At 37.5% G+C, this 72,089-nt stretch overlaps 1 protein-coding gene across 2 annotated transcripts; it reads right to left on the reverse strand.

The window, feature by feature from the left end:
• Positions 1-27,064: 27,064 nt before the first annotated feature.
• LOC105051301 (uncharacterized) lies at positions 27,065-41,218 on the reverse strand. Of its 2 annotated transcripts, XR_833204.2 has the most exons (3): positions 40,973-41,218; positions 38,521-40,604; positions 27,065-27,727 (listed from the first exon to the last, which is right to left on the reverse strand). XR_833204.2 is itself a non-coding variant. In XM_010931657.2 (2 exons), exon 2 carries the CDS (start codon positions 40,547-40,549, stop codon positions 38,657-38,659), a length of 1,893 nt encoding a protein of 630 aa, XP_010929959.1. In that variant the 5' UTR covers positions 40,550-40,604; positions 40,973-41,218; the 3' UTR covers positions 38,287-38,656. The 2 variants fall into 2 exon arrangements, 1 of the variants encoding a protein (XP_010929959.1); XM_010931657.2 differs by lacking the exon at positions 27,065-27,727 and having other exon boundaries at positions 38,287-40,604.
• Between the last annotated feature and the right edge of the window lie 30,871 nt (positions 41,219-72,089).

Below are 72,089 nucleotides of genomic sequence, written 5' to 3' on the forward strand. Positions count from 1 at the left end.
TTATGCAGCTATGGCCACTACCCTGTCCCTTCAGTCATTATTAGATAATAACAAGCTCATGGGACCTAATTTCGATAGCTGGTATCGAAAATTAAAAATCGTCTTTGAGCATGAGCGGATCCTTTACATAGTAACGAATCCGGCACCTGAGGAGCCAGCCCCGAACATTAGAGGAATGGTCCGAGATACTTATCAGAAGTGGTTCAACGACCGCACCACCGTTCGATGCATTATGTGGCGGCAATGAATGATGAGTTCAGCTGCAGGTTCGAGAATGTCCAGCCACAGGAGATGCTTCAAATGTTGAACGACTCCTTTGGCACGCCTGATGACGTTGAAAGGCACAAAACTAGTTGTGCCATTTTCAATGCTCGGATGAGGGATGGAGCCTCAGTCACTGATCATATATTGTACATGATCGAAATGATTGAGCGCTTAAGTAAACTGGGCTTTTCCTTGCACGAGCAGCTCGATAAGGATGCGATCCTTAATTCATTGCCCAAGTCCTTCCTCCCCTTCCTTACTCATTTTCGGATGACAAAGCCTGCAGTGAACTACCATGGCTTGTTGGGGTTGCTGCAAAACTTTGAGAAGGATCACCAGCTCCATAAGGAGTCGGTAAATATTATGGGAGGATCTTCTTCTGGTCGTCGACCCTTTAAGAAAGGGAAGAAGAACAAGAAGAAGAAGAATAAGAAGGTACAACCGCATGCTGGGATGTCTGCACATGGTCAGACCAAAAAGTGCAAGCCCGATCAGAGCCAGGCGGAGTGCTTCTTTTGCAAGAAGCAGGGGCACTGAAAGAAGAATTGTCCTCTATACATTGCCTCATTGGACCCGAACAGGCCGAAGAAGAAGCAAGGTACTTATATGATAACACCTTGCAACTTTTTCATTTGTGATACTACTGCCTGGGTATTGGATACCGGAAGCCCTTATCATATTTGCAATTCGATGTAGGGTCTGCAGGTCAGTAGGAGATTTGATGAAGGTGAGTGGTTCCTGAACGTTGGAGATGGAAGCAAAGTTTCAATTCTAGCATTAGGAATCATGAACCTTGTAATCAATTCTCGAAATATAATTCTGAGTGAATGTCACTATTGTCCAAGCTTTTTATTAAATATTATTTCTGTAGGCCTTTTGTCCATGAATGGTTATCAATTTTTAATAAAAAAAATATTTACAATATCATTTTGAATGGTGTTACAATGTTTATTGGACAACTTTATAATGGAATTTACTTTCTATCACAACCTGTTAATATGGTTCAAACCTCCGGTAAACGTCCTAGAATAGATAATGTGTCAGAAGTCTACCTTTGGCACTGTAGGCTAGGTCATAACAATAAGAATAGATAAACAGGTTGGCTCAAGAAGGAATTCTTGAAGTAGGTGATTGTGAATCACTTCCAACCTGTGAGTCCTATCTTCTTGGTAAAATGACCAAATCACCTTTTACTGAAAAAGATGAGTAAGCCAGTGAACTCTTGGGTTTGGTACATTCTGATGTATGTGGACCCATGAGCTCAAGTGCAAGAGGTGGATATTTCTACTTCATAACCTTCACAGACGACCTATCGAGGTATGGGTATGTCTATTTAATGAAGCATAAATCGGAGTCGTTTGAAATGTTCAAACTATTCCGAAATGAGGTAGAAAAATAAACTGAAAAGTGTATTAAAACTCTTCGATCTGATCGAGGAGGTGAATACCTTTCCAATGATTTTCTGACATATCTTGGAGAGAATGGATTCTCTCTCAGTGGACTCTTCCTGGAACACCACAACATAATGGTGTATCTGAAAGGAGGAATCGGATCTTGTTGGACATGGTTCGATCCATGATGGAGTTTGCTGGTCTGTCGATCTTCCTCTGGGGATATGCGCTCGAATCGGCTTGTTACCTTCTAAATAGAGTTCCGAAAAAGTCTGTAACCAAAATGCCATATGAGATATGGATAGTATGTAAGCCAGTACTCTCGCACCTTAGGGTTTGGGGGTGTCCGGCTTATGTTAAATGTTTAATTACGGACAAGCTTAGACCTAGGTCCGACAAGTGTAATTTTATAGGGTACCCAAAAGAGACCAAAAGGTATTACTTCTACCTAGCTGATGAGCAAAAAAGTGTTTGTCAGCCTTAAGGCAATCTTTTTGAAAAAGAAGTTCCTTGGTGAAGGGACTGTTGCCTCTAAGGTCGAACTTGATGAAGTTCGGCAGGTGGAAAAACCGATACAAGTTGCTGAACCTGAACCAGATTTGATTAGATCAGATCCGGAGCCCATTGTTCAAGCACCCTTAAGGCGATCTGGTAGAGTACCACGTCAATCAGACAGATACTATGGTTTCTTGGTCCGGGATGATGAAACTTGATGAAAATGATGAGGATCCGATCACCTACATGGATGCAATGCAGAGATCTGACTCTGAGAAATGGCTAGAAGCCATGAAATCCGAAATGGAGTCCATGAAGGTCAACGATGTGTGGACATTGGTTGACCCATCCGAAGGAGTAAAACCCATAGGGTGTAAGTGGGTCTTCAAGAGGAAGAGAGGCGCAGACGGAAAGGTGAAAACCTATAAAGCCCGTCTGGTTGCCAAGGGATATCGTCAACGTTATGGTATAGACTATGACGAGATATTTTCTTCTGTGGCAATGCTCAAATTCATTCGGATTATGCTTGCGATAGCTGTCCATCTGGACTATAAAATCTGGCAAATGGATGTGAAGACAGCTTTCCTAAATGGAGAGCTGGATGAAGAGGTGTATATGATACAACCTGAAGGATTCACATCCACAGATGAGTCTAAGGTGTGCAGGCTACAGAGATCCATTTATGGACTTAAGCAGGCATCACGGAGTTGGAACATACATTTTGATAAGACGATCAAGACGTATGGCTTCATTAAGAACGGAGAAGAACCCTGCATTTATAAGTGGGCTAATGGTCCAGTAGTAGTATTTCTTGTATTGTATGTGGATGACATTCTCTTAATCGGGAATGATGTCCCTGCATTACAGGGAATAAAGATTTGGTTGTCGTCACAGTTCTCCATGAAGGATCTGGGAGAAGCTTCCTACATCCTAGGGATGAGGATCTATAGGGATAGATCTAAAAGATTGCTTGATTTATCTCAGTCCACGTACATTGATACTATGCTGAAGAGGTTTAGCATGGAGAATTTCAAGAAAGGCTATCTTTCGATAGGCCATGGAATTTCTCTCTCGAAGAGGGATTGTCCAACAACACCTCAAGAGAGAGAGCATATGGGTAGGATTTCATATGCTTCGGCAGTGGGATCTATCATGTACGCCATGACATGTACACGACCAGATGTGGCATACTCACTAGGGATAGTGAGTAGATACCAATCTGATCCTGAGAAGAATCACTGAAAGGTCGTTAAAATCATCCTGAAGTATTTAAAAAATACTAAGGACCAGTGGCTTGTTTATGGTGAATCGGACTTGAGACTTATAGGGTTTACAGACTCTAGTTTTCAGTCCGATCACGATGACAGCAAAATTATGTTGGGATTTATTTTTATCCTTAATAGTGGAACTATCTGCTGGAAAAGTTTCAAGCAGCACACAGTGGCTGATTCAGTTTGCGAGGGGAGTATGTCGCTGCATCAGATGCTGCCAAAGAAGCGGTGTGATGAGAAAATTCATCACCGAGCTCGGAGTAGGACCCTCCCTTGTTGGTCCAGTTCTGCTCTACTGTGACAGCTCTGAAGCCATTGCTCAGGCGAAGGAACCAAAGGCATACCAGCAGACGAAGCATATTCTGCGCCGCTACCATCTCATCCGAAAAATTATGGATCGAGGTGACATCGATCTTCAGAAGATCGACGGGAAGGAGAACCTGGCCGACCCATTCACTAAAGCCATTGCGGTGAAGGAGTTCGACAACTACAAGTCGAAGATGGGTATTAGATACGGCACCGATTGGCTTTAGGCCAAGTGGGAGATTGTTGGAAATAGTGTCCCAAAGCCAATCGTCAGCCTGTTGACGGTTGTGCTCAGATTGTTGGGAATAAAAATATCAAAATATTTTTTATTAATTCATAATTTATGTACAAATATAAAAATGAGCACAACCGTCAACAGGCTGACGATTGGCTTTGGGACACTATTCCCAACAATCTTCCACTTGGTCTAAAGCCAATCGGTGCAGTATCTAATACCCATCTTCGACTTCTAGTTGTCGAACTCCTTCACCGCAATGGCTTTAGTGAATGGGTCAGCCAGGTTCTTCTTTCCGTCGATCTTCTGAAGATTGATGTCACCTCAATCCATAATTTCTCGGATGAGATGGTAGCGGCGCAGAATATGCTTCGTCCGCTGGTGTGCCTTTGATTCCTTCGCCTGCGCAATGGCTCCAGAGCTGTCACAGTATAGCAGAACTGGACCAACAAGGGAGGGTGCTACTCTGAGCTCGGTGATGAATTTTTTCAGCCACACCGCTTTTTTGGCAGCATCTGATGCGGTGACATACTCCGCCTCGCAAACTGAATCAGCCACTGTATGCTGTTTGCAACTCTTCCAGCAGATAGCCCCACCATTAAGGGTAAAAATAAATCCCGACATACTTTTGCTGTCATCATGATCAGACTGGAAACTAGAGTCTATAAACCCTATAAGTCTCAAGTTTGATTCACCATAAACAAGCCACTGGTCCTTAGTATTTCTTAAATACTTCAGAATGGTTTTAACAACCTTCCAGTGATTCTCCCCTGAATCAGATTGGTATCTACTCACTACCCCTAGTGAGTATGCCACATCTGGTCGTGTACATGTCATGACGTACATGATATATCCCACTGCCGAAGCATATGGAATCCTACCCATACGCTCTCTCTCTTGAGGTATTGTCGGACAATCCCTCTTCGAGAGAGAAATTCCATAGCCTATCGAAAGATAGCCTTTCTTGAAATTCTCCATGCTGAACCTCTTCAGCATAGTATCAATGTACGTGGACTGAGATAAACCAAGCAACCTTTTAAATCTATCCCTATAGATCCTCATCCCTAGGATGTAGGAAGCTTCTCCCAGATCCTTCATGGAGAACTGTGACGACAGCCAAATCTTTATTCCCTGTAATGCAGGGACATCATTCTCGATTAAGAGAATATCATCCACATACAATATAAAAAATACTACTACTGGATTATTAGCCCACTTATAAATGCATGGCTTTTCTCCGTTCTTAACGAAGCCATACGTCTTGATCGTCCGGTCAAAACGTATGTTCCAACTCTGGGATGCCTGCTTAAGTCCATAAATAGACCTCTGTAGTTTGCACACCTTAGACTCATTAGTAGATGTGAATCCTTCAGGTTGTATCATATACACCTCTTCATCCAGCTCTCCGTTTAGGAAAGCTATCTTCACATCCATCTACCAGATTTCATAGTCCAGATGGCAGCTATCGCAAGCATAATCCGAATGGATTTGAGCATTGCCACAGGAGAAAATATCTCGTCATAGTCTATACCATAACGTTGACGATATCCTTTGGCAACCAGACGGGCTTTATAGGTTTCCACCTTTCCGTCTGTGCCTCTATTCCTCTTGAAGATCCACTTACACCCTATGGATTTTACTCCTTCAGGTGGGTCAACCAATGTCCACACATCGTTGACCTTCATGGACTCCATTTCGGATTTCATGGCTTCTAGCCATTTCTCAGAGTCGGATCTCTGCATTGCATCCATGTAGATGATCGGATCCTCATCGTTTTCATCAAGTTCGATAGGATCATCGTCCCGAAGCAAGAAACATAGTATCTATCCGGTTGACGTGGTACTCTACAGATCGCCTTAAGGGTGCTTGAACAATGAGCTCCGGATCTAATCTAATCAAATCCGATTCAGGTTCAGCAACTTATGTCGATTTTTTCACCCATCGAACTTCGTCAAGTTCGACCTTAGAGGCAACAGTCCCTTCACCAAAGAACTCCTTTTCCAAAAAGATTGCCTTAAGACTGACAAACACTTTTTGCTCATCAGCTAGCTAGAAGTAATACCCTTGGTCTCTTTTGGGTACCCTATAAAATTATACTTATCAGACCTAGGTCTAAGCTTGTCCGTAATTAAATGTTTAACATAAGCCGGACACCCCCAAACCCTAAGGTGGAGAGTACTGACTTACGTTTTATCCATATCTCATATGGCATTTTGGTTACAGACTTACTCGAAACTCTATTTCGAAGGTAACAAGCCGATTCGAGCGCATATCCCCAGAGGAAGATCGGCAGACCAGCAAACTCCATCATGGGTCGAACCATGTCCAACAAGATCCGATTCCTCCTTTCAGACACACCATTATGCTGTGGTGTTTCAGGAGGTGTCCACTGAGAGAGAATCCCATTCTCCACAAGATATGTCAGAAAATCATTGGAAAGGTATTCAACTCTTCGATCAGATCGAAGAGTTTTAATACACTTTTTAGTTTATTTTTCTACCTCATTTCGGAATAGTTTGAACATTTCAAACGACTCCGACTTATGCTTCATTAAATAGACATACCCATACCTCGATAGGTCGTCTGTGAAGGTTATGAAGTAGAAATATCCACCTCTTGCACTGGAGCTTATGGGTCCACATACATCAGAATGTACCAGAGCCAAGAGTTCACTGGCTCGATCACCTTTTTCAGTAAAATATGACTTGGTCATTTTACCAAGAAGACAGGACTCACAGGTTGGAAGTGATTCACAATCACCTACTTCAAGAATTTCTTCTTGAGCCAACCTGTTTATCCTGTTCTTATTGATATGACCTAGCCTACAGTGTCAAAGGTAGACTTCTGACACATTATCTATTCTAGGATGTTTACCAGAGGTTTGAACCACATTAACAGGTTGTGATATAAAGTAAATTCCATTATCAAGTTGTCCAACAAACATTGTAACACCATTCAAAATGATATTGCAAACGTTTCTTTTTATTAAAAATTGATAACCGTTCATGGCCAAAAGGCCTACAGAAATAATATTTAATAAAAAGCTTGGACAATAGTGACATTCACTCAGAATTATGTTTCAAGAATTGATTACAAGGTTCATGATTTCTAATGCTTAAACTGAAACTTTACTTCCATCTCCAACGTTCAGGAATCGCTCGCCTTCATCAAATCTCCTACTGACCTGCAGACCCTGCATCGAATTGCAAATATAAGGGCTTCCGGTATCCAATACCCAGGCAGTAGTATCACAAATAGAAAAGTTGCAAGGTGTTATCATATAAGTACCTTGCTTCTTCTTCGGCCTATTCGGGTCCAGGGAAGCAATGTATAGAGGACAGTTCCTCTTCCAGTGCCCCTTCTTCTTGCAAAAGAAGCACTCCGCCTGGCTCTGGTTGAGATTGCGCTTCTTGGTCTGACCCTGTGCAGACGTCCCAACATGCAGCTGCACCTTCTTATTCTTCTTCTTCTTGTTCTTCTTCTTCCCTTTCTTAAAGGGTCGACGACCAGAAGAAGACCCTCCTACAACATTCACCGACTCCTTATGGAGCTAGTGATCCTTCTAAAAGTTCTGCAGCAACCCCAACAAGCCGTGGTAGTTCACTGCAAGCTTTGTCATCCGAAAATGAGTAAGGAAGGGGAGGAAGGACTTGGGCAATGATTAAGGATCGCATCTTTACCGAGCTACTCGTGCAAAGAAAAGCCCAGTTTACTTAGGCACTCAATCATTTCGATCATGTACAGTACATGATCAGTGACTGAGGCTCCATCCCTCATCCGAGCATTGAATATGGCACAACTAGTTTTGTGCCTTTCAACATCGTCAGGCGTGCCAAAGGAGTCGTTCAATAATTGAAGCATCTCCTGGTGCTGGGCATTCTCGAACCTGCGGCTGAACTCATCATTCATTGCTGCCAGCATTATGCACCGAACGATGGTGCGGTCGTTGAGCCACTTCTGATAAGTGTCTCGGACCGTCCCTCTAACGTTCGGGGCTGGCTCCTCAGGTGTCAGATCCGTTACTACATAAAGGATCCGCTCATGCTCAAGGATGATTTTTAATTTTCAATACCAGCTATCAAAATTAGATCCCATGAGCTTGTCATTATCTAATAATGACCGGAGCGACAGGGTAGTGGCCATAGTTGCATAAAGAAAAATCAGACCTCTATTAGAACATAAATTATAAATACTAAAGACTTGGACTTTAGTCTAAAGTTTCTCCCAGTATTTTTATGAACTGAAAACCTCAACCTTCAATTCGAAGAATTACTTTAATTCCTTAGTGGGTACTAGAATCCACATAAACTATACACGAGCCCAACTTTGGTTGGTCAACCCATGTGCATCTATGGGTAGGTTCATAACCAGTTGTTTCTCTAAACAACTTCTAGTAATTGATTTTGCCCCAGAACCTAATCAGTAGGCTTTGGCCTCCACTGAAAAGATCTGGTTAGGTCCAACCATTAACATGATTTGATTTGGTGAATCAAATCAATAAATGATCAGGTCCGACTTTGGCCGGCCAACCTGACCACCATCAGAAAGACTCAAACCAAATTTCATATTATGAATGATAATTCCATTAGTCAATAAGCACCAGGCCTTTGGGCCTCCAATGATTATTAAACTAATGGACTCATTATCACTCACTTAATGGGAGGCTATGACTTAGTTATCAATATAACTTAATCATTTTTAGGGACCTAATAATTTTTTTGAGGATTTTATTAAAGAATAGATGAGAAGAAAATATTCAGCCAATTTCAATCCTCCCACTGACTTCACCAAGTCAGATTAAAAAAGATTTAATTAAAGCTGGCATTAGGAGCACCTAAATCAGTCAAACTGATTTACCTAATGACATGGGTGAGCCCTAATCACCAAGTGATCTAATCAAAATCTAATTCACCAGGTTGGCCAGGTAAGTGAGATCAGTGGTGGGGATAAGCCATTAACTCGTCAGAGATCGAATCACTGTGAGTAGCTTCCGCTTAAAAACCACTGGTCAAAATGCCAAACTTACCTTAGACACCAACCAGTTCATTAGTTTTAATTTGATCAACTTATTAAATAGGGTTCCACCGCGTAGCCATGAATTAAGTCCATCTTTGTCTAGTTAAAGACATGTACCCATTCAACTATAACTATTGGAGTTGAGTCTAGAGTATCCTTGACCTAATTTAATTCAACTTTTGATTAGATTTGATCAATTACTCTAATTTAGTCCATTTCTTTAAGCTAACCTCAGGTCTAACCCAATTATGGACCTAATCCATCTAACCCATTGACCCACAAGTTTATGCAATTGTCTTAGGTCTTAATTCACAATTCTAGACCTACTAGACTATTGGAGCACGATCCCGGCTCCTCCCACGGACCTTGGGTGCAGCGGAACCAGCAACGAACAGATCTGGAGACTTCTGGACTCGATCTAAGGTCCTTAACAAAATCAGTCTGGTTGCTGTCTTCTTCGTCAGCCTTTCGTTCCAGATGAAGAACGCCTCTGAAATCACCTCTAAAAAATCTAAGATCTGGTATCCAACCAGATCAGGCCTGGACCGAGGTCTTTCAATTCGTAGATCTTGAATTAGGACATTCTAGATAGGAAGAAGGTAGATGGAGACAAACCTTGCAGATCTGTCCTGCTGCAGCCTTTCTTGTAGATCTGTTGATGGAGATCTCACCCGCACCTCAAACGACCTCAGATCAACTCCAGATATGAGAAGAACTTGTACCAACCTCTTCGCAAGAGATTTCAAGTCTTGGACCTGATGTTTGGGTGGCTGCAAGAGAGGAGGGGAGCAATCTGGTTGGCGGCTGCAAGGGGGAAGGGGCTAGCGCCTCCTTGCTTTTCTTTTCTTTTATGGACCTGGCAGCAAGAAACCTTAGGGTTTCTTGCTCCTGAGGTGTGGAGAATGGCTGGAGAGAGAGGGAGAAGAGAGAGAGAGACTTGGGAGAAAAAGTTCTGTATTTCCTTGGCTTAATCAAACCTATACAAGTACATGTATATATAAACGCATGGTCAAGTGACCCAAACCCAAAACTCCCTTGACCAACTCTATGGGAGATTAGGTTAACCCAAGCCCATGTACACCCATGACTCAACCTAATCTCATCTATCCTGAGTCCAGACCTGGCCCATAAAGAGTTGGTCCCTTGAGGCCCACATAACCTAGACCTCAAGAACCCGAAAGGCCCACAGCCTTTCAACCTAGGGCCCAACTAGCCTTAGAGCCTCCATGAATCCCTCATGAATGATGGACCTTGGCCTTAGTCTTGGTCCCCTGGGCCTTGGGCACACCATCTGGATCATAACAATCTCTACCTTGATGTCCCAAGACCTCAACCAGCTCCACTCTGTCCATCAGCCGCATCAGCTCAACACATCTCTGAAATCTATCCCGTGAAAGTACCTTCATAAGTGTATCAGCTGGATTCTTCTTGGTGTGTACCTTTACCAGCTCCACCTTGCCATCCTCCATAAGCTCCCTGATCTGATGATATCGAATGTCGATGTGCTTTGTTCTTGCATGATAGACTGAGTTCTGTGCTAATAGAAGTACACTCTGGCTGTCGCAGTGCACTCTAATGGCCTCCTAAGTAAGACCCATCTCCGTCACCAAATCCTTCAGCCAAATTGCCTCCTTAACTGCTTCTGTCAGGCCGATGTACTCTGCCTCTGTAGTGGATAGGGCCATGATAGGCTGCAGACACGATCTCCAAGAAATAGGACCTCCATACAGGCTAAAGATGAAGCCTGTCGTAGACCTCCGGATATCCACATCTCCACCGAAGTCTGCATCTACATAACCGCCAATCAGCCCCTGAGCCTCTCTGGACATGTCAGAGTATCCCACTACACCTCCTCACTGTTCGTAGCAGATGCCAACTCCAACTGAACCCGTCAGGTATCTGAATATCCACTTCAGAGCTCTCCAGTGCTCCCTGCCAGGCTGCGCCATGAACCTGCTAACCTGACTCACTGCATGAGCAATGTCTGGCCTACAACAGACCATCGCATACATCAAGCTCCCAACTCCTGAAGCATAAGGGACCTTCTCCATCTCCTGAGCCTCCACCTCAGTCTGTGGAGCCATGGTCTTCGAGAGTCTGAAGTGACCGGCAAGTGGCAGCTCCGTCGGCTTTGCTCCCTTCATCCCGAACCTCTCTAAGACCTTCTGTATGTAGCCCCCCTGAGATAGATGCAGCACCCTCCAAGCTCGATCTCTGAAAATCTCCATGCCTAGGATCTTCCTTGCAGGGCCCAAATCCTTCATCTCAAACTCCCGAGATAAGGATGCCTTCAGATCCTGCACAACCATCCTACTCTTACATGCTATAAGCATGTCATCTACATACAAGAGTAGGAACACCCTAGAACCATCCTCAAGAGACTGAACATAAACATAGGGATCAAACTCACACCTGGAAAGTCCAATGCTGCGCACATAGAAGTTGAACCGCTTGTACCATTGCCTCGGCGACTGCTTCAGCCCGTACAGCGACTTCTGCAACAAACAAATCTTTCCCTCTGATCCTGGATCCCTGAAATCGGATGGCTGCTCCATGTAAATCCTCTCCTCCAAATGCCCATGGAGAACGCCGTCTTGACATCCATCTGCTCCAGCTCTAAATCCTGAGCTGCTACAATGCTCAGCAACACTCTGATGGAAGTATGTCTGACGATGGGAGAGAAGACCTCGCTGAAGTCAATGCCTTCCTTCTGGGAGTATCCCTTGGCCATTAACCTCACCTTGAATCTGATATCTCCCTGCTTTGAAGGTCCTTCCTTGCGACTGTAGACCCATTTGTAGCCAATGGGCCTCTTCCCCTGTGGCAACTGCACCAATCGCCATGTCTGATTCTGGTGGAGAGACTGCATCTCCTCGGACATCGCCTGGACCCACCGCTTTCTGTCCTGGCTCTCAATAGCCTCTTGATACGTATATGGGTCTCCATTCACTATCACCAGGGTATATGACAGCATCTCCTCAAAGCCATATCGGTTCGGTTGCCTGATGGTCCTCTTGGGCTTGTGTAAGGCAACAACGATATCAGTCTTCGGTCCAGCTCGCTCCTGCTGGACCTCTCTGCCTCGATCATCCGTCCGAGTTCTCTCCACCTGTGGAGACACCTTAGGTAGGTGCTCCACCTGAATGTCATGTCCTCCAGTAGTACCTGCAAGAGGTAAAATCAAAGAGGTTAGCTGTCCAGCAGCGTCCTGCTGGACCTCCTCCTGCTCCTGCTGCTCCTCCATGCCTGCTCGCCTCCGTAGGACTGACTCCTCGTCAAAAGTCACATCCCGACTAATGATGACCTTCTTTTCCAAGGGATCCCACAGCCTGTATCCCTTGACTCCTCGCGGATAGCCTAGAAACACCGCCTTGCGTGATCTAGCATCTAGCTTGCTCCACTCACCAGCTCCAATGTGCACATAGGCCGTGCACCCTAATATCCATAGATGGCCCAGCCCAACTGTCCTCCCAGACCACACCTCCTCTGGAAGTCTGCCATCCAACCTGGTGTGAGGTGACCGATTGACCAAGTAACCCGCTGCGTCTACTGTGTCAACCCAGAACTCCTTTGGAAGCCCTGCCTACAGCCTCATGCATCGTGCCTTTTCCAGAAGTGTTCTATTCATCTTCTCGGCCACCCTATTCTGCTGTGGAGTCCCCTTAACTGAGAAGTGTCTCCTGATTCCACACTTCTCACAGTAATCCTGGAACTCTCTGCTGGTGTACTCCCCACCATTGTCTGACCTCAGACACTTCACACTCCTCCCCTGCTCCTTCTCCACCTCAGCTCTCCAGACCTTGAACTTGGTGAAGACCTCTGACTTCTCTCTAATAAAGTAAATCCAGAGTTTTCTTGAGAAATCATCAATCAGGGTCATGAAGTATCTGGCCCCATTCCTAGCTAAAACTGGGGTTGATCCCCAACATCCGTGTGTACTAACTCCAGAGGGGCTGCACTGCGGGCTGTACTGATGTTGAACTGAACTCTCCTCTGCTTTCCCATCTGGCAAGGCTCACAGATCTCCCCTGTAGCACCATCCTCCAGATCAGAGATGAGTCCTCTCCTGCTCAACTCCTTCAGCCCCTTGTCACCCATGTGGCCTAGGCGGTAGTGCCACATCCTGTAAGCCCCCTGCTGGTCCTGTGCTGTAGCTGCTGCATCAGACTCTCCGGTCATCACAGATCCCTCCATGCGATAGAGGTTATTGTCCAACCTCCTGCCTCTCATCACTACCATAGCTCCATTAGAGATGTTCAGTACTCCGCTTCTAGTCCTACTGCTGAAGCTGTATCCACTGCGCTCCAAATAGCCAAGTGATACCAGATTCCTTTCCAGCTCCGGGATGTGCTTTACATTTATCAATATCCTCACAATCCCATCAAACATCCTCACCCTGACTATCCCTATCCCAGCCACCTTGTAAGGATGATTGTCGTCTAGAGTCACTGATCCCTCATCTGTCTTGGTGTATGTCGCAAACCAAGACCTGTGTGGTGTGTAGTGATGCGAGCACGTAGAGTCTAGTGTCCACTCCTCTGTGTGATGCCTGTGACCATCTGATACCACAAGTAGATCATCCTCCACCTGCTGCCCAGCAATTACACTCACTGATTCTGAGCTACTTCTTTCTCCCTTCTTGCTCTTCCATAGTGGACATTCTCGCTTGAAGTGCTCGAACTCGTTGCACTTGAAGCATTTCATCTCTTTCTTTCCCTTCCTGGACTTGGACCGCCCCCTGGACTTGCTTCTACCTCTGCCTCTACCTGTCCTCTCCCCTGCTGCCAAACCCTCCTGGGGAGCCCGATCTTTGGTCAACTTTTTTCTTTGCTCATTAGACCTCAACATCGAGACCATGCCCTCATATTCCAGAGTCTCCTTGTCGTAGAGCAGTGTAGTCATCAAAGAGTCATATGATCCTGGCAGCGAACACAAAAGCTACAGGGACTTGTCCTCCTCATCCAGCTTCACCCCGATATTCATCAACTCCGTGCACAACTGATCGAACCTCTGAATGTGGCCAATCACATCAGATCCCTCCTGCATCCGAAGACTGTACAACCTCTTCTTCAGCATTAGCTTGTTGCACATATTCTTCCCCATATACATGGTGTCAACTTCGACCAAAGGCCCTTCATGGTCTTTTCTTCCAGCATCGAATATAATGCCGCATCTGTCAAACATCCTCTGATCACCGAGCATGCTTTCTTCTCCAACAAAGCCCACTGTCTATCTGTCATTCCCTCAGGCTTCTCATCCAAAGCCTGATCCAGATCTGCTTGCACCAGAAGATCCTCCACCCAGATTTTCCACATGAAAAAATTTTTTTGCCATCAAACTTCTCGAGATCGACCTTCATATTGCTGCCCATGACTGTATCCAAGCCAAACAAGCAATATAAAATCAAGAAGTGTAGAATATACCTTGATAGTACCTTGCTGAAAATTTTCAGCACTTGGGATCTTCAACTTCTCGTGCTTGGAACCACTTCTTCACCATCGTGGCTCTGATACCAACTATTGAAGCACGATCCCAGCTCCTCTCATGGACCTTGGGTGCAGCGGAACCAGCAACGAACAGATCTGGAGACTTCTGGACTCGATCTAAGGCCCTTGACGAAATCAGCCTGGTTGCTGTCTTCTTCGTCAGCCTTTCGTTCCATATGAAGAACGCCTCTGAAATCACCTCTAAAAAATCCAAGATCTGGTACCCAACTAGATCAGACCTGGACCGAGGTCTTCCAATTCATAGATCTTGAATCGGGATATTCTAGATAGGGAAGAAGGTAGATGGAGACAGACCTTGCAGATCTATCCTGCTGCAGCCTTTCTTGTAGATCTGTTGATGGAGATCTTACCCGCACCTCAAACGACCTCAGATCAACTCCAGATCTGAAAGAAACTTGTACCAACCTCTTCGCAAGAGATTCCAGGTCCTGGATCTGATGTTTGGGTGGCTGCAAGAGAGGAGGGGAGCAATCTGGTTGGCGGCTGCAAGGGGGAAGGGGCTAGCGCCTCCTTGCTGTTCTTTCCTTTTATGGACCTGGCGGCAAGAAACCCTAGGGTTTCTTACTCCTGGGGCATGGAGAATGGCTGGAGAGAGAGGGAGAAGAGAGAGAGACTTGGGAGAAAGAGTTCTGTATTTCTTTAGTTTAATCAAACCTATACAAGTACATGTATATATAAACACAGGGTCAAGTGACCCAAACCCAAAACTTCCTTGACCAACTCTATGGGAAATTAGGTTAACCCAAGCCCATGTACACCCATGACTCGACCTAGTCTCACCTATCCTGGGCCCAGATCTGGCCCATAAAGAGTTGGTCCCTTGAGGCCCATATAACCTAGACCTCAAGAATCCGAAAGGCCCACAGCCTTTCAACCTAGGGCCCAACTAGCCCTAGAGCCTCCATGAATCCCTCATGAATGATGGACCTTGGCCTTAGCCTTGGTCCCCTGGGCCTTGGGCATACCACCTGGATCATAACACTAGACAACACTTAATTCTTTTAATTAAGTATTTGGGCTGATGGGTCAGGGTTTGGCATTTCAAAAATAATTTTCAAATTTGAAAGGTTTTATTTTTTGTTCACCAAATATGTTGACTCATTTCATAAATAGATCAACACATTTCATAAATAGCAATCCTATTGCTAATTATATAACAGAAAATAACTCAATCAAAATAAATCATGAATATTCCTTTAGATCTAATCTAACACATTCATGATAAATTTCACAATTGAACCTTTACAATAATTCCTTTCGCTGCTTCATCTGCATGGGATATAATTGCAACGGCACCCCTACCGCTATAGGAGACCCCATCGAATGGGAGGAGAGGGCCTTTAAACCCTACTTTTCTCCTATGACCGGACGGCCATGGCAACCAACCCAATTCGATTACTTGCTACTTGGATCAAGTATATCTAAATATACCAATTTTAAAATTTAAATTTCAAATTTTAAATTTTAAATTTTAAATTTTGAATTTTAAATTTTAAATTTTAAATTTTGAATTTTAAATTTTGAATTTCAAATTTAAAATTTCTATCAAATTTTAAATTTTTGAATTTTTGAATTTCGAATTTCAAATTTTTGAATTTTGAATTTCGATAAAATTTTAAAATTCAAATTTTAAATTTTGAATTTCAAATTTCAAATTTCAAATTTAAACTTTTAAATTACAACTTAATCTATGCATGCAAATATATATATCATATCTAAGAACCCACTCTGATACCATTTGTAAAAAAAATTCAGTGCAGGGGTAAAATGATAATTTTAATTTTTTTTAAAATTATGATTTTATAGCAGAAAAATTAATTAATATGAATTTATCTTACACTAGGATCTAAATATGATATATAGCATGCATGCATTTAAATTTAAATTTTAAATTCAAACAGTAAACACTTTACTGTAATGTGTTCAGAACACAATACCTTTGTGCGGGTAGTAGATCGCCGCAATCTGATCACTGTCAGGAGAGTCTGATCGTCGCGACGTAGCCACACAGTATGTCTGGCCTCTGCGGATCATCCACACGAAGCTCTCGATCTGATCGACTCCTCACGAGTGCTAGCTCGTTGTAAAGCCCTTTTGACGATGGATGCTGATCGAACTCCTTCGATCGATGTCTGTCGATTCTTCGGATGCTCTGGATCATCAACAGACGTGCTTGAGAGAATGTTGAAGATCTCTCTAAGATTTTGTGGGCTCACGATACTCGTAGCTCACTTTCTCACTTTTCGAACCCCAGGCTAAAACTCTAGGGAACTCATCGGAAACCTTGCACCCACTTTTCTTTCTTTTCTTTCTTTTTTTTTTGGAAGGATATGGATTTTCTTTTCACGCACAAGACTTCCTCATGCCTCAAATTTTTTTTCCAAAAATCTTCATCTTGCACGCCCCACTCTTCTCCTCCTTTTATAACAACGTCAAACGTCTTATCCAAAAGAAAGGATAAAGATGAGTAATTGCATATTTGAATTCAAATCAAATTTTGAATTCAAATAGACACCAACTCATCCCTTATCCACTAAAGGCGTGAGGCATGGCTTAAATTGTGCATGGAGTGTTTTCATGAAAAACCTTTTCTCATGTAATAAATGGGGCATAAAAAATGGATAAGGTGCAAAGATTGATTGCCCATTCAAATTCAAACTTTATTTTGAATTTGAATGGCCAACCAATCATCCTTATCCATTCATATGGCAAATTAAAGTGGAGCGTGGAGAGAGCTTGGCGTGAGAAAAAAATTCATGAGAAGTTCCTTCTCATGAATTCAAATGGGTGCAATGGAAGTGAGGTGGCGCATGGAGATTGGGTCAAGGTGGTTTAATTATTTAAACCAACCTAATTGAACCAAATAAGTTAGGTCCAATTAGACTAATTTAAACTCAACTAAATTAGGCTTAATTAGGCTCAATAAAATCTTAATCAAATCAGGAATTGATTAAGCCCAACCTCTGATCAAATCAGGGACCAAACTATCTCGACGATTAGGTCAACTCTTAACCTAATCGGGTCAAACCCAACTGAATCCAATTCAATTGGACTTGATCCAAAAATAATTACTCAATCAAATTGAGTTAATTAGTGATCAAATCACTAATTAAACCTCTCATAAATACTGAGTCCAAATCCGATGGGCAATCAGGCATCAGAATTCATCGATATGTAATCCTGATCGAAAAGTCCCAACCAGTGGGACTCTTGACCCCGGTACCCATAATGTGTGGAACTCATGATCAGAGAATCCTGATTCTCGATCACTGAGTCTCAAATATATAGGATTCTACATCAGCCATCAGATCAGATAGGAACCTCTAATGTATGTGACCCCGCAGGTTCGAACCTAAGCCGGTAGTACAGGAACCAATTTCTGTACTAATCGAAGTTACCATCTAGCAATGGTACCCGATATTCGGATAGGTCGAAGAGTCGCAATTGCAACACTCAGAACCTACATGAATATGGTTACTGTATAATTCATCTTTTTGACCCCTGTGTTTAGGACGACTCAGGGTTAAACTGTCAATCCTGATCAGATCATCCGAATCGTGCTCAACTCAAACAGTCCTGTGACTCCTCACAAGGACTACCCTGGCCAAAGTTTTGCTAAATTGAAACACGACTGTACACAGCTCCTAAACTGGAGTGGTCAATTCTATCTTGACACACGCACCGACAAGTCAAGTACTTGACTACATCCAGCAGCCTTCCATCACTGAATTAGAAATTCAGGTAGTCCAGTGCCTAAATGTAGTGAGTTGCTTGCAAGTCACCGTGGCGGTCTCAGATCGGAGGGACATTTATACCCATATTCCATCGGAGCAAATCTTGACAGCAGAAATAGCTCCAGAGTCAGTCACGTTCAGTGCAGATATACCCTTACATCTCACCTGTATGCCATACCAGTGTCTCCACTCATTGGTTAAAAGGATAACCAACCTATATGGCATACAACGATCTATGCTTGATAAACGTTGTCGTCCTTGGTAACAACGTATCATTTGGTCGCGAACAGATTTAAGGACTAAACGACAAATCCTCCTTTGTCGAGTCTAAATAGTCCTAAGGACTTCACCACAACATAGGAGTTCATTAGAAGATGAAACATTTTGTGATGAAAAATATCAAAATAATTTTTATTAATTCATAATTCATGTATAAATACAAAAATGAGCACAACCATCAACAGGCTGACGATTGACTTTGGGACACTATTCCCAACATTTGGATAATAGGCACTGAAGAATCTCCTAAAAGTTAGTCGATCTGTTCATTCAGTACTCTGTGAAAGGTAAGTAATGAATCATCTTCTCGAGATATTTTATATTTTTTTTGAAAGTAAATAATTATTCTTTAAAATTATGCATGATTTATGAAATTATATTTTGAACGAAAAGTGATTCTGAAATACTATGAGTTTATTGATTATACATATGTTCAATAGAAATTATGATATGTTATGATACAAAAGTATTTTGATACAGATCGAATTTATACTCTCAGCCTAACTATGTTTCAGTGGGCCTCGCTAATGGAGATTATACGTTGGTACTCAGTGGACCCTGCCAGTAGGGATTGTGCGCTGATATTTAGTGGATCCTGCCAGTGGGGGTTGTACGCTGGTGTTCAGTGGACCTCGCTAATGGGGGTAAAACGTTGGTCATAATTAAGGCTGTTGAGTTACGAGTATTTTGAATCGAATCGAATTTATGATTATATTATATATAAAAATTTGAAAAGATTGGATTTGCATTAAATCAGCATGAAATATATTTTTATATTTATTTACAGAATTGTTCTTGAAAATTATATAAATATCTGAAATATCTAATTGAGATATTTGTTACTTATTGGATTGTCTAGCTTTTTTTTTTTTTTTTTTAGATTCAGATAATTAATTACGAGCGTGGAAAATAATATTGAGACAGAGCTTTTAGAGGTGAAATTTAGCGTTGTCAACTTTATTGAACTTAGATCTATTATTTTATTTTTAGTAAAATTTTATTGGATGTAAGATATTTGATTTAATTATTTGAATTAAAGTTAAATAATAATTATTTAAATTTATTCTGTTGTGATGCATTGATATCGTGATGAGATGTCTTACATGCTTATGGAGAGAGTTCTTTATAAGTATGTGGCGGTTGTCGCGATCTCTTGCTCGCGATCTCGGGTTGGGGACATGATACTGTCACCCTTTGCCTTGCCTTCATCGATGTCCTCATCTGTCTTCTTTTCGTTGCTTGTGCTCGGGCTCTCTCCAACTGAAGCTCCTCGATGGTGCCATCCGCATAGTCATGTTGCCAAAGAAATTAATATTATGGGCACTATAGTGGGATTTTCTTTTTTCCCTCTCAAACAAGGAGGCAGATTAGATGGCTTTTAAATATCCTTAGTTGAAACAAAACAACGGTGCTTACTAATTATCAAATAGATTTCTTTTTTTTTATCTTTCAAACAAAAAGGCTTTGGGGACAAGAAGATCAAATGAATTTTAAATATTTTGGATATCTTCGATTTGAAAGTAGGGCTGAAACAGAATTGGATACGAATTGGATATCATTATATCTATATGCACATTTGTTTTATCTGATGAATATAAATATAGATACGAATATTAATCTAATACAAAATTTTATCCATATTTATTTTAAATGGATACGAATATAAATTGAATATTGAAAATATGGATATAAACAAGGATATAAGTCGAATGATTAACTTTTATGACCACTAAATCAAAAATATTATTAAGTGGATGATAAATCAAATTAATAGCATATTGATGATAATATTTTTTAAAAAAATTAATAAGTACTATATAAAATTAAATAGGATTACAAATAAAATCAGATATTCGAATACGGATCCGATAGTTTCTATCCATATTCACATTTTTTTTTGATAAATATGAATATGAATATTGAACAAATGCTCAAATTTTTGTTCATATTTGAATAAATTTGGATTTAAAAATGGATCCGGTTAGATAATATCTTATCCACTTTCACTCCTATTTGGAAGTAAACTTCTCCAAAAAGCTTGATGATTTACTTGTGCCATGAGGCTTCCAAAAGGACAGGCAAGAATTTTTGATTGCGCCTTGAATTAATTTCCTATTATTGCACTTACACCCAAGGCTCTGAGTTAGAGTGACAGGCAAACCAAGCCTTCAGAAATTTGAATCCAGGGTTGGAAAGGCCAATCCCTCTTCTTTGATTACTTGTTCTACCGAATTTGGTGCTTTCTTCTCTGCCCATCCATTTCATGTCTTTATTCCTCCTTTCAGGATGGCATGCAGAAAAAAAGGACAAAACTACAAGTTGTTCTTTGTGGAAAGGGCTGCCAAATTCTTGTTTGCCACCTTTGTTAACTGGCAGGTCGTCTGCCAAATTAACAGCAATGGAGGTCCCAGTGCTCTTAACTGACTTCAATAGAGATTTGTTGACAAAATGGGGATGGAGACTGTTGGTTGATTCAGATATGCACTGGGCTAAACAGATTACTGCAACGTATTATTAAGATATGGGGTTGAGTAGAGGGAGAACGAGGAAGATGGCAAGAGCTTCTACCATTCGTAGGAACATTTCCAATCCTCATGACTCTTTCTGAATTAATATTTTCTTCTCTTTCAGGGAAGGATCCGAGATTTTCTTCTGGACTGATTAATGGAGTCTTAGAACTTAAATCTCCCTCCCTCAGATTTATCATTAAAGGAGATCAGAAGCTTAGCTAATATCCTTCCATTTATTCAACCATGTAATGGGAAATTTATAGGGACTGCAACCGATGTTTGCTCGTTAATCATTTTACACGTTCCTAAACGATGGAGGAATAGTCACCAAGAATTTTATGTGGCCACCAAGAACAGGCAAAAAGCTGGGGAGGTACAAGAAAGGATGGTTGGCTCTCTTCTGCTGTCCTCCCCGCAAAGCATACTTCAAGAATATAGATCATCTTCCTAACTGTAATTACTCGGTGAATATTCTACGAAAGATCATGTCATGGCCCGGCCCATTGGGCCTTAAATCGAGCCCAATATACAAATAAAAAACAAAAAAAAAAAAGAGAAGGAAGAAATAAAGGAGAAGACTCCCGGAGAGAGTCTTCTTCCTCCCCTCACCGGCTCCCAACTGGATTCGGAAAGAACCCCCTCCAGCTCTATTTAAGGAGGAGAACCCTCCTCTCTCCCTCTCACCGGAGAACCCGAAGTCCGTCGGCGGCAATCGCTGGAAAGCCACTGCGAAAGACCGTCCCTGTGCCCATCGAGATTTCTCGTCAGAAAAGCTTCGCCGGGATCGAAGATGAGCCTCCTCCCCTTCCTCTCTTCTTCTCCTTCCTTCCCATGCCGGTGTGCATGCTCGCCGGCGACCGAAGTCGTTGAATTTTATCAAAATAGAGTATTCGATTTTTTTTATTTTTTCGGGCGTCGGGGGTCGCCGTCGGCTACCAGTTTGGGTCCCTCCAAGCTGCCCGTCATCGTCCTCTTGTCGCCAGCCAGTACCGATCGATCACTGGTCGGCTGACTAATCGAGGGGACTGTGAGGTCCCCTGTTTCGGCCCAAGGCAAGCCGTGAGAAAAAGAAAAGAAAAAGAAGAAGAAGAAGGAAAAGAAAAAAAAAAAGAAAAAAAAAAGGAAAAAAGAAAAGAAAAAGAAAAGAAAAAAAGAGAAAAAAAAAGAAAAAAAGAAAAAGAAGAAGAAAGAGAGAGACTTTCTCTCTCTGCTTTCTCTCTCTCCCTCTTTTCTTCTCTCTACTTTCTCTTTCTCTCTCAAGTCTCTCTCTCCACTTTCTCTCTTTATTTTCTCTCTCTGAATTTCTCTCTCTTGGTTATTTCTCTCTCTTAAGTTTTCTAGAATTTTGAGAAGAATGATGATGAATTGAAATTGATCCTAATAATAAATTTTGATTGTGATCGCCGGACGGTATACCGGCATCCACCTTGATCAGACCTAATATTTTTTAAGATTCTATTTTTCATGATTTTATTGAATTATCCACAATAATTTCAGCATGATTTGATCTGATCGATCAAATTTATTGAATCATATCGTCTGAAGAGTTCAAAATAAATTTCTCTCTCTAAAATTTTCTCTCTCTAAAATTTTCTCTCTATAAACCGTTTCTCTCTCGATCGATTTCTCTCTCTAAAAAGATTAGTCAATAAAAAAAATTTTAATATTTCTGATCTGATGAAGAATCTTGATCCATGATTATCGGGCAGTGTATTGGCACTCACCTTGATCAGACCCGATATTTCTCAATTTGATCATCCATGATTTCGATTTAACCATGACTTAATTAGATTATTTTGATCACACCAATCGAGATGTTGGACTATGGCATCTGATTAATTTAGATTGTACCTCATGAATTCTCTCTCCTCTGATTTTCTCTCTCTACTTGATTTTATGAAATCAATGAAGAAACCTCGGTCCTATCACTTCGAATCTGATTTGATCCGATAGTCAAACTTTGGATCGTTTATGTTCTAATTAGATTTTGACCATATGAAATTAGACGATCGGACCAATCTGAACAATAGGATATGGGTGTCCATCAATTCTATTTTTCTTAATTGTTCCGGTCCTTCCTAATTATTGAAATTGATCCTGTATAGGATTGTGAAAGTTTGATCATGGGATATCACGATATGATCTATAAACAAAATTTTTGAAAAAAATTTATAGAATTATGTGAATTATTGGAATGCGTTCGAGGTAAGTAATATTTTATTTTTTCTAGATTTATCGATAAATTATAATATATTTTTTCGACATAATTTGTGAAACGATGCATAAATTGGATAAATGATATTTTGTTATGAAAATATCATATTTTGATATGTTATGATGAAGCATGATTGAACATATTGATTTCATGATACATTATATTGATTAATTTCGATACTACATAATTATATATTTTCTTATCGAAATTAGAATATAAAATATAATTTATAAAAAATTTTGATATAAGAACAATATGAATTGACAACTTGACTATATAAAAGACCCCACCAATGGAGGTATATATGTTGACAATTAATTTGTTCTGAGGATTTATGTCGCCAGCGAAACCAGCGACATGTCGTCAGAAATACCAGCGACAAACCGTCAGAGAGACCAGTGGTTCTGAAGAATTTTGTTGCCAGATGATTCGCAGCTTACTTCAAGAAGATTCGCAGATCACCGCAATAATAAAATTCATACATGGTTTATGAAAAAACGTAAGAATGAAAGAAATTGAAATCTCAAAAGAAACTTGAATTTTTGAAAAAGAAATGAATTTGACATAACTTATATTATGTAATTGAAATTGATTTCGAATTGATAAACTCTATATGCTTATTTTTTATAAATAATTATTTATTTAAATATCTGATGAAATCTGTTGAAAGTGATCATTGCTTACTGGGCTATCTAGCTCATTACCTCTTTTTTTTACTGTTTTTACAAATGTTGAAAAATTAAGATGATACAAAATATGAATGGAAGAATGATTAGAAGTAGAACTTGTATATTTTTATTAGTTAGACTGAAAGTCTTATTGAATTTAATGTAAGACTTGTTGAACATTGTGAAAATTATTGAGATATTAAAGTTAAAATTTGGATTGTTATCTTTTTAATTTAAATTATTGACTAATTGTTCCACTGTGAAATATTAGTATCGTAATAAGATGCCTTGCATATTTATTAGAAAAGTGTCCTATGAAAATGCGACGGTTGCCATAATTCTTTATTCATAATTTTTAATCGGAGACCTTAAAGATCCTTGAATTTACTGCAAGTTAAAGGAGGGGCATTCAGGCCGACGAAGCTTCCATCATAACTCAAAATCTCATACAAAGACACAAGGAGATCAGTAGGAACGGGATTTTACATAGAAGTGGGAGTATCTGGTGGTGAAAGTGGGAGATGGGACTCACATTGTGAAAAGCATGAGTCCAAGACTGCAAGTTAAAAGAGGGGAATGAGTAGGAAAGTGCTGTGAAAATTCCCACCGCCTTCGTCACAAAGGGTATTTTGCATTGCTAAAGGCAAGGGATAGAGAGATTCATCCAACAAAAAAAAAAAAAAAAACGAAGAAAAGAGATAGCATCGATCGCTTTCATGGGCACCCGCCGCCCTCCCAAACTTCAGGCGCAAGTCATGTTTGCCCGTTGTTTGTTGGTCCTACCATATCCGAGTTAGCCTCAGTTCACACAGAAGTACGCCACGTTACAAGAAACTTATAATAAGAATTTTAAATTCAACAACTACTTAGCCTTCTAATTCATGTAAATTATGTACGGAGGCAATTATTGACCCTATAAGTGCCAATTTCACAAATCAAGCGTATCTGCCTTGCTACTTGCCCGCACCTTCACGGCTTAGCTACTAATTCTTTATCCATCGCATCTAATAGAAAAAAAATACACCCTTTAATCACATTATACCACATAATATAATTAATAAAATAATAAATATTTAATACAACTCAATATTTTTTTATTATTTAATTATCTATAAAATATAATAAAATATTATAATATTATTATAATATTCTATTCATTTTTATGGCATCTAGATAATTATCTATAAAATATAATAAAATATCATAATATTACAATAGAATATCATAATATTGTTATAACATATTATTAATTTTTATAATATTTTGATAATTATTTATATAATACAAAAATATACCGTAACATTATTATGACGTCTCGTTATTATTATATTTATAATATAATAAAATATCATAAGATACAATATAATATTATACCCTATGACATCCTGCTATTATCTGACATCCTCACTGAGCAAAATAGAGTAAGAGGAAATGGATATTTTGATCAAAACAAACTGAGAAAAAAAATGCTAAACTACATTTAATACCCATCCCTTGCTAATTATACTATGTGACCAATCCAATGGAGCAATATACTTTTTCTACACCAATAGCAGCGTACAAAAACCGCTATCGGATTTGCGTGGAAAGCTCTCGTTTTTCGCTATCCAGCAGCATTTTGCTCCATCTGTCGTCAGAATCATCCTACCTTTTCATCAAATAAATAAATAAATAAATAAAATGTTAGCAACTTTAATTGTATTCCAACATTGTTAGGTATTTTTTTTTTTTTTTTGGGGCTTGTCTTGTTCCCCCTCCAAAGTATGTTTACCACTGCCTTCATTTTCTTAAGAAGAAGATTGGTTGAGCATTTGCTCCATTTTTATTTTTTCTTTTTTAAAAGAAGGCATAACTAATAGGCCAACCATGGGATGAGGCAACAACAGAATAGTCCGATTTAAGATGACAACTTAAAAGTGCCTTTAAATGAGGTGAATCTAATAGTGAAAAATTATAAATATCATACATCAGTTCCTATATATAAATATTGCTAATATTAGAGAATAATAAGCAAAATAATATAACTATAACCACAACTTCAAACAAAATTGGCTACCACCATGCCACCTACAAATAAGAGTACTACCATCTCATGGAGGGGATAAAAAATCCACTTTCCCCATAAGAATTAGGCATATATGGATATTCAAATAAAACAACATCACAGGGCTTACAAATGATACAGCACATATGGATCCAACACATAGAGTGATAACACAGCTAATATTACATGATCTCAAATGAGGGACCAAATCCAACAGCAACAACATGAGTATATCAACGGGCACTAAACCCCCCCCCCCAAAACCCAACCACCCACAAAAAAAAAAAAAAAGTGAGGAATCACGAAACAAATTCTAAGGATTATTAGATCACAAACACTTCGAGCTCCCTCCAAAAACAAAAACAGAAACATTGGAAAGGGACAACAATACCCCAAAAACCCATAAAATGATACAGCTGTAATAATGCACACAAGTACATTTAGGTCTTCAAATCAAACATGAACAGTATATAGATCATTCAGACTGCTAAAGACTTCAGCTTCATTAATCAGAGACAAATCAGCTGGTCAGAAAACTTCCTCCAAACCAGCTTACATTTGGATGAACAAATGCACTTCAACCTCCAATCATTAATTAACTTGATTCGGAAACTACACCGATGAAGCTTGACAAGAGCTTGCAAATTGCTATCAATACATTCAAAATTTCAAATACCGACTCTTACTCCCCCACCCCCAACATACAAGAAAAAAAAGCGCCAAGAACTAACATGACCGCAATACTTTTTACAACACTATTTATGCTAATACCATCCAAAGGATCTTCCAGATTGATACAGAGCATAATACAACATATAGGACATAAAAAGAAACATCATCTTGACAAGCTTTCATAATAAAAAGGTATTGAATACATAGATAGCCAAAAGGAACCAGACCATGAAACAGCTGTATATTGCATTTCCTTGCAGCCAAAATCTTTTAGAATTTCAGATTTGGAAGTCTTTGATATTGGAAGCCAAACAAAGTACAGAAATGATGATGCATGTCCATTTCAAAAAATAAATCAATGGCAAGGTTCAACAAAATCAAGTGTTTCAATTGTTAAAAACCAAGAAGAAGAAATTTTAACACACGTGCAAGTGCAAATCACTTGGAAGGGGGAGCATAAAAAAAATAAAAGCTTTTCTGCAATTACAAATCATAGGGTATTCTCCCTGTCACACTGCACTATGACAAAGATCTTGCTTGACAAATGATGCTTGGCTGAGGATCAAATATACAAAAATACTTTTAGAAGTGGACCCTAATCAACATGGAAATAGAAGAGTTGTGGAAAAACCACCAAACAAGCCGAATGTCAGCCACATGCTTCCATAGTGGCATCCAGGTGACTCTAGCTGATGTACAATGCATTTGGGATTTGCATATAAAAACTACAGACAGAATTAAATACCCAGAATCCCACAATGATACAACTTCTTGAAACCTGGATTTTTTCCATCCCCTGATGGTTACAGAATTTTACAAAATTTACAATTCGACCACGTAAAGAAACTTATCTTCCAAGAATACAAATGCAGTCATGGCTGAGATGTCATGTGGATTTGAATACAACTAGAAGCCACATATCATAGTGACACAAGCAATGCCTATAGGAATGAATGTTGTCTCCTCATCTCGTGCTCCAAATAGCAACAACAAAATTAGAAACCATCCACCTTATGTAGCTATTGAATGCACCAACATGTATTTAATTTCATCTAGGTCTGATTTAATAACCTCCATTAGCAGTCAAATATCAAATTTGACCAGTGGTGTCTTCCTTGAACTGATGATAAAAGGAAAAACAATGTCAAAACTTGAACCAGAATTGACCTTGAAAGAAGGAAAAAATAAAAAGCCTATTATATGATTTGATCATGAAACATCTCTGCCATTACATTGAAAAATGTTGTCAAAACCTACGCTAAGAAGCAATCAACAACATCTAGATAATAACATTTGATATGAATGCTTTCTGGCCGTCTATGCAATTCGTGGATTATTCTACATGCACCAGATAATTGATCTCGTAAATCCACTATAAACAAGGGGGGTGTGGAAGGCTTTCCAACCTATAAATTCTACATCTTTAGGCAACTAATATAATTTTGAAAGGTCCAAAGGAAAATTCCACACAACAGTTAATGCAAGTAAAACCTAACAACTCATAATTTAAATGGCTCTCTCCAAGGACTGAAAAGGGGATATGGAATTAATTTGGCCCAGGTACAGTATTGTTATCTATTACCTTCCAATGGAACAAATAACTCAATCGTGAAACTGATCAAACTATACAACATGTGTCCTAAGCTAACCACCACTAATAAACACTAATACACCACCACACGAGTAACTGCAGTTCTGAACAACATGGATGCATGCTGGTCATTTAGACAAATACCTACCGAGCATCAATGTGCATGTCTCAGAAGCAGCGAAGTTTATGCTTAAGGTGCTATTGGAATCCCACACCAGAAACTCGGAAGTGGGAATATTAAGGGATCATGCTTCCTAGTCTTAGGGAACATGAGGTTCCCAGCTTTGATTCCTTGCAGTAATTGGGACCTGAGGTAGGAAAGCATAACCTACCAATTTCACCAATACATCTGGTTTCTAAGTCTTTCCAATTTTAAAAAAACTAAAAGATTCATAGGATTTCATCACCTAAGTTCCAAAACAAGATCTTATCTCAAACCAATTAGATGGTTAATTACTTCAATTAGGAAATGGATCCTGATATTCAATAAATAAAAGCAGTGAGTTAAATGTCAATTCTAATAAGATAGGAACATATATTATGCACAACCATGAAAACAAATTACTTCAAATCATCAATTGAAAAGATACAGAATATTGAATATTCATGGTGCACGTAAAATCAGAACTACTTGAAGCCTCAAATAATTGGCCACTTTTGGCATGGGTTATACCTTTTGTGAAAACAAAACCCATATTGTTATATTTTTAAACAACATAGTGGTTATGATCATTTTTGCCCATTCTCAATGAGGAATTTTTTGGGACTCTCAAGGAGATGAAAATAGTTGCTCATATTGGATTTTCTATAGGCGCAAGTGCACGTGGATTTCAAAACTTTTCTAAATCCAAAATGCAACAGAAAAATCAGATTAAAATACTTTTAATCTAAGCATGCATTCATCATATGAAAACATCTATGGATCTAGTTCATATGCTGAAATTAACATAAACTGATTTTAGGAATAACAAACGAAAGTCTGTAATCAATTCACATATCTGAATCGCTTTTCTTTTGCTTCAAACCTGTAACTGAGATTGTATCCGATTCAATCCCTGGATCTGAGCCTAGATGGGTTCTGAATCAGTAGCACAAGCATCTTGCTTCTATGGGTATCCACAAGGCCAATCTCAATTATTTTCTGTTGGATCCTGCTTGTCTGAACCAAAGCCTAAATACGCTTGAACCAAACCTGGAGAGAATTTTAATTTTGAACCCTTTGATCTTTCTTTCTTGATTCTTGAAGAAACCAAGAACTCTTTCTTGATCATTCAACTAATCAATAAGAACAACTACCAAAAATTGGTTGTAACTAACTCTCAACAAACTTGAGAGCAAAGAAAACAAGAACCAAACAAATGGCGCCAACTAATTGACACCACTCCCTATGTGCCGCCCACCCTCTTTTTAGCTCCAAGGGAGGACGTCAAGAGAGAGAAGAGGCATGGGCTAGAGAGAGAAAGAGAAAGGGAGGCGTGGGCCCAGTGAAGATGGTAGCAAGGAGGGAGAGGTTTTTTCACAACTAAAGAGCTAGGGTCCTTTATATAGACAACTTAAAGATGTCCTAATCAAATTAAGATCTCTCATTCTAATCATATTAGAATTTTTAACCATAATATAGTTGGACCAAACAAATGGAGCGCCACCCATTACACACCCAAAGCCACACCCTACTCTAGGCGTCCCATCATATGGGACCCAGTTGAATGCACAAATCAACCCACATGATTTCATAAATTCACTTCAAGGGTTCTTAACAAAGAAACTCTTTCTTGATTTAATCCAAATCATAAATTAATTATCCAACAATTGAATCTCATTGAATCAAATTCAATTAGGTTCAAATTAAATGTAGAAATTGATAAAAACTTATCATATAAGTAAACCAACCACAAGAGAAATTGAGTTCACCCAGATGCTAGTAAAGTTAACATAAACCCAATAGGATTTCTCTAAATCCATATAAATTAGTGCTTCATAAGTCCAATTATAATCAATTTAGGTATTTTCCCTTTATGTGTGATCCTATAGATTCAATTCTATCTGGTAGTGAGAAATACCATGATCTCTATCATAGATATCACTGAAATCTCTTTCAGTGGATCGGAACAGTTTCACTCTAACTCGACAAAACTATTGATCCAAAATGATCCTATTGAGCTCTCACAATCCACGAGTGACATCTAGCAATATGTAGTGAAAATCCAGCAGAACCGAAATAAAATCTCTAGGTGTAGTTAATGTATAATGCAGTCCCTCTATCGTGAGTCCCGACTAGATGGCAGGTCATGGATAATCGTCAAATCTCATCATCAGTCATATGATAGATGTGATCCGCTCAAATCCAATAGTGATTCCAAATGAAAATTCATTTTCATTAATCACACTACTATGACCATAGATTTGTGGACTTAACTTCTCAAATCCATAGAACTACTCCTCTTTATCAAAATCGATAGATTCCATCTAGTTGCACACATTGCTCACATAGCTCAATCAATTGAAGTCAACATCCATTACAAAAAACTCATAATCCAATTAATGTTTATATGTAGTTAAACTACAACAGTCTTACTGTGAGCAACTATGACACCGCAGGTCAAAAGATCAGTCACACAACTACAGCATCGAGATAATCACTGACAATCGAATAAAACTCCATGTAATCTCTCGTATGGTCACACTCAATATTAGTTGTTCTCTAACAACTATCCGTACTTTCTGCTTAGTATTTCTACACCATAGATTAAAAATTCATCTACCCCAAAAGAAGCGAACTGTGCGTCGGTCTATTTGGATAAATCACCGTCCTTATGACTATTTTATAACCAAGAATAATTTAGGAACCAATCATACATGTCTTTAATTCTCAATATTTGAGAATATGTATTGTAATATCAATTTCAAAGATGATTCAAAGACACATAACACTTGAATGAGAAAAAAAAACTTGCCCTTTAGTGATTAAATCAATAGTTTACGTACAAATGTGTCATAGAACAAAAATGTATCAACCAATAATTGATTTTTAGGACATACATCTAACAGTTCAACCATTTCATGCAAACTTCAAGAACTTGAATTGGAAAAAACAAAAATTCTTAAATGCTGTAAAGTTGCATCCTTCCAATTGAAAAGATGCAATCATAAACCTCAATTACTTTGGATGCATTCCCTCTTTCAAGAAGCTTCTGAGGAGAGGTGCTGGACTGTGTGAAAGCATAGATAGGTGTGCCTGTCCGTACAATATGATATATACTATGCCAGAGCAACATGTGGCAACTGGCAAGGCCACATGCCAGTGTATGCTGCCAATTTTTGCTAATCTCTGCCAGGAACTAGCACGGCACAGCATGACATGCATTATGCCATTGCCAGGCAAAGACAATACTAGCTCATGGCCCTTAAAATTTGGTACCGAAGTTCAATGAAAGATGACAGTCCTGAGCTAACTTTAGTACAATATGTGAGAAAGATTCCAAAAATCCTCCAATTAAACCAGAAAAAGCCCTTAGAAGGAACTAGCGATGACTAACAATTCATGGAACCAGCCCTGAGGGAACATGGCTTTAGTTATAGTTCTTGTTTTCCTTGAAACAACAGTGCTACAACAAAAGAACAGACAAAGGATAACCAAAAAGAAGAGGCTATGGTTTGATTGGTCTCAAAGCTCCCCCCGGCCCTGACTCCTTCCATCTCTCATCTTTAGGCATGATATGCACCACACCTTTCTCATACATAAATCAAGAGGATTTGCCCATGCATATCACTCTGGCTCTATTAGCCAATATAATGTCCTTTTTCTGAATACATATAGCCAATATAATGTCTAACCAGATCATAATAGCACATTTTCTAACCCATAGTAAAAATACAAATATGATGATAATGTTTTCTAAGATCAAATATTGAAATTTCAGCTGAATTAATCAGTATTAAGTATTAACTGAAACTAAGTGATTTTTTTTTTTTTGACCAGTTTTAGCTAGTGTTGATTATGTTTTTTTAGTATTAGCAGTCTCAGCCAAAACCGGCAGCAGTTATTGAAACTATTCAATGTGAACTTCTACTGATGTCTGGGACCAAATAGAAGGCATCTTCTCATTTTACAGAATCTTGAGAGACAACAAAGGGCAGTTGATGTCACCTCAGTGTCACCCCCTTGTTTCTTGTTTGAAAGTTAGCTGAAGGAAGATGCAATGGGCATTATTCATCCCTCTCCCACCCTAAGAACTAGTTGTTGAACACATTTCTCTTTTAACTCTGCTCCCTGACAGCGATCTGAAGAAATAAACAACGCTAGAAATAGTGTAACCCAATGTAAGAGCAGAGATTAGTTCAACAAGAGCACACATGAGAACATGGCCATTTAACCTACTTATAGTGAAAGTGACATTGGCAGTGCAACAATTGCAGGCAGTAAGGCTCAAGTGAAGGGCGATGGTGCTCTAATTTGATCTTGGATTTCATGACTGTCAACATATCAGGAGACAAGACATAAATATTGAGAACATCAATCCTACAACTTGAGGCACAAGTAGCAGTGCAATCGAACCAACCCAAGCCAAGTCAAGTAGCTAGAAGCTTGAGCTAGACTTGATTCAAAACACTCAGGCTTGAAACTTGACTTGAGATCAATTGAGTCTTAATATCTAAGCTCGAACTCAACTCCATCATAAATAAGCAATGCTTAAAATCGACTTGACTTGAATATCAACTAAGCCATACTTGAACTCGAATTCAAGCCTTGGTCATAATTAAAAAATATGGTTAAAACAAAATATAATATTATATATAATTAAAATAAAATATAATATAAATATTATATTTTAAAATTTAAATTAATAATATATATTATTAAAAATACATATACTTGACTAAGCTCACGAGCCTTCAAGCCAAGTATTTTACTATTTAAGCTCGACTCAAAAGATTGTTCGAGCTACTCAAGCTCAGTAACCATCGAGTTAAGTCGAGCTCGGGCCCGAGTTGAGCTCAAATAGTTCATTTGCACCCCGAGGCACAAGAGAGGCACAAGTGGATCATACATATGCAAGTCATGTGAGACACAACAATGCATCTGATTCTAGTGATCATTTGAACCAAAGCCACATAGATTCCAAGTTGGCCTCTTCAGGAAGTTCAGGATATGGCTATAGCACTCACAAAAGGTACATACTTGGAACTTTCATGACTTAATGACGGCAGCCACACAATTGCAGCAAGAGTACATGTGCCCAATGACAACATGATAACATCCATGTTCCGGAAGTGAACTCTCTCATTTACTATTCTCAAACCCATCAATATTCCCACCTACATCATGATAATGATGGCAATGACCACCATTATTTGTGTGATCTACCTCACAGCACTGTGGTACTAAATTGGTGGACATAACTAATTTTGTACTCGTGCACATTTTTCAGTTTATACATAATTAGGTGCTAGGCAATTTATGATACTGATCTTCCATAGGTCAATACATACATGTGATATAATTAATGCATTTAGCTTCATATAGTTTAGCTTCAGCCTGATATACCTGACTTAAATTATTATCCTGGACCAAAATATAATAAAATGATGTAAATAGCTTGCCTTGATTTCTTTTATCATTCTCCAAGTATTTTCCATTTTTTTTGGATTTTATTCTGGATTTTTGAGCCAAACTTCGAAACTCAGAGCGAAACCACTAAAGCCATGGAAATAACCAAACCCAACATGTTATTCAAGAGGATCGAAACCAAAAGTGAAACCAAGATTGAATTTTAAAACCCATGTATCTTTCACAAGCAACATAATCAACAAATTAGTGTTGAGACTTCAGAATATAGAAGGCTTGGTCACATGCTTGCTAATTGATTACATATCTTACATACAAGTAACTATTTCATCCAACTCTTTTTCAACATGGCAATCAGCCTCTTCATGCCTAATCCACTCAGAACTGGATCACTGACTCAGTAAATATTTGCCAACAATCATAGAACATCATTTGTTAGTTCATCACAAATCCTTAAATTATAAACTTTGCAATAAGAGCATGGCCCTTAATCACTGTGTCAAAACTTGCAATCACACATAATTTCTCACTTAATGCTAGCAGATTGCTTTCAATGACGATGCAATACCTGACCATTGGGAGTATGTTAATAAACACCTAAAACACTTCCTAGGCTAAATCCTCATGCACCTACATTTGCACCTCCACTAGGACTCCTCAAGAAGAAAACAGAATGCCAAATCCATGTGACCGATCATCTCCAGTAGACCTATTAATTGTCAGTACTCTTTAGATATATCATATATCCCATCAAACGTCACCAATAAAACCTATCTAACTCTGAAGACTCCAATTATCGCTTGAACAGTGAAGAGAAGACCTAAAAGGAAAACACTCAACTTATAGATGCATATGAAAACGTTGTAGCACATATTGTGCATGATGGAATTCAGTGAATGGATAATCTACAACCACATTATCTACAGAGGAATGTATATGAAAATCAATTTCAACTTGTCCATAATCTCTAAGCATTTCTTAGTCATATTGGCATGTGTCTATGTCGTTACTTCCAAACTCTTGCAATAAGATTCCCGGCATCCAATGACCATCTAATTCAACTTTGAATCAGTCAAATTTCTACATAATATTGACACTCTACATGGACAAAGAAGAATACTTGTTGAAGTACACTTCCTAGTACTTATTTTTGTAATTGTTGTTCCTGCTAAAATAGAAAGATGATGTCTAAAACCAAAAAAAAGATGGGGATAAGGGAAGCTTAAATTAGGTAAATTATTTTGTTGGTCAGCATGTCCATCAAAGACCAGAAAATGCTCCACTAGGGGAGGAATCAAGAATCTAAAATGAAGGCTATAGGAACTGAAGAATGTGACCCTGATGCATGTTGTGAGAAAAAAGAAATTTGAAAAGGCAATTTACCTCGTAATCTTCCAACCACTTTTGACAACAAGTTGGAGAAAAATATACTAAAAACAGGATGACCATTGTCAAACTATCGGACGAAACCAAAGGAAACTATTGAAGATCAAATTGGCAAGCAGACAAGAACACCAAAGACACGTCACAAATTCTGACACATGTCTCCTGTCAGAAATGAAAAAATCCAGCATCCAGCCATATGGAAGGACAACAAACACATGGCCGACAAGAACAAAAAAAATAAATAAATAAATAAATAAATCTAATGAAACACTCAGAAGAACCAATGATTAGTATAACTATCTCTGGGAACCTGATCAATAGGCTGGTGGGTTCTTAGAGACAATAAGCAGCAAGCATCATCCACCTACAGCACAACAAGCATTAAATTCACTCACTTGATAAAGTCATAACTTTATGAAAATTTTGACAATATGGGAAAAATGATCTCTTTAAAGTTGGCTTCAGCAGCATCACAATAGCACTGTTGGTGTACAAAAGACCAGCACATTAAGTTAATGCCTGAATGGGTCTTGGGTGAAAAAGGCAAAAGTTCTACATTATGCTAGCAACAAGGATGATAGGAGTGAATTTTCTAACCACGGGGTTGGATATTTTTAGTAGAACCCAAAAGACCTATGAGGCATGGACAAAGGAATATAACACAAAACAGATACATGAGTATGGCAATCTTTTATTAAAAAAAAAAAAGAAAAAAAAAAAGAGATGCAATACACCCTGTATACAGTCATAGATATATAGTTCTTATAGTTTTACACATATGTATAAGAACATCCATAAAGCACAATGGATCAGCACAAATATTCATAAGATCAAAGTCCATTCACCATTCAATAACATCAACATCCAAAAACTCCATCAATCAGAAAGCATTCAAATCCATACACTCCCATACAGAAACATCAACATCATAAACTCTAAATCTAACCACCCGTAATTAAAAAAACAATCTTCACCCTTGAAGGAGGAGGAGGAGGAGAAAAGATTCTTTCTCCTCATTCTTATAGAGGAACCCCTCAAGCATCACATGCATCAAGGAAGTATGTGAAATCATTTTTTTTATTATTTCTAAAACTTAGGATATCTAAATTAAGTATATCCTAACCATATATTAACCCAGCATGTAATTTGAAATATTCTTGCTCCCTAGTCCAAAAAAAAAAATTAATAAAATCGCCCCTATGCACATAGTACAATGCATGTTAGGATAAAGAAACAGTAAACTGCAAATTATTCCTTCCATTGATAGTCACAAATAATAAAGTACAGCCCCAAAGGTCACCAATGCAACATAAATCTCAATTTATTGCTAAAAGGGAAAAGGTAAAGACTGCTCTGTGGACATCCACAGAACAGTCAAACCAACGATTCAAGCTATTGGATATAATCTACTATCTCTAAATCGTTTGCTGTCAAAAGACCATGTGATTCGGCAATCCTTGGACCTATACAACCAGTGAACAAAAATAAGCATTGTTTTAATTATTTAAATTGTCCATTATTGATCACTAGATGCACAAACGATATATAAAGTAGGGACCTTCAAGTCATACAATTTTCAACAGAAAGCAACTACGGATATTAAATCACATCCAATGGCTTGAATCATCGATACCTGGCCCCCAATCATAAGGTCAAGACCTACCTTATTTGAGCTATTGTGTGCATATACATATATCTGCACATATACATATGTACACAGAATTTAAAAATAGAATTTAATCTTACATGTTTCTAGTCAGTTGGCAATAGACATGTACACACACCCAAAAAAACAAAAAAATAATAATAATAAAAATGAAATTTAATCTTACATATTTCTAGTCATAGCTGACAATATACATACACATACATCTTACCTTACTAATAGTTGACAATGGACATTCTGCAGCAAGAAATGTCAAGAAGAAAAGATCAAACTGCATTTTACTTGTTTCTTAGCGAAATCCTTTACTATCTATATAATCTTGTAAGCATCATTTAAGGAAATGGAAAAAATACACAAACAAGATAAATAGTATCAAACCAAAAATATCACTAATTTCCAGCACACAATGATAAACTACAGAAACCAAACAATAACCAATGTGACAATAAAATAAGAAAATACAAATCCATGAGCAATTACTCTGCAAATATTCTCATAGACAATACCTAATGTTAGATGCATCAGGTTTTCCTGGAATATTTAATCCAAGATTTTAAATCTAGTGTGATAGGCTGTCCCGATTTTTTTATGGAATGGGATGCACCACTATCCCGACACTTGGAATAGAGGATGTCCCAAGACATGCCGATTGACGCTAGCATGATAGCGGGATGATTTTATCTCCACACTTGGATGGTACCCTATCCTTATGTCCCATGGGACGTCCCATCGGGACTTTGTGAGTCTTCGATTTGATCCACTAGAAAAAATGCCAACTAAGCAAATTCTCAGATGTACATATATGCAAACTCTGGGCATGTATTAGTACCAATGCAAGACCATGAAGAAAATTGGTCCTTCAGTGGTCCTTTAAAATTTTAATAACAATAACAAAGGCTAGGCTATCCTAGAAACAGCTGTCATACCATGGCAGTAATCTTCTTCAAGCATACAGCATAACAGGGTATCGGACAACAAAAGGTTCAATCATTGTGTTAAACAGACAACGAGAAGAACATATCAAAAGTTAAAAAGATGAAACACTTTCCACTTATTCCAACAATTAATTGTAGAATAAACATAAACATAAGTTAAATCAGCAATAGCAGAAAACCACAAATAAATAAACCAAACAATCTATGCAAACATGCACATGAAAACATATTATAGAACAATGTCAATACAGATACATGTCTGTACAGATGCATGTGTCAGTATAGATACATACTCAAGGATTCAGGTAATAAACAATCAGTGTTGTCTGATGTAAATCTTTCACTGATTCACTAACAGGATAAAAACAGTTGATTGTCAGAAACCATCATGAACAACTACAAAGCTGAACTTAAAATGGTTAAAACTTCATCCTACAGCATGAATGTACAAAGCGAACGTGACATTTCACCAGAGTAAGAAGGAAAATAAGCAAAGAAAGTTATTCGTATCACCACACATTCAAAACGCCATCACTAAAAGGATATTATAAACACCAAGTCCTGTGTTTTATATAGTAATTATTCAAGATAAAAGAACTTTGGCCAAAGATGTAGCCATTTATGGCCAACCTCTGGAAGGTTCAAAAGGCTAAGAAATACTACTGATTGTCTTAAGCACACAAATGTTAATTGTTGCAGCGAAGAATGTTCTGATATAAGCCAAGGTAAAAGTAGGCAGTCTTCCTTCTAACCACTATCATTAACTTACTTTTTCATCTCAAGGGCTAGCTTGCATGCGGTACCAACTATTAGCAGCAAGAGTGGTGGCAAGCAGCAGTGAGCATGCAGGATTGACCCCAGGAATAGGAAACCAGTTGCTGTCATGAGTTCTTTGAAAACATCCTTCAATCTGAAGACAAGCGACGTCTCTTTCCATAGTCCGGATCCCTAGAGTGAGACCTGTAATGTTCTTCTGGCACCATCCGTGACTTGTTTCGAGACCTAGAAGAAGAATGCCCTCCATCCCAGTCACTTTCATTATCCCAATCTCTATCTCTCTGCCTTTGGTCCCGATACCTGTCTTTCTCCTCCCTGTATCGTTCCCTATCAGACCTGTCGCGCTCTTTTTCCCTCTCATCACGATACCTCCTCTCAGAGCTCCCTGACCAGTCCCGCTCTGAACCTCTTTCTTTCTCTCGAGATGCATTTGATCTCCCAACTTTCTCATTGTTCACCTCCCCGTAGCCATAGTCAGCAGCGACATCATCACCACCATAACTTGATTCCCCTGTCCTTCTTCCATGATCCTCTCCTGTCCACCCAGCCATGCCCGTATCAGTCCACATTCCTACAGAATGCCCTTCCATCCCATTGCTACCCATCATTCCCATTGCATTTCCAGACATCCCACGGCCAAAGAAAGCAGGGTTAACATGAGGTGCCACTCCAGGAAGGCCAACACTGCTCACTGCTTGGAATGGAGGCATCATCCCAGGAAAAGCAGGACCAGAAAAGCCTCCAAAAGGGCCTCCTCCACCCATGTATGTTGGGTCAAATGCTGCACCCATCATTCCCTGCGGGTGCATCATCCCTCCTGCAGGACCATATGGGCCACCAGTGACCCCAGTCCCAACTCCCCCTCCAGGCCCCCCAATTCCTTTTGCACCCATACCTCCCCTTCCCCTCATGGGCCCAGCACCTCCTTGACCCCTGTTGGGTGGTCCCTGCCCACCTCGACCACCCCATCCACCGCCTCTACCCATCCCACCAATCATCTGCCTCCTTCCATGTTGCTGAGGTTGTGCTTGAGCCTGTCTGTTCGTATAAGCTGCACCCATCTGCTTCAAAACCTGAGGAGAAGCATATTCTACTGCACAAGGCCGCCCATTAAACATGTGACCATACATTCCTTCCTTACAGGCAGCTGCAGCTGTAGCATCGTAGAACTCAACCTGACAGTAACCCTTCGACTTCCCACTAGCTCTCTCTTCAAAGAACTTGATCTCCTTCACCCTCCCATACTGTGACATCATGCTCTCAAGCTGAGCATCAGTTGTCCACCAGTGCAGGTCCCCCACAACAAGTATGGTTGGGCCATCAGCATTCACCAAGCCCATTCCTGACCTTGAGTTATCATTCATCACCGCATGGTTCACAGAATTTGCTACTGCCTGAATGACAGGCACCGGCTGGGGGTTCCTGACACCACTTCTTACCGAATCAGATGGCAGCAACAAAGGCCCACTAGCATACTTGGGATCCATACTGGTTTTTGGTGGTGAAGGTGCCAGAGAATTTCCATGAAACCCAGCATTCCCTACATTACTCTCTTGGACCGTCTCTGGAGCCTTAATTCCTTCGTGAGAAAACCCTTCAGGAAAATCACCACTCCCTTCTTCCAGTCCCTTTCTAGCAAGAAACCCACCAGACTTCTGCTCCGTTTCCAGGGACCCAAAACCGGGCTTTGGCTCCTTCCCTTGCTCCCCAAGTCCTGGGATGCTGGCACTGGCTTGGCCTCCCGGCTGGGGGGTGGCTGAACCAGGGCCATCCATCTTCTGGTTAAGGAATCCACCGTTGCTGAAAGGAACAGGTGGCTCACGCCTTTGCTGCACGGTCTGCAGGAAATCCTCACCGATGTTGACATCATTATAGAGATCATCAAACTCATCATCCTCACCCATCATCTCCTCCTCTGCGAGGGCCGGGATCGCTCCTCCACTCCCCTGGTACTGCAATTTCTGGCTTCCCCCACACTCCTCATCCCCATAATCCAACTGCTCCTCCATCACAGGATCCATAAACACCAAAACGTCCAGAAAAATCAACTGCGAAACGAGATCTCCAAAACCCTACCTAATAAAACCCAATATTTTTTTCCTTTTAATCGAGAGTTCAATGGAATTAACAGTATACCCACTATTTCAGATATAATAAATCCATCTAGCCAACAACAACTCACAGGTATAGCAGAACCAAAAAAATAATTGGCCAAAAAGACAAAAAAAAAAAAAAAAACTAAAGAAGTTTAAAAATAATACCACTAACATTAAAGGAAAGAAATCTTGTAATATAAGCAGAAATAATAAGATTCAGACTAATAAAACAACAAAATCGACGCAATAAAATTGAAGGAAAATAGGGCAAAAAAGGTAGTGGATAGATTTGAGATTTCTAAATTTAGAACAATGACAGGTGGGGGCGTTGCAGGAAGAACCATATACCTGTTGAATTTCTTGATGGAAAATTGCCTCTCTCTCTCTCTCTCTCTCGTCTATCTCTTTCTTCTTCTTCTTCTCCACCTTTTTTTCGTCTTCTTGTTTTTCTTTTCTCGAGAGATGGCCGGATCCGTCTGGCGGCGGCGGCCGAGCACCGATTGGGGGTTTTGCGGTTGCCGCTGTCTCGCCTTCTTTTTCCCCTTTTTCGCGTGCAAGGGGAACAGAGAGCAGAGGACGGAATGTTCGATGGCTCCAGGCTCCCCCAGTCTTATACAGCCACTAGGGTTATGAATCAACCGGTTTTGTTGGACCGCCTCAAATCCAATATCCAACCAGAGCAAACTTTGAAGCCGGTTCAGCGGTTGCACCTTATCAGTCATTACTTTTTTATTTATGTATTATTATTAGAAAAAGCTCATGGGCAAAAATACTCTTAATTCTCCAAATTCCGGTGAAAGAACAAAGAGATCTCACTTACAACTTGTGAGTGTACATACCGTTAGCATGGGATGTAGGTTCACATGAATGACATGTTTATTCCTTGAGGGATTTTTAAGCTTTCATGCTATTGTTGCTCGGAAAGAAGAACCCGCCTCCAATCTTTCTTAAGTAACTTTGTTAGAATTGTGTTACTTAAAATTGCCCAATATGGTCCTATCCAACTAATGCAAAAACAAATTTGGCCTTAGTCTAAAGCATCCTGTTTAAACAAATTTAGTTAAAAACAATTGCTTTTGTACTGGCAAGATACTAAATGAGGAGCTGACTAAGAAGCATGAATTCCACATGCATGTTTGGATTGAAAAGTGTCTGCACATAATGTTGCCCACACTCTACATCGCTTATGTCACAAATAAACCAAATCTTTGGGGATGTGTAAGATTTATGTAGAATAAAATTATCAACGGATAAATAAATAGGCATGAAAATAAATAAAATAGAAGTAAAAGTTTAAATGTAACCTTTGCTACGGAGTCACCTATGATGCTATTGGATAGATCAAACCTCTCAAGATAGATAGGGACTTCATGCTCTTCTACTTACAATATCAAATCATAATCCACTATCAACCAATTTTGCATGCACAAGCAAATGTTAATAAACACTTTGAACCATCAATCTAGATATCAATGAGCTCAAAAGGATATTTCAAAAATTAAAAAAAAATATATTCTACATCTCTAACTCTTTTACTATATCTCTTATAGTTTCTCGATCATAATAGCCTGCAAGATGAGGCTATGAACAAGGACCCACAGGATATAATATGGCTTATCATCCTATATACTATATGAGGTCTTACGATCATTGTGCCATATAAGAGTTATCTTAACTAAAAAACTAGATCTGTCAAATTTCTCTAGATCAACCTCAAATTGGAGAGAATATAGGCTTAAGAAGGAAAGATAAGATATCACTAGTGAAAGAGAGCTTTTCCAATATATAAAAGTTAAGGAATTTGTCCATTAGATAATATAACACACGGGATCTCAAATACTCTAATCAAAAGAACCTTTTAAGAATACAATATCAATTTGTATAAAAAATGAAATAAGAATTGTGCATATGTTTTTGGTGCAAAGGAATATTTTGATTGCATGCATAATGCTTAAAGTTTCACGAATAACATTTCCAAGTTTAGTGCAACTCTTTGGTCATAACTTTTTCTAGCTAAATTTTATTCAGTCAAAAATTATTCTATAAATTATTCCAAAGTATTTGAAATTCTAATGTCCAATAGTTAATATCCATTCAAAATTTTAAACCAAATAAAATACTTTTTATAATTTATGATAGGCTCCATTGGCATTTAATGTGACAACCCATGATAAAAAAAATAAAATAAAATATATATTTTTTAGGCAAATTTTGTTTATGTATTGGTTGGATATTTTTTTTTAAATTGGAAATTTAACATAAGATTGTATAATTTTGAGAAAAAAATTTGTATGATCAAATTAATATAACATTTTACTTAACATATCTAATTAGAGATATTAAATGATATCATTCTCAAACTCTATCTTTGAGATGAATTTAAGATTTGGAGAGATGGCATCATTATGAACATATTTAATAATTTTTTGGCTTAATATACATTTCTATAATCTTTCTTCGTGACAAATATGGTAATTGCAGGTTTTGGATTTATATACAATTTATTTTGCTATCAAGTTGAAATGTAGTTTTTTTTTTACAAATTTATTATGATTAATATGTGAAAAAAGAGATTGAATTTTAAGGTGCATAAATTATTTGTTCACTCATCAGATCTTTCTTGTTTGACCTATAAATTCTATTTATAAAAATTGAAGAATTCATGGGGCATGAGATCTCTTATTTCTTTCCATGGTTTACCCTTCTTCATCTTATGAGAAACGTACCAAATGAGAGCATATATGAGAGGGATAAAGAGAATCAAAAGAAGAAGGACAAAGAGAAAGATAAAGAGCAATAATGTGAATAAAGATAGGGTGTAAACACATAAGAGAGAATAAGAGAAGGCATTAGGGGGAGAGCAAAATAGAACTGTTAACATAAGAGAGGAAATGAGTAAAGTGCATGAGAGGGGGAGAAAGCATGAAAAATCTCATCTTGTGAGAGAGCATGAGAGTGTATGAGAGTTGAGAGTCTAAATTTCGCACGATGGAAGAATTTTCATTAAAATTTAATATCTCATTGAATCAACTAATATAAATTTGAATTCTGATTTATTAAAGAAATCTTAGAGTTGAGAGGATTTACACATACTTTATCACTATCAAGTTTGAAATAAAAGCTAAATCTTTCACTTCAAAAATATGGTCCACTAAAGCAAAATATGTATTGGACAACTAATGATGATGATCTTTATTGTTTGATTAACAAGAATCAATAATTCTATCTTGCAACTTATCTCTCTATTTATTATTCTTTTTTTCCCAATAATACTACTTAGCAAGCTCCAATAAGAACTCTCTTTTCCTTAGAAGCCATCACACGTGCCAAATGCTAGTGTAACTAAAATTATTATGTTGAACTTATAATTGATCATGAAAGTAAAAGTGGAAAAGAATAAAATAAGTGATAAAGAGTTGGATCATGAGAAATTTTAGTTAGCAACAAAAATTTATAGCTAAAAGAAAATCATTATGAGATGATAATAAAAGATAAAAATAAAGTTAACAATATATAAAAAATGAATAATATGATAAATAGTCAAAGCAAGCAAAGGGACTATATAATGCACCCAAAAAAATTATGAATATGTAGAAAAATGATAATGCTTTTAGATGCCATTATTGCATATGAAAAATTTCTCAAATCATTTAATAGTGATTTGTAAATTAATATATGTACCACACCATTTCCTATGAGTTATGTTAATTATTACTTGCAATTTACTATTCTACCATCCCAATATATCAGATCTATTTCTATGAGTTACACTAATCCTCTCATGCCATATAGTAGTAGAAACATTTAATCTATATGATAAATACTACCTAACATTACTCAAGGATGAATTAAACTTGATAAATATGCAATTGTATTGAATTTTACTCAATAAGAATTCCAAGGCTTATAGTCCGAGTATGTTTTCTTAAATTAAATGTGTAACATAATTGACCTAATCAAATAGCATGAACAGATTTATTATTCTACTAAAATTTAAATTTTTGCAACATTTGAGTTTCAATCATTGGACTTATACCTAGCCTCAAGCCATCATGAAAATAAAAGAAATGAGATGGACATATTTTGAATAACATAATATCAATCCAACAGACTAAACTTGATTATGGATAGAAAAGTTTTAACTTCATCATTGATTATGATCTTGATCTAAATTGGTCAAATTATTATCAACTTAACCAAACCTAAATTACACTTAAGATGAGGTTATGTCGAGTTGGCTTGAAAAAAAATTGGCCCATGTCCCACCTCATTTCAAATTATTAGATTAACTTTTACTAAATTTAGTACCAAGCCTCTTGATCCAATAGGATATAACTAAATCTAAACAGATAGACCATACTTCATGATCTAAAAGTATAAGATAATACAAGTTTTGTTGATTGAGTTGGCCTAGATTCTCATATTGATATTCAAAACTTGTAAGATAGATAATTCAAAAGTCAAAGATTATCAAGTGAAATATGGCATTGATCAACTCAATCTGTTTGGTAGATCATTTTCTCATATAATAAATTAGAAAGGAAATGTACATCTCAATTAAAACTAATTAACCTAATTTAAATATGTTACGAACCAAACCCAACTCAAATTTTGCTAAATATGAGATTGGGTCATATTGGTTATAGAATTTTCAACCTATTACCGAGGTCCAGTTATGTTAGAATGGATTAAGGCCAAAATTTTTGACCATAATCAAAAGTTAAAGAATTCTCAAAAGCAAGCCAAACATTTGAAATTCTAAATTTTAGCTTATCAATCATCATTGACTTAATCCAACCTATATTGAGCTTGATATAAAGGGTGTATCAAGTTGGCACATAGAAATTTCAATCATGCACTATCCTTCTCTTTTAACTATTGGGTCGATTTTTGCTAAATTTAGTATCAATCCTCTTGAACCAAAAGAAAATAATATGCACATGGATTAGTTGATACAATTTATGACTTACCAAATCATTATGCAGCACTTGTAACATAGTTATTTTAAGAAGTCTAAGATTGTCCGGTTGAACACGAGTCCAATTAACTTATTTGCTGGATCAAGTACTTACATAATGGGTTATAAACGTGCATAGCTATGATTTGAAGCCCGACAACATCTCAATCCAATGTATGATAAATCAAAATCATATTTTAAAATCTTTAAATAATTAATAATAGAATAAATTATTCATATTATAAACTAAGATCTCTAATAACCCAACAACATAGGCCATACATACATTTCTATATAAGACAAACTTGATTTACAAATTGATAATAACATTAAAAGTAAGAAAAATTATATATATATTTGTTAGAAAAAGAACCACTAACAAACCCTTTAAATATATAGGTCATAAACTTATTCTATTTGCAGTCATGGAGTATGATGAGTTGGTACTTGTAATGATGACCATATTTTAGGGTCTTGCCCATACAACTCCTTATGCTTAAAAAAAAATTACCTATGATTGAATATCTTGCCACATCTCATACTATAGAAATAACTCATCATTGGTGACTAATATTTTGACTTAAAAAATGATCCAAATGTGATAATACATATTAGAATAATCACTCCAAATTATATAAACTAAGCCATATTATTGTATAATAAAATTTTGATAACAAATAAGAAATGTTAAATGTTTTTACATGAAATAAACTTGCTCATTTTGATCCATACAATGTGCAAGAACCAACCTCCTCTCATGGAATAAAAAAGACAAATAAAATTGAACAATAAATGAAAATGTTAGTGTATTATCATTCGCATTAGATTTTCAAGTTGCCAGCGCAAGTATAAATTCAATCTAATAGCATCTCATAATCAAAGAATTTATTTAAACCTAGAGATAAACTCGAGAGATAAGGCCAAATATTTCCGTACAACATATAAGAAATACTCTCTTGACTTTGATTGATTTGCACTCACACCCATCTGCTTCAAAAATTTTAATTTAGTCTTCTTAGTTGCAAAACTGACCAGTTAGCCCAACGTTATCCAGCAGCTCATTTAATACCCAATAGTATTAGATTGCCATCTCAAAAAAAAAAAAAAAAAAAATGCCTTCCCTCTCTTGTCATACTTGAAGTTTTTTCCCATGTGCTTCAACCATTCCATTTCAAACCGACTCATTGATTACATCTCTCCTTTTTTTGGTGATCATTTGGCACTTGCTTGCGGTCATCTAACCAAACATTTGGTCATCCTGTTATATTATTCCGATTAGTCATCCAACTATCTTGAGAAGCCATTGAACATTCTTCTTCGAGCTGTGCGAAGTCCTGTTAATAGTTTTAATTAGTGTTGCAACGTAAAATATTTTGGGAACACTCTAGGAATCTTTTATTTTTTCTTTTTTACTTTATCGAGATGGAGAGAAGTTTTTTCAAAAAAGTCTAAAATATTTAAAATATAGGCATTATAGGATTGGTTATTTTAAGAATATGAAAATTTTTATATAGACAGACATTCTTAGAGTCTATTTAGATAGTCCTGTGCTGTCCTACAAACTCACAAGATCACAAGCTGAAAAATAAAAGAAAAGACACAATTTGAGCCAAACATATATTTATAAAATCCATAAGAGTATCTGCGGAGTGGAAATTTTTTCTCTCTCTAAAGAAATGTACCGGCAGAGGTTCGTTTATATGCGTTGGGCTTGGTTCAGTGATACTTACAATTCTGTTCTAATGATGAGGATCTAGTATATTGTCCAAAAATGTGCTTAGAGTACAACTTGGAGTATTTTCCGGGTTCATTCTTCCGCATGGGGCATTTTAAAGATGGGAAGGTTTATAAAATATTTATAACATGATAAGTAGAGATATTTCAAGAATGAAAAAGTTTTCTGTCAAATACTCAAATTTATATAAAGTTTAAGATTTTATAATAAGACCAACTAAGGACTAAAATTTAAAATTTTTAATTATTTTTCTGACGTATGTGTCCCGAGATTGCCTGCAGCAGCCTGCGTAGTGCGAGCTAAACCCGCCTTCCACCGGAAAACCCTAATAAAAGTCCTCGGGGAAAAAAAAAACAAAATGGAGCGAGGAGAAAGATAGATAAGCGAAACACTTTCTTTTCTCTCTGGCGGCCGCCGGAGAGAGCCTGACGCAGTGATGGAGGAGAGGCCGCTGCCGTGCCCAGCGTCTCCGCGAGCACCAGCGACGAGACCAACAACCCCAACACCGGCATGTCCCAGGAGGAGTGCAAAGATAGGATCCGCGAGAGCCTCAAACGTACAACTCCTCTCTCTCTTTCTCTCTCTCTCTCTCTCTTATTCTTGTCGATCGATGTTTGAAGCATATATTAGATGCTGGCATTTTGACAAATATTTTATATGCATTGGTATTGTTTTTTTTTTTTTTTTTTTGTAGATCCGACGGTGAGGTTTCTCCGGGAGCAAATGGAGAAAGCCGGCTGCCCCGTTTGGGTGCGGCTTCTCCTGGCAACCAAATGCAGCGACCAAGGCTCTGCCGGCGGCTATGCGAGCAAGCGGGGGTACTCAACTTTTTCCCCTTTCTTTATCCTTCTCTTTTTCCTTCATTGCCAATTTGTTGAATTTTCTCATTCTATAGATAATTTTGACGAAGCCAGTTTTTAACATTTTATGAAGTGATTTGGCCATTATGGGTTGCAAGGTGGTAGAATATGTGCTTCAACAATAGTGGATGAAGGCTGCCTAATTCATGTTCATCTAAGCATAAGAGTTGATGTTGGATTGTTGTTGAAACAATGATCTTAGTATTGCAAACTTCTATCTTTTCATGCACTGAAGATGCAATGGTGGATCTGACATTGTTCTGGCATGGATGGCATGTAGAGAAGGCAACAGGTTTCCTGTCTGTAGATAATGTAGTTATTGTTGTTTTTATTTGAGCTTCTAATCAACTTGAAAATGTGAAGTTTATTAACATTTAGAGTAGGGAAGAGTTGGCATATAATGCAATCTTTTTTTTTTTTTTAAAAAAAATTGAAGTCTAAGATACAGTCTATCAAAAGAGAAAAAGGCTCCCTGTTATTTCTTTAGAATATTTCAAGTTAAGGATTCAGGGGGATTATCATGAGGGGGAAGAGTAGGTTTGGATGAACAGGAGTTGTAGTGGATGATGGCTTACTTTTTGATAGGCTTATCTTCACCAACTTAATTGTATTCTATGCATGATTTCATGTTCAAGGAGCTAATAGGGGAACTGGATTTCAGCTAACCAATTAGATGCTTAGATGATAAATTCTTCATGTCAGGTGTGCCGAACTGCTCGGTACACCCGTACCGAGCCTGACCGATGGAAAATCGGGATGGTTCCGACGTCCAAATCGGTTCTTGGAGGGATGGAGAAGAAAGAGAGGAAGAGAGAGAGGGGGAGAGAAGGAGAGGGAGAGGGAGAGAAACAAAGGGCCTTCGGCGGCCATCCGACGTCTTCTCAAGACCGGTACGTGTGGAGGGAGGGAAGGAGAGAGAGTGGGAGGTCCTTTCAGGCCTTCGGACAGATGGCGCCTCTGTCGCAAGATCTCCAATGGCCGGCAAGCCCACGCCGATGGGCCTGAGGGCAGTCGAACCGGAGGAGGGCTTCCACGGCTCCGCCCCCTTTTTCATTTTCGAAACATGGATTCGTCCTTGTTTCAGATTTTTTTTAAAAATTTTAACACGTGAAGTCAGTAACCCAATTACCGATTTTATGATTTTTTTAAAAAAAAAATAAGGTGGAGTCGGCGTATTTTTTTCCAACTTTGCCTATTTAAAAGAAAAAAAATACGGAACAAGGGCGAACCCCTATGCTGTAGGGGAGGAGAGCAGAGGCCATCCTCGATGCACGCGGCATCGGCCGCCCTCGACGCTCACTCGCCTGCCATCACAGAAGTCGCGTCAGCGTCGGCGTTGGTCTGGAGGCCTCCGACGATCCGATGAGTCTCTCCCTCTCTTCCTCTCGTTCTCCCCCCTCTCTCTTCCCTCTCTTTTTTTTCCTTCCTCTGAGCCCTTATCTGTCATGTTGGTTCGCACTAGTCCGGTCCAATGCGCACCTGTACCGCCTCATAGGCCGGCAAGCACGGTCCCAGTTCCGGCTCCGAGAACCTTACCTAATATGCTTAACTTAATTTGTTATATGTCCGAAAATTAAGTAATCTTATTTTTTGGAGACTTACTGTTGTTTCATTATTATCCTCCATAGTTATAGTTATTTCTTTATTATCCCCCATATCTTTCACCATAGCTTCCCTTATTTCTTGGCTATATGGATTTTTTTTTTTTAATCCACATCATCTACTTCTATCACCTCTGCCAATCAACCATGTAGCAGCAACCATGTAGATTCACTGGTAATTCTAGATGATACTGAATCAGTCTAGCAACCATGTAGAAGCCTGTAGCATAAGTATTCCTACCATTCAATCTGATGGAGTCCAGATCCAGAAGAAGTTGGCCAGTTGAAAATTTTTCTCTTGCCTCTATGTCTATTCAAAATCAAGCCTAACTTCACATTCTTTGCCAAGGTACATATAACTTCTTTTATTTGTCTTTCTCCTTGTCCTATCCTTCTCTTTGTTTATCCTCTTGCCTTTATGCTTTCTTTACATAATTATATATCCACTCCTCCTAAATACTTACTTTCAGTCAAAGAACTCATCTGACCTAAGAGTTAAACCAGGAACATTGACAGGTACCCATGCCATTTGTTTTCATTATTTGTCTTTTTTTTTTTCTGAAGGTGGAAGGTTTAGATCATTTCAAAGCAGAGTTCATATTTTGATACTTTTAAAATATCTCTTGGCCAATTTAAATGTTGGAACTTAGCGAACCATCATAATAAAAAAAAACAGACTTGTTGTTGTATAATATTTTCCTTTTCTGCTTGGTGCACTTGCTGGTATATTGCGTTTGTTAACATTGGCACTTTAGCGTACCTGGTCTTCATGCTGTTCAATGCTGCCTTTTTAGTTCAATTAGTGCCAGAGCAAGAAACACCTAATACTACAGTTCTTTCTAGGATATCCTTACATGGTTCTAAGTCATAAATTGGTACACCATCCTAATTGTGGTAGGTTCATACTTGTTATATATCTAGCCATATTGCTGCCTGCCAAAGTGCTCAATGGTCAATTGTTACATAATTTTTTTGATCACTTCATATCAGTGGTTTGAGATAGTCTGTTAATGAAGGTGGCATGATTCATTTTATGCGGAAAAACAGAATTCTTTTCATTTTGCAGGTTATCTTCTGCAAGATTGTTTGGTTTGCATGGGTTTCCTTGTTAGTTTTGTAGAATCATGATATTAAGTTTTAGACTGGCCTTTGTACATTATTATAGAAGCTGCACCTTTTTGAGAAAAAAATTATGCATCTGTTGTCTGTAGAATCCAGCTATATAGTGGCTAACAAAAGTGCGCAAGGATTCGCTAGGTTCTTTTGGCAAAGCTGACATTGCTATGTAATTAAGGTGTGGAGGGAGTGCAGACATGCTTTTGGTTCACAAGAAAGTTGCTGACTCCCAAGGTATTTGCATGCCTTCAATATCTCATTGAAGGTGTAGCTATCTTAAAGGTTCTCTGGGCCATGTAAGCTGGCAAAAGATATTATGCAAGCAAGCACATGCTTATAGCGCAGAAAATGATTCTGCTTTGGCATTTTAGTTTGGGAAGCAATTCAAAGCACATCTTTATTCCTTTATGGGTTAACATAATCCAAAACATGGTCTTGTTGTTACATTTTAATCTAGAAGGAAATTCAAATGAGTAAAGCACCATAAGTTTAGATTGAAAAATATAGGATCAGGCAAAGTGATCTGTAAGATTAATTCATACCTTTCAAGACTTAAATCTTAATGCATTCTTCCCTTTTATGGGGTCTATTTTGTCACAAACTTACTATTTAGGACCTGGGTCTTATGATATAGATTGAAGTGGCTCTAACTGATCTAGATCTCATCCTTAGACCACAATCAATTGTACCATAGGATCTAGATTGATATCATGGACCATATAGTGCATGGATCATACGAACCAAATTGATTGTGCTATTTACATATGCAAGCATGGAGGAGCCCATTTTATAATTTATTCAGCTAGATGGCTTATAAATTAATTATCAGTAATAACTAATTATTGAAGAGTAAAATTAGCAAGTATATAGTTGGCTTCATGGAGTAAAGAGGCAAATATCATATTTTATGACCATATGTTAAAATCATATCCTTGTTGTTTATAAAACAACAGCCTAACAGGATAATTGATTTATATATTTTATATAAACATCTTGAATAATGTACCAAAAAAAAAAAACATCTTGAATAAGTAGACAAAAATGTTTATTTCATTATACATTCTATTTATTGGCTTATGATGGTGGAAACTGGACTTTTTATATGTATGACCTTTCATTCTCCATTTGTATACTTTATAGTTGACTCAAGTTTTAATTTTCACATTTTTTTATATTATAAAAATTTTGAAAGGAATCAAGAAAAAACTTATGATCTCTGATTTGATACATGATTTGATCCGATCTAGCTCCCATCTATGATTTATTATTTGATTCTTATCTTAATAGCATACATGGGATGCCAATTATGATTCAGTTTATGACTAAGGACAATTGATAAATGTATTTGTGGTCTTGCTAGTAAGGCTTCAGTTTATGTGGATACTGTTGATGTGAGAGAAGTCAACTATGAAGTCAACTTGAAAGTGGTTGGAAATGCATGCAAGCAAGTAGAATGTGCTTACAAGATTGCATCTTTGAGTTCACTTTGATGTTCTAAAGACTGGCATATCATGTAACTTGAAAAGTTCAGTACTTTGTCATGAGTCTCATGACTATACTTTTTTGAATCTTGAGGTTCAACTATTATGGTCGATCAAATATAGATAAAGTAGCAGTCATATACACCTTAATTAAACCGCCATATGTTGAATAGAGCACAATTAAAAATTGTGTGATAAACTTTATATCTTAGATAAAATCTAGCCTATCTAGAATCTTAGATCTTAGATAAAAACTGTATGACAAAACTTCAACATATCTTAACATACACAACAACACACCTTTATGAGTTACAAAACTGTGGTAAATTACTATGCTAAATTGTTGTTTTGTCACTGCTGCCTCAGCGATCCCCAGACCTAGAAAGGCTCACCAAATACTAATTCCTTTTCAAAATGTCTACTCCAATCACCACCAGCCACTCTGAAAAGGTTTGATGATAATTGAAGCTATGCAACCAAATAACTTTCCCACAATTAAAAGAACTTAAGTTTGTGTTGTAAGCAAATGGCTTTTAGGACATAACACATAAATCAAATTCATCAGAATGTTCCAGCAAAGAATTAATGAAGCAAAATGATAATGAGATATCAAATTAAGGACTGAGATACTATAGAAGGATTTGAACACATAAAATTATATAAAAAATTCAATAAATTCACATAGATCACATTTTCTTTAAGGGCCTGTCATTTGATGAATAAATATCATGAGAAAGTTGATCAACTTTCCCATTGACCAACTTACCTCTGTTCTTATGCTTCTCTAGATGGGTAAGTTGTTTTCCCATGGTAGCACTTACCCATGAATGAGAGGGCTTAACTACCTAGGAGGGGGGTAAGTCATCTTTTTTTATTTTATTTCTAAAATATAATATATTTTATGATATATAATAATATTTATATAATAAAAGGTATTATAGGAAATATGGATAGATCTTAGCAACTTATCTAGAAAAGTAGTAATGCAAATGAACATGGGTAATATATATTTTGAAGCCATTTTTCAATACATAAAAGAACATGTATAAATTATTTTTCTGTCTAATTGTTGCTGGAGAAATACTTACCTAAGAAAAATACAGATTCATGGGTGAGTTTTTTAACCTCCAAAGAGCATGCGCTAAAGTTCATTTATTCCTTCAAGATCCTATAAATTGTTGCTGCTAATACATACTAGACTGTATGTTATCCTCAACAGTAAATTGCGTGAGGCTGCATATATCCTGGAGGTCCACATATACCACTGGGCTAAGCATCCATGAATGCCCACATCAATAATTTGAATGAGGCTGCATATATCATCTCACCAGAGTGTTAGAAATGTCCTCATTGATCACTCGAACATGGCCAAATGTACCACTTGACTGAAGGTCCACATATATTTCCTAGCTAAAGGTTCAGATATATTTCAAATATGGTGTTATTTTTAGATTTAAAAGAATTGTGCAAATTCCATGTGAAACATTTATCAGAAAGCTCAAATGGAAATAAACAGATGTAGAGGAAGTTCTAATAAGAATGTACATATGAGATCAAAAATATCAAGTCTAAAAACTTTATGATTTCATAATTTTCATTAGAAAATCATGAGTTAGACATTTTTCAGAACTAATTTTAAAACAAATGTCGAAAGAAAAATAAGGTGGGACATTTACAACTAATCATATATTTCATTAGTACATAAACAATATAAAAAATTGAAGCATGTTGTAGAAACCCAAAATTTTGGGAATGACACTGAAGTTTAAAATTGTGTTGGAAAGATGGGTTTTAACTTGTTCAATATGATAGCACCAGTATGGGTGTTATTAACTAATAGATATGATGCATATGTAAAGAATTTTTTTCTTTTTGTTAATATAAACTGAACTTGCCAAAGGTTCAAACCAAGGTTTCCTGTACCGGTACCGGTACCGGTGGCCGGATCGGCTCGCCGACGGTACGATACGGCACGCCTCCGTTCCGTTCCGAATCGAGGCGAACCGACGAAGGAAACCGGGAAAGAAAAAGAGAGAGAAATAGAGAGAGAGGAAAGGAGAAAGAAAAAGAGGGAGGGAAATCCGCCGAAGGCCCTCCGGCGGACAGCCGTGGCCGTCGAGCGGCGGAATGACCTCCCGCGGCTCCGTGCGGGGAACAGGGGCGATCCGCCCTGTTTCTCGATTTTTTTTTTAAAAAGCTTTTTCAAAATGAAGTCGGCAAGTGGTTTGCCGACTTAATTAAGTGAAGTCAGCAAACCACTTGCCGATTTCATTTTGAAAAAGCTTTTTAAAAAAAAAATTCGAGAAACAGGAGCGATCCGCCCCTGTTCCCCGCACGGAGCCACGGGAGGTCATTCCGCCGCCCGACGGCCACGGCTGCCCGCCGGAGGGCCTCCGGTGGCCCTTTCGGCGGATCTCCTTCCTTCTTTTTCTTCCTTCCTCCCTCTCTCTATTTCTCTCTCTTCTCTCTTTTTCTTCCCGCAACGGCATGTACTGTTTTGCATGCCGGAACCGTCTCGGTTCCCCGTCGGGATGGTTCAGCACGCCCGTACCGGGCGGTTCGGCCCGGTATGGCAAATCCTGGTTCAAACCAATTTGATATTTAGATACCTATGACAAGTTTTTCCCACATAAGTAAAACTTGGGCTCAGATGAAGCTGAGATACCATGTTAGTAGGTACATTTTATAACATCAACCAACACGAGCTTTTCTAAATAATAATGTTGAAATCAAGTTTATGAATTCGTTTATATCTTATAATAGCTGAGATGATAGCACTACTCTTGGTTTCTCAGTATAGACAGAAACATATTTTTTATTAATTATTGTTTTTACTTTTATCTTAAGGAGTGCTAGAAAAGATTACAACATGATAATATATTTATCTTTCCATCATGTGGCTAAAATTTTACATAATCATTGTATCAAGAAAAAATTAAGACAAGATGTGTTAGAATTATATTTGAAGGAAATAAAGATATTGAGATAATAATACATGTCATCTTCTTTCCTTCATGTGAACAAGGATCTTTTTTGGTCAATTCACCTTATTGATAAAGGAATATAAGGTAAATTGTAGGATAAAAGAAAAGCAGTGATATACATAGAAATAAACACATATGTGCATGCATGTATGTATTCATGCATAGATGTGTACATGCGGTACATGTATAATTTCATACATAAATACATATTTCTAAGTGTTCATACATACACATATACACATACATACATGTACATACATATACATACATACATACATACATACATATATACATATATGTATGTTATATGTATGTGTGCGTGCGTGCGTGTAAACACCTGAAAAATATATAAATATGTTGAGTATGATGCTAAGTTGACTTTTAAAGTTTTTGCTGGAAAAAGATGATGTAGCATGCATTTAGTAAAGAAAAAAAGAAAAAAAAAGGAACTCATCACAAGCTCAGACTTTGCTGAAAATGTTTAGAAACTTAATATTTATTCTGGTTCACACTAAATGATTGATACTTGAACTGTTACTACTTACTAATTGCACCCATTGTCCTTTTAAAGGGTACCAGAAGTCTATGCGAGATGTCAAAATTGTGGGACTTCTAAGTTGGACAGAGAATCTTTGAAGGCAAGAATTGATAGAGAGAAGTTTGTACATTTTTAGACTACAAAAATTGTGTCTAGGAACAATAAAAAGTTCTTAAGCATGTTTTTACTGTAGAAGAAAATGTTGGCCCAGTTTATGTTAAGGCTTTCAATACCAATGGATACGAGGCATACCGTATCAATGCAGTAGACCACTAGTATGGTACAGGGGCTCAATATAACCCTGTATAGACACATGGTAGAGCTGCTATCTTGACTCGGATAGCATACCATAGGGCTGAAAGTTGATTGGATAAATTCTGAGCGATTCTGAATTCGAATCTGGATTGGGTTGAATTTGGATCGGAAAAAATCTATATGCAACTGGATTCTGATATGGAGATAGAAAATTTTTCAGATATCAATATGTGTACTGATTCTAAGTTTTTGTTTGAAATTGAACCAGCTATTAATTTTGTCAGCCTCTGAGATTCGGCTTACAGTATCTGGATATTAGAAATTTTTCAGATGGATATCCATATATTTAAGAATTAAGATGGTAGTAAAGAATAATCTTTTGTCTCAGAGGTGCGTGGATGTTTACCTAACATTGACATTAATGAGCATACATTCATTGTGACCAAGAAGAAGGCTTGTAAATTATAGATTTTCCATGCAAGGTATCTGACCTTTAAAAAAATGTATATGCCTACATCTTATAATCTGATAATTATCATTATTAAATTTTGCTCAAAAATCAATTTGTATCTGATTTATTTTTATATCCATTTGACATGGATATTAATATGATTAATGTCTGATTTGCATCCATACCCAAGGATTGCCGTACCGGATTGAACCGTCCGGTACGGGGCGTGCCGAACTGTCCCGATGGAGAACCAAGACGGTTCCGGCATGCAAAATGGCACATGCCGGTGCCGGAGAAGAAAAAGAGAAAAAGAGAGAGAAATAGAGAGAGAGAGGGAGGGAAGAAGAAAAAGAGGGAGGAAAATCCGCCAGAGGGGCTGCCGGAGGGCAGCTGTGGCCGTCGGGCGGCGGAAAGGGCTCCCGCGGCTCCGTGCGGGGAACAGGGGCGATCCGCTTCTGTTTCTCGAGGCTTTTTTTTAAAAAAGTCTTTTCAAAGTGAAGTCGGCATGGGTTTTGCCAGCTTCACTTAAGTGAAGCCGGCAAGGGTTTTGCCGACTTCACTTTGAAAAGGCTTTTTTAAAAAAAACCCCGAGAAACAGGGGTGGATCGCCCCTGTTCCTCGCACGGAGCCGCGGGAGCCCTTTCCGCCGCCCGACGGTCACAGCTGCCCTCCAGCGGCCCCTCCGGCGGATTCTCCTCCCTCTTTTTCTTCCTCCCTCCTTCTCTCTCTCTATTTCTCTCTCTTTCTCTTTTTTCTTCTCCGGTTCGTCCGTGTTTTCCTTCGTCGGTTCGCTTCGGTTCGGAACGGAACAGAGACGTGCCGTACCGTACCGCCGGCCGGCCGATCCGGCTACCGGTAGCCAACCTTGTCCATACCCATTTAGAACAAATAGGTATCCAAATTATGGTATCCATTTAACATTCATATCCCTATTCATATTAAAAATTGCTCAATAAATACTGATACAGATTTAAATATACCAATATCTGATCTGTTTCAGTCCTAGTGTACCATGTGGCCTTATAAGGGCATACTGAACCAACCTGACCCATACAGGTAAGGTACTTGTACAAGGTTCAGTACGGAGACAGGAAACCTTGGTTACCTACTTTTTTTTTTTTCCCTTTGGTCACACTGACGGTGCCAATATGCATGTGCTTGTGTTGCAACTACTACCTTGTATTGTGCGTTCTGTTAGTTTATGTTGGCAGGTTCATAGTTTTTCTTTTTGAGAAATTAAATAGTTCTAACTGATAATTATTGTCTACAATTGTTTAAAAATCAGAAATAAGAATGGTATCATTGTTTGAGTTACTCTGTAGTAGTTTAATCTAATGGTGAGCATTTTAGATGGACTAACCCTCCAGTTCTTTTATTTCAGATAACTATTTGTTGTAACCATATGACTTTCCAAGATGAGGTCAATCAAGTGTTGATTCATGAGCTAATCCATGCTTATGATGATTGCCGTGCAAAGAACATGGACTGGAAAAATTGTGGTCACCATGCTTGCTCTGAGGTATATGAAATTCATACATGTTCTGGCATTTACTTGACGATTTTATGGGCATTGATGCATTGATTGTGTTGCTTGCTAAAGATTTAGTGCCAGGAGCAATGTTTTAAATAATTTTAGATTGAAGTGTTTTGAGGCTGTTTACATATTCTCTTACCTATTCATCCAGATTCGGGCTAATCATCTTAGTGGGGATTGCCATTACAAACGGGAATTGCTGCGAGGATTTATGAAAATACGAGGTCATGAACAGGTGGGTTTTTCTTTATATAAGAACTTAGGATATCACCATACATTGTGTATATCTTGTCATATCACCATACATTGTGTTAATTTGGACCTCTTAGAACTACAATAGGGATAACAGATAAAAAAACATACTCATAATAATGGCTGATCTGTTTTGAAAGCATTTTGTACTCTTCTGCCTTTCCCTCAGAGCCTTCAGGAATGAGTTACTATTAGAGCAACAATTTCTGTCTGAGAAAAGAATATGTCCATAACTATAATTAGTGAGCCTAATCCCAGCTTTTTGGGTTGGTATAATTTTTTTTTTTTTTTTAAATATTCATCCTTAGCAAGGCTACATCCATTGTCAACATAAGTCTTCTCAACACAATGGCGTGTACTAATGAAAATTGAGTAATCATTTTGTCCTTTTGACCTACTTCTTACCTTGTTTGGCTTTTGATAAATTGATCCTTCAGAACCTGACTCTGGTCCAACCTGAAATAAGTCCATTCAAGCTAATCTAAGTTGGGGTTTGATGTTAGACCCATTGAATTGGGTGCAGTTTGACTTGTATAAAATTCGATCAGACCTACTAACTTACCATCTCTGTTCCACTTGAATTCAACTGACTCTTCTCTCTTTGTTTTTTAATAAAAAGAGAGATTCAGTTGCATTATTAGAGATAATTTAACGGTCCTTTCCAACATGACATGATCCATTTTTCAAGTCATTAGGCATGGCCCTAGAATTTAGTGATGTTTATTAATCTTGGCTGATTTGTGTTAACCAAATCCAGAACCATTCTGATTCATCTGCACTTTTCAGTGTATGACTTCAAATTCTGTACTGCTTTCTTTTCACAATGCAAACTATGTCATTGTTGTGATTATTACCACCTTCAAAAGTTAACACAATTGTGAGAGATATTTTAGTCATATGTTGCAATTGTAGCAACCTAAACAACTAGTGTGGAGGCATCTATCATGGCCTGACCTTGAATAGGATTTAATGGTGACATCCTACGTGATTTCATACATTAGAAATTTGTTCGAGTACTAAATAGACATAGAAGTGAACTAGCTGAAATGCTCAATAGCTGATTTCAAAACTAATTATGCTTGAGAAATTGATCTAGATATTGCTAGTTGATGTATGCCTGTTGATAAGCTCTTAAAAGTTCTCTCATTTTTGGGTCATCATACTGTTAACAATGGACACACACAGCTTGTCCCTGCTGGTGTTGGGTACTTATTGTGGAGTTCAGTTTACATATACACGTACCTAGTCTATGTTTTCTACAATCCACCCCACATCTTTCTTGAACACTGTATTATGCCTTAAAATCTGCCCCAGTTCTTTCTTGAACAATTATTATGTCTAAGTTCATAGAGGTGTTGCAACTTAAGGAAATAGATGTCTCAGCGTTATATTGTTGAGAATGGAAACTAAGGGCCTATTTGGATGGTTGTGTATCTTATCTGTTGGACTGTTGGATAAATCCTATATTGCTGAAAGTTTAGAGAGTCACTGGAGGTAGGGAAGATTTGTAACAGAGAAGTCCCCGATCACAGAATCCTCAAAATTCAGGAATTTTTTTCTATAGAGTTGTAATTACAGTATCCCATTTTTTCAGGCCATGCGCTTTCAAGATCTTACATGGTGTTGTTTTCCTCTCTCCATACCCTACCTGATTCCTCACTTTCAGTCCTCATGATTTATCATCGAACTAGAAATGCAGGCACCCAAACAGGCTCCAGGTGTTGTGGCAAACTGAAAACAGCTTTGTCAGTCATATCTGTTTATTATCCAGTGGGGAGGTCCATCTTTGTTTATAATGTTTTCGGTCTTCACTTCCATGTTTTGATAAACTACAAAGCTCCAATACAAAATGTCAATGGAGCATTTCTGGTCATCCATATTCTATCTCTTGCTTTCTATATTCAACATCACTTCTATAGTGGTTCTTCTAATTGTATTCTAATTACTGGCTTCTTCTGTTGTGGGGCATTTGAAGGAATGTGTGAGAAGGCGTGCTCTGAAGTCTGTCCAAAAAAATCCACACTGCTCAGATGCAGCTGCAAGAGATGCCATTGAGGCTGTCTGGGATATCTGTTACAATGATACCAGTCCATTTGACAGAGCTCCATAAAACTTGGACATAGTTTGCCGACATTCTCCCCAGGGAAGCACGGGGGTAGCTGCCTTCTCATGCCATTGAGATTCCTTCCATTTTTGGATATTTTATGTTGTAACAATCGCCTTTCATTTAATTTTATGCCTGTCTTCTTTTTGTACTCTACAGGCCTAGAGAAATAGGTGATGTTTTATTTCATGTAAACCATTTGCCAATAAAATTGTTTTATTGGATTGATGCTATTGTAATGCTGAAAATTAGTTTATGGGATCACAAAGCAAAATTATTTTTGTGAAATAGATGTGTCCGACAAACAGCAAGCATCTTTAATTAGTCCTATAAATGGCCATTTCAAGTCAGAAACCATGGATCTTCATGGCGATGTCCTCTGATAGAAGTAGGCCATGTTAAATTTCTAATCAAAATGCTGCTGCTATTTAGAGTGCTTCAGGCAGGATCAACAACTATTGATGCAACCAGTGTTGCACCTTTATATGGTATTGTTGTCTGATTTGTTGTATGACAGGAGTATTTGGCCCTGAAGTTGTTGCCAATGTAGGAAGCCTCTGGCAAGCTAATGCAAAAGCTGATTGCAAGGATCTGTTTAATGTCGATCTTTGTGCAACTTAGAATCCCTTAACAATTTTCTTGTTGGAATTGAATATACTATTTCCTATTCTTTGATGGCTCAGTTCTGAGTCTTGCATGGCTTAAAGTATTGATCTCATCATTGATGTTGATTGAAAGAATTGGACTTTTTTTACTCATCGTATTTTCGTGTTTGCTATCATTAATCGGTTGTAATGAACATTTTACTGGACAGCCATTAAAAAATGGTCACAGTCAAGAAATAAAAGAACATTAAAAAAATGAAAAATGCTGGCCCCAGTGGACTTTCTCTTATGTTTGCACTGCATCCAAGTTAGAATTAGCTTTTGATAACATGAAATCACACTCATTCTTTTAATTATAATAATATATATGAAAAATGCTGGCCCCAGTGGACTTTCTCTTATGTTTGCACTGCATCCAGGTTAGAATTAATCCTTTGACCGTCGTATCCCAAATCCGAGGTACTGCATCCAGGTTAGAATTAATCCTTTGACCGTCGTATCCCAAATCCGAGGTATAACATGAACATACTGTAGCTTTTGATAACATGAAATCACACTCATTCTTTTAATTATAATAATAAATATATTATAAATAAAAAAATAAAAAGATTCAATTTAATTTATTAATTAAATTAAAATTGATTATCAAAACATCTAAATTCAAAATTAAATATCAAATTCATATTCAAAATTCATAATTATTTACTATAAGTTCATGATCATCAAATAATTAAATTTCAGCTACAAAATTTTTAAACTTGCTTCGCAGATCTCCAAATCTGAATTTCTTTCATTGATCCTAACGTTATAGAAAAAAAAATAAAAAGAATATGAGCTACACTAGTCCCGTAAATAGAACTTGTGCTTCTTTATCGGATTAAGCATAAGTTTACCATGATAATATAATATTTAAAAAATAATAAATAATACAAAATAAAGTATTTCATAAAGCATATAATAAAACAAGTCATAAATCAATCATGCATACATAAATCATGAACACTTCATAAACATATTTCGTAAATCATTCTTATCATGTGTCTATATCATATTTTTAAATCTTGCTCACAGATATTCGTGCTATGGTCATTTTATATCCGTGACAGGATCAGTGTTCTTAATCAACAAGTTCATATTTCATATACCAATTTTATATCCGCTGGTAGGATTTGTATTCTTATGGATGCTAGCTCCGGATGTCGATCTTTTCGAAGGGATTCATTTATAGTTATCTGAGAGTTTTTAAAATCTTTATATCTTTTTCTTAAAATATACATATACATAAATAGAAAAATAATAAAATTCATGCCTCATAATCATGCTATTTCATAAAATACATTCATGGAACCAATGCTCATAATAAAACATACTTTTTCATATCACATATATTGATCCTTATTTTATGAAAAATATGATTTCATCAATAACAATTTTTTGCATGAAAATATGATTATTTAAAAATAAATAAAGAGCATAAGATCAACTTACCTTGATCGTTCTTGATCTTTAGTCTTCTTTAAATGAATCAGGTAATCTTATTTTAAATATTAAATCACGATCACTTTTTATTTCATACATTCGATAAGATTAAATAATAAAAGAAAATAGTTGACTGGATGACCAGTCCGATAGAACATTCGGACACTAAATTGATTTGAGGTCATCTCGCTGAGATCAACATGAATCCCTAAAAAAGGAGAGAGAAAAGAGGAGAGAGAAATTTTAGAGAGAGAAAGAAGGAGAGAGAAATTCTAAAGAGAGAGAAAGAGAGAAAAAGAGGAGAGAGAGAAAGAGGAGAGAGAGGAGAGAGAGAAAGAGGGAGAGAGAGGAGAGAGAAATTCTCTTTTTTTTTTCTTTCTTTTTCTTCCCTTCTTCTTTTCTTCTCTTTTCTTTTCTTCTTTCTTTTCTTGGCCGAATAGAGGGACACGAGGGGGGGGGGGTTGGTGGCTCGTGCTTCAGTGAGGTGCGGCGGCCTGGTCGAATGTCCGACAGCAGTGACCGACGGTAGTGGAGCCAGAGATGGCCGGCGGTGAGGTTCGGCTGGTGAAAAACTTAAAAAAATTGAAAAAACAGGGGATCATCCCCTTTTCCTGAATTTCTCCAGGTATTGGCCGATCACCAATAGCCATGACCTTCGAGAAAGATAGACAGAGAGGTGGAGATCCAAACCTAGGAATGTGGCACCATGGGCGGCGGCATTGGTGGTCGGAAAAGGGAGGGAGATGGCTCGGCCGAATAGAGCAAAAATAGAGTCTTGTTCTTTTGTGGATTTTTTGACGAATCTGATGGCCGACGAGGGTGCGCCAGGCCAAGAAAAAGAGGAGAAGGAAGAGAGGAAGGAGGGTCGGGGCTTATCTCTGACTCCGATGAGGTCTCCGACGAGAATTTGAGGCAAACACGAAGAGGGTGTCGGTGGCTTCCATGGAAGAATCCGAGAAGAAGGAGAAAGAAAAATCGATGCTCGCCGTGGCCGACCATAGAGGAGGGAAGAGGGGTTTTTATAGGGCTTTTCCTAAGGTTTCTATTTGCCCTAGGAGTTCTAGATTGAGTCGGGCAAGGGGAGGAAGAAGAAGACTCCCGTTGGGAGTCTTCGTTCAATTTTTTTTTTCTTTTTTTTTCTGTGGGCTTAATGGGCCAAAACATCAAGTGGCCTGGTTTAGTAGAATAGGATATTACATTCTATCCCCCTTAAAAAAAAATTTATCCTCGAAACTTGGTATATCCTCACTCTTTTACTAATAGGAATCTTAATCTTCATGCTATCTTTACTATACTCTTAGATCAGGTTCCATCAATCCTAACTTCCTCATTTAAATGAAATAATTTTTTTTTAACAAGACATTGATGGAAATAACTTTTCTAAGAGAAGATATAACATAGTGTGGCTTATTCAATTTTATATAGTTATTACTTGGAAGATGTAAAGGAATGAGAAAATTCATAATTAAAAGCATATAAGCATCTATAGAGTGACTAGAATGGTACCTGTAACTATTTGATTGCTTATACTGACACATTGTTAAGTCAAGGCAAACATCCATGCATTTTCTTATTGTTTCTGATCTGCTAGCTTGGAAGTTTTTGAACTATCCTTTTTCTTAATAAGACAATTTCGTGCCATATGTCCTATTCTGCCGTATGAAAAGTATGCTCCCAACTTTTTGAAATAAGATCCATAATGATTTTTACTACAATATTCACAGATCATAGCTTCTTTATTATTCTCTGCAATATTAGTAAAATTTTTCTGTTGATCATTTAAATTTTTTATTGATCTCGATCTCTTTTTGTTACTCCTCTCCTATTATGATCTTTTTATCTCAAATTCTACTTTCAAAGCTCATTCTAATACATCTTTATAATTATTAAAAATGTGAGAAGATAATCGAGATCGAATCTCATATCTTAATCTTTGTTCAAATCTATTAGCTTTGCTCTTTTCAGACCCCATAAGCTGAGGGCAGAAACGACCTAACTCATTAAATTTATTTGCATACTCTAATACTGTCATTTCATCTTTTTGCCTTAAAGCCAAAAACTCATTTTTCTTTACTAATCTCATTGTCCCGGGGAAATATTGATTGTAAAATATCTTTTTAAACTCCTTCCAAGTCAACTGGTCATCGATATTCTCATAGACAGCCTTCATTGCAATCCACCAAAACTAGGCATTTCTTTCAGCATAGGTATGGCTAATTTGACTTTCATATTCTCAAGATACTGTAGGGCATCGAACATCTTCTTTATCTCCCGAATCTAGATCTCTGCGACTAAAGGGTCAGGTTCACCCTCAAACAGTGGTAGATTAAGTCTTTTAAACCTCTCATAATATAACTCTAATGATAGTGTAGGTTGAGGAGCGGCTTGTATCTGCTGTTGTTGCTGAATAAGTTGAGCCACCACTTAGCATACTCTAGCAATATCTGCCGAGTGGCTAGTGCATTAGGAGCATGCTCAGCTGACTGGTTGGCATCTCTCCTCGTAGTTCTTCTTGCTCCTCTCTTTCTACTGGCATGATTCATTTAGATTTTATTCTCTCTATTGCTCATTGTTACTTAAAAACACTAGCATTAATTAACTTCCTTAAATGAGCAATAGAAACTTAAAAAAAACTTATCTATTCTTATTCAATTAAATATGATCTAGCTAAACGAGATCTATCTATCCATTACTGAACTTTAAATCTACCAATGATCAAATCTATTGCTTTGATACCATAAAATATCACGCTCTAAATTTGAAACATAACATAGTCATATTGTTAAGGGATGCAGCCCTCGATAACACGAAGCCACATTCATTTTCTTAATTATAATAACAAATATATCATAAATAATAAAAAAAAAGTTCAGTTCAATTATAATTAAACTAAAACTGGTTCAGAACATCTAAATTCAAAATCAAATACCAAATCCATATTCAAAATTCATAATTATTTACTATAAGTTCGTAATCATCAAATAACTAAACTTCAGCTACAAATTTTCAAGCTTGCTTCGCAGATCCTCAAGCCTGAATTTCCTTCACTGGTCCTAACCTTATTTCTCTGTACAAGAAAAAAAAATAAAAAGAATATGAGCTACACTAGCCCAGTGAGTATAACTTGCGCTTCCTTATCAGATCAAGCATAAGTTTTTTATGATAATATAATATTTAAAAAATAACAGATAATATAAAATAAAATATTTTATAGAGCATATAATAAAATAAGTCATAAATCAATCATGCATGCATAAATCATGAATATTTCATAAACATATTTCGTAAATCATTTTTCTCATATGTCTATGTCATGATTTTAAATCTTATTCACAGATATTTTACTATGGTCACTTTATATCCGTGACAGGGCCAGTGTTCTTAATCAACAAGTTCATGTTTCGTATGTCAATTTTATACTCACTGGTAGGGCCTATGTTCTTATGGATGCTAGCTTCGGATGTTGATCTTTTCGAAGAGATTTGTTCATAGCTATCGAGAGCTTTTGAAATATTTATATCTTTTTATTAAAATATACATATATATAAATAACAACTAATAAAATTCATGCCTCATAATCATGCTATTTTCATAAAATACATTCATAGAATCAATGCTTATAATAAAACATACTTTTTCATATCACATATGCTGATCCTTATTTTATGAAAAATATGATTTCATCAACAACAATTCTTTGCATGAAAAGATGATTATTTAAAAATAAATAAGGAGCATAAGATCCACTTACCTTGATCGTCCTTAATCTTTAGTCTTCCTTAAATGAATTAGGTAATCCTATTTAAAATATTAAATCATGATCACTTTTTATTTCATATATTCAATAAGATTAAATAATAAAAGAAAGTGATTGACTGGATGACCAGTCCGATAGACCATTCGGATACTAAATCGATTCGGAGTCATCTCGCTAAGGTCAACATTAATTTCTAAAAGAGGAAAAGATGGCCTGATACTAGATCTATAGGTCTTTCTTAAAGAAAGAAAAGAGGAGAGAGAAATTTTAGAGAGAGAAAGAGGAGAGAAAAATTTTAAAGAGAGAAAAAAGAAAAAAAGAGGAAAGAGAAAGGGGGAGAGAGAGGAGAGAGAAATTCTCTCTTTTTTTTCTTCTCTTCTTTCTTTTTCTGGCTGAACAGAGGGACACGGGGGGGGCTTGGTGGCTCATGCTTCGATAAGGTGCAACGGCACGGTCGGAGGTCCGACAGTGATGACCGACGATGGTGGAGCCAGAGATGGCCAGTGGTGAGGTTCGGCCAGCAAAAAAATTAGAAAAATCAGAAAAATAGAGGACTGCCCTCTTTTCCTGAATTCTTCAGTCATTGGCTGATCACCGACAGCCATAACCTTCGAAAAAGATAGACAGAGAGGTGGAGGTCCAAACCTAGGGGTGCGGCTCATGGATGGTAGCGCTGGTGGTCAGAAAAGAGAGAGATAGCTTGATCGAACAGAGCAAAAATAGGATCTTGTCCTTTTGTGGATTTTCTGACGAATTCGATGGCTGACGAGGGTACGCCATGCCAAAAAAAAGAGAAAAAAAAGAGAGTAAGGAGGGTCGGGACTTACCTCCGACTCCGATGAGGTCTCTGGCAAGAATTTGAGGCAAACACGAAGAGGGTGTCGGTGGCTTCAATGGAAGAATCCAAGGAGAAAGAGAATGAAAAATCGGTGCTCGCCATGGCTGACCATAGAGGAGGAAAGAAGGATTTTTATAGGATTTTTTCTAGGGTTCCTATTTGCCCTAGGAGTCCTAAATCGAGTCGGGCAAGGGGAGGAAGAAGAAGACTCTCATTGGGAGTCTTCATTTAATTTTTTTCTTTTTTTTTTGTGGGCTTAATGGGCAAAAAAATCAGATGGGCTGATTTATTATAATAGGGTATTATAATAGGGTATTACATGGGCTGATTTTTTTTTTCATTGCCGCAAGCCTCTCCCCCCACCCCCACATCCTCTGTGTCATTCAAGGAGTGGCAATGGGTTGGGTTGGGTTCCGGTTAGATCGTGTGGAGACGATGACAAACAAAACCTTGACCTTTACTTGATCCAACCTGGCTGTCAAAACCACTTGATCCATTTCCACCCATGGGTTATTTGACTTAAGCATTTGACCCTAGCCTAATATATTTTGCAAGGATTTATCCCCAATAAAGCTATCCAATCCAAGATTTGCAATTCTTAGTGACTAATTGTCAAAATACTTTAAATAATTAGCATCAAAAAAGATCGTTGATTAAAAAAATTCTTATCTAAAATGATGATGCAACCCAATGTAAACTATTTTGATCCAAATAGAACTCTAGCCTAGTAATCCAAGTTGGATCAAAGCTTTGATCCATACCTAAATCATCTAAAGTTTGTCTTAGGAAATCTAACCTATACTCAACACTAATTAAAAACTCTCGATGCAAACCTGATCCAAATAGGATCAAGTAGGATTAGATTTTCTAAGTTGGATCATTGTTTGCTGCTCTTTTCTCTCTCTGTGTGTGTGCATGGATTTGCTCCTCTTGAAGGAGAGGGTATCAACTCTCAATTCCAAAATCAATAGTAGAATATCTAAATTGTAAATCAAAATGTTTGATCATACTAGATGTCCTTACAATGCCTTATAACCAAAAATCATATATTTTGTTGGTCTCTAACCTATAACATCAAATGAACAACAAAGTGAAAAGTTTCCATTATGTTTGTGTATGAAAATATATCATAGAATAGTTAAATTAGAAATTTATTTTACTGATCATGATCTTACATATTAAAATATTATAAATTGAAAATCAATAAATTTTAATGCTTAGATAAAATATGATCTGGTGTCATCTTAACCTTTCATTTTTGCACCCACTCGATTTATAGGTTATAAATTAGCAAAATAAATGATTTCTATCTCTACACATGTTAATGGTATAGGTCATGATTAATGGTTTCAATCTTCAATATTGGATGGCATATTGTGGCTTTAGAAATTAGAGGAGTAGATGTCCTCTTCTCTTAAGATGAATGTACACATACACGCTCTTTTTGAAAGAAAAGTTTACTTTTCTTCTCAAGTCTAAAATAAAAAATAGGCATCCAAATTTAAAATTTATAATATTAATTATGATCTATATTACTAAAAATATATAGAAATTAAAAATCAAGTATTTTAGTAGTCTCTAACCTATACATCATATGGACACAAAAATAGATGATTTTCATTTACTACTATTCTAAAATATATGATAAAGCATTTAACTTGAGAAGTCATCTTATAGAAAGATTGTATTCTATGTATATTAAAATATATAAATTGAAAACTAATATCTTTAATACTTAGATCATAGTAAAATGTGGTGGACTCATGTCCTTTTAGTCATCATTTTTGCACCAATTTGCCTATAAATTAGAGACTATCAAGATATGTTATTTTTTATTTTTAAACATGTTAATCATGATTGATCTTTAATTTGATTGACCATTGTTGCTTTTTAACACAAGAAGAGTAGACACGTTATCATCTTTCTAAAACCCTAGTCCTTTTCTGTTGTTTGCTGGCCTGTTGCCAACCATTCTCTCCCTCCTCTTTGCTCCTTTCTTTTTTTTTGCCCCTCTTTTATTTTCTCTTCTCTCGCTCTTTTTTCTTCTTTTTTCTATTTTCTTTATTGCTCAATGGCTTGATCTACCAGCCAATGACTTCTCTTCCTCTCTTTTTCACTTCTTTATTCTACTTCCTTTTTTCTCCTTGCTTTCTCATCTTTCCCTCTTTCTGTCTTTTTTAGGGCCTATTTGGGAAATCTAGTAGGATTAGACGAGATTTCCAGCAAGAATTGTAGTTCTTATCTATAGATATATTGGTTTGTAAGAAGAAAAAATGATCCATGAAAGTCTTTTTTCTTTCTCCCATTAGATTTAGACTAGAGCATATTAGGTTGATGTAGGCCCTATGTAAATAGAATATCCACTACGTACGAATCCAACAAGAATCCAGCCCAATCCTGTGGGATTTTCCAAACAAGCCCATAGAGTTTTCTTTTTTTTAAAGATAGGTATAATTGGATGTAGGTTTGACCTACACCTTTCCCTTTTCTTACTTCCTTTGTTCTCTAGATTTCATAGTAATATTCAATTCTCTTGGCTGAGTGGATCGATTATGATGGTGCTTAGGGCATATTTTTTACCAATGTGGTATTCCAATATGTGGTGGTTTGCTGGCAAGCTTACTAGTTGTGAAGGTCTCTTAAGAGAGTAAGGTATTACTAATGGTGATAGTTGGCTTACTTCAATGATTGCAATAATAAATAGAAATACTAGTGGACAAGTTGTGGCAATTGAAAGTTGTCTGTAGTAGCAATAGGAGGCAGCTGTTATTAAGTTCAGCGGTTATATTGATAAGAGGAGTAATGATTTTCTATTTTTCCTAAAATATCATGGTTTTGCTGGAAAAGGATAGTCCATGTTGCCAACCCTTGTGTTGTGGTGGGTGTATTTCAAATGGGCTTATTGTCCATTATGTTTAACCTACGATGGTTTGAGAATATGAATGTAAGAAGGATAGTTTAACCAACCCGAATTGCTTGGTTTGGGGCCTATTATCTCAAGTTAGTCAATTACCGATATAAAATGGCCCTTCAATTTGATTTGGGGTGATTTATCTTTTTGCATGGCTCATCTTCTCACTGATTCATCTCCTCATTAGCATGCTTTGCTTCTTACTCTCTCTCAAATTTTTCAATCATCACCACCCTCTCTCGAAGCTTCCAGTTTATCTCCTTACCGCTTTCTTCTCTCACCCTACCATCCTATCCTTTTCTAATGTTTCAACTATCGCCACCACCACTCCTACTGCAACCTCCATAGCTATGGATCTTGTAGTGTCTTAAGATTGGGTTTTGCTAATGATAATGCTCCTCTCTTCTAGAGTCTTCTCTTTCATCCTGTTGATAGTGTCCTTCATGGACTATTTCTTCCTGAAGGTCACAGATCCAAAGCCTCTCAACCTCTCAATCTTCCAATTAATGATAATCTGCACTAAAAAGCAACAAATCCATCAAATCTGGAATTAAAAAGCTTGAATTTGAGGACCTTGCTAGGTTGGATTAAGGGATCATGGCCTTGGATTCAATGGTGGTATCATTAATCATGGCCTTGGATTCAATGGTGGTGTCATTCATGACCCAGGCAAGCTAATGTTTCTCCCCTCTTCTCTCTCACCACCCTCCCTCTCCTCTCTTAGTTTCGGTAAGCATCCCTTGTCTACTATTCATTTCTAAAGGTTGCCAATCCAAAACCTCTTAGCATCTCCATCTCCAAATTGATGATGATCTGTACCTAAAAGCAACCAAGCTATCAATCTAAGATCAAGAAACTTGGATATATTTGAGGACCTTTCTAAGGTGGGTCGAGTGATCAAAGGTTTGAATTTATGGGAGGCATCGTTCATGTCCCAAGGAAGCAGATATCACTCTCATCTCTTCTCCCTCTCCTCTCTCCCACTCCCTCCCTCTAGTTCTAATAAGCATCCCTCATTGATTGCACGTTCCTAAAAGTCATAGATCTAAGGCCCCTTGGCCTCCCCATCTCTCGATCTAAAATGACCTACATCAAAAAACAACCAAGTCATCACATCTGAGAACAAAAAATGCAAAAAATTTGAAGATATTTTTGGATTAGATGGAGGGATCAAGAACTTGCATTTGAAGATCTCTCTGCCCTCTCGAGGGAGGCGTTGTTCATAGTCCAGGTGAGCCGGTCTATCTCTCTCCTCCTTTGTCTCTACCCCTCTCACTCTTCCTCCCTTAGTTCTGGTACATATTAGATCAATAGAGTATATTATATCAAACCAGTTGACGATCAATATGATCTCTGGTACCAGTAGAATGAACCTTGGTAAGAAGTATTCTTTAATGAAATCATAATTGCTTTTGCTATTATCTTATCTTTCTGTAATTTGGCCCACACTTGTTGCTCAATTTTTAGTTGAGTCTATACCTAGTAGTTTCTCTCTTGTGAGGGTTTGGGCTTAGTTTTTTGGATTTTTTTTTGAATGACAGGGTGTCTATGTTTTTCAATAAAGTGTGTACGTGTGTGTATATATATGTATGTATGTGTCAATTAGGTGGATGATGGGAACCAACTTGGTGTCAACACTAAATTTTGATACATGATGTGAATTTATAAGATTTTAAAACCTTTGTTCTAACAGAAAATTGACAATATTTTTAGTAAATCTCAAGCGGCTCCATGGCCTCATGCTACTTGGATGTGATGCTGTAGATAGAAGTCCAACCTTGCAATGGAAGAATAAATGGCAATACAAGGAATTCCATAGCTACACTTAGAACCATGAGACAATGGTGGGAGTACAACGGGATGGTAGAATGGACTGACGTGAACTTGAAACTTGAAAAACCCTAATTATCTTACAAAAAAAATCTTTGATTATTTTATTTTATTTTTCTTTGATGGATTGATTGCACTATAGGAATATAACAAACGAGTTGGAAATCTGACTTGTCC

This window comes from Elaeis guineensis, chromosome 9 (genome assembly GCF_000442705.2).
Source record: "Elaeis guineensis isolate ETL-2024a chromosome 9, EG11, whole genome shotgun sequence".
Classification (NCBI taxonomy): Eukaryota; Viridiplantae; Streptophyta; class Magnoliopsida; order Arecales; family Arecaceae; genus Elaeis; species Elaeis guineensis.

Bases quoted from the DNA above. Each gene is read 5' to 3' on its own strand.
- LOC105051301 (XM_010931657.2), bottom strand. From the start codon at position 40,549: ATGGATCCTGTGATGGAGGAGCAGTTGGATTATGGGGATGAGGAGTGT.